Source organism: Capra hircus, chromosome 13, assembly GCF_001704415.2.
Source record: "Capra hircus breed San Clemente chromosome 13, ASM170441v1, whole genome shotgun sequence".
NCBI classification, from domain to species: domain Eukaryota; kingdom Metazoa; phylum Chordata; class Mammalia; order Artiodactyla; family Bovidae; genus Capra; species Capra hircus.
Genome location: NC_030820.1, coordinates 59,669,892 through 59,740,498, shown reverse-complemented (window position 1 = coordinate 59,740,498; position 70,607 = coordinate 59,669,892). Strand labels below are relative to the sequence as shown.

Below are 70,607 nucleotides of genomic sequence, written 5' to 3'. Positions count from 1 at the left end.
AGCTTTAGAGAAGGGTGGGGGCAGGGCGGAGAGGAGGGTAAACAGAAGGCTGACAGTCACCCTTCTGAAGGCCTCTGCCACCGAGAGCATCCTGGTGTCAGTCATTTCCCCAGCCCCCTGTCTCTCAGCCCTGATGACTTTAAAACATCCTGCCTCCCCCCATTTGGCTCCCTGGCCCAGCTCCAAGACTCAGCAGGGTCCTGCTGTGCTTCAGCAGCTCATAGCTCTTCCTCCGCATCTCCTTCCAGGTGTGTGGACACCAAACCCCAGAAGTTGGGGTCTGGAGTCACAGCTCAGCTCCAGCAACGGGACAGGAGGGTCTTTCCAAATCAGTTCTTGTTCAGTCTCTCAGTCGTGTCCAACTCTGCAACCCCAGGGACTGCAGCACGCCAGGCTTCCCTGTCCTTCACCATCTCCCAGAGCTTGCTCAAACTCATGTCCATTGAGTGGGTGATGCCATCCCACCATCTCATCCTCTGTCGTCCCTTTCTCCTCCTGCCCTCAATCTTCCCCAGCATCAAGGTCTTTTTTAATGAGTCAGTATCTTGTACTTTCCCAGGAGCGTCAAAGGAGGGAATTACGGTGAATTAAAAGGGCATCTGACTTCCCTGGTAGCTCAGACAGTACAGCATCTGCCTACAATACGGGAGACTCAGGTTCAATCCCTGGGTCGGGAAGATCCTCTGGAGAAGAAAATGGCAACCCACTCCAGTACTCTTGCCTGGAAAATCCCATGGACAGAGGAGCGTGGTAGGCTACAGTCCATAGGGTTGCAAAGAGTCAGACATGACTGAGCGACTTCATTTTCTTTCTTTTTGTCTCTCTGGACACCTGGGCCCCAGGGTGAGTTGTGGAGTTGGGGTGAGGCAGCTCATAGCTGTCTCAGCCCCAGGGGATTCTGGTCCAGAATTGGGGGGGGGCCTGGATCTGGATGGTACCTGTTCCCTGGCAGGCAGCATCCCCAGGGACTAGGAGGGAGGCTCCTGAACGTGAGTCCTGAAGGGTCCCTGGCAACTTAGGATTCTGGTGTTCCTTTGCATGACTTCTGAGCTTGTCAGCCTAGCTGTCTTCCATCTCTTTTTCCCTTTTTCAATTTATTTTCAAACTGTATGTGGTTCCAGGCATTGACCCTTCCTTTTATTCATTCAACAAATCTTTACTAAGGACCTACTGTGTGCCAGGCACTGGGGAAACAGCCATAAGTGAGTAAAACTGACAAATATTCTGACACCTATGGAATGTACTCTCTCTTTGCAACAGAAAATAGGAAAAATAAGTAAGTCAGGAGAAAAATTAAGAAGAGAAGAAGGTACCAATTTTGGGAAGGGGAATGAAGAGGCAGAGGTAGTGGCAGGGAAGTAAGAGGAGGAAGAAGAAGTGGAAAGTATCTTATTTTCACTTTTTTAATTAAAATTTTTAAAAATTTTAATGCAATTTTTAAGGGTCACACTCCACTTACAGTTATCACAAAGTATTGGCTATGTCCCCTATGTTGTACAATACATCTTTGTAGTTTATCTTATACCCATTGTTTTGTGTCTCCCACTCCTCCCTGCCTATATTGGTGCTCCCACCCCTCCCCCACCCTGGGAAAAAGTCTTTAGCTGGCCTCCTGAGGTATAATCATAAGCATACCAGGCACCCAAGTCTTGTCCTGGCTTAGTTGCCGGTGTTCCACAAATACTGAACCTGTGCCTTAGAGGCTGTGAGCTGCAACTACGGAAGGCTGTGCACCCTAGAGTCTGTGCTCTGCAACAAGAGAAGCTACTGCAATGAGAAGCCTGTGAGCCGCAATTAGAGAGGAGCCCCTTCTCGCCACAACTAAGGAAGAAGCCCGTGTGCAGCGACAAAGGCCCAGTGCAACCAACCAACCAGACAAACCCACTAAAGCCTCTCTCCTCGGTGAAATTTCTTCCTGCCTTCCACTCCTTTGGGCTCCCACAGCCCTTTGCAGTTCTCTTTTCTGGTTTGGTTGGCTTCCCTGCAGGTCTCCCTCAATGGCCAGTGAGTCTCTGAAGGGCAGAAGCTGGACGTGGCTCATCTCTTCTAGTCCTCATGCCAAACCCAGAGCCTGGTACGTGGCGGGCATTCCACAAGGGCAAGGATCATCCCATTTCACCTTTATAGCTTCAGTGGCTGGTTGAGAGGAAGTGCTTGATACATGCTGTTGGACAGATAAATGAATCAATGAATGCCTTATTGAAAGCGGTGAGTAATGATTATCAAGGCTACTTTTCCAATAGGAGCAAAATCTCAGTGCTGGGAAAACAGTTCAAAGCCTAGAATCCTGATTTCTAGGCCCTTCATTCCTAGATCTTCAGAATGTTGTTGAAGAAGAGTCCCTGGCATCACTTCTTCCAACTGGGTGAACTCGGGCAAATTGCTTCACCCTGTGCCTGGGTGACTTCATTCGCTAATAGTTACATCTTTCTCATGGGGTTGTTATGAGGATGAAATCTGACTGTGTACGCCAAGCACTAAGCACAGCCCCTGGACACCCATGAGATGTTGGTTCTTCAAGTCTACACTTGACTTTTTATTTTGAAACAATTTCAGATTTACAGAAAGTTTGCAAAAATAGTACAAAGAATGCCTGTATGCCCTTCATTCAGATTCCTCAAGTGTTAACATTTTACTACCCTTGCTCTATCCTTCTGTCTCTGCGCATATTTCGTCTAAACTGCTGGGAATGAATTGCAGACACGACGTCCTTTTATCTCTAAATGGTTTTATGTACATTTTCTAAAAAACAGATGCAAAAAGTAGGAAATTAACATTGTAGGTAACTATTCTCTACATCTAGACCTATTGAAATGTTGCCAATTATTCCACTCTTGCCCTTTAAAGCAAACAAACAAAAAACGTTTTTTTTCTCCCTGACCCAACATCCAATCCAGGATATATGTTCCATTTAGTTTTTGTGCCTCTTTACTCTTTTTTAAAAATCTGGAACAGCTCCTTTCTCTTTGACTTTTATGACCTTGACATTTTTTAATCTGTATAGGCTAACTATCCCTTTATTTGGAATCTTTTTAATCTTTCCTTATGAATAGATTCAGACCAAGTGCTTCAGGCAAGAAGACCACAGAAGTGATGCTTCTGCAGGGGCACACAATTTCACTTTGCCCCATTACTACTGATGTCCACTTTGATCACTTGGTTAAGGTGGGGTCCGCCAGTTTGCCCACGGTAAAGTTACTCTGTGTCTCTTTGTCATTATCTGTGTGAGTGTGCTAAGTCGCTTCAGTCGTGTCTGACTCTCTCTGTCCATAGAATTCTCCAGGCAAGAATATTGGAGTGGGTTGCCATTTCTGTCTCCAGGGGATCTTCCCGATAGGGAGATACATTAAGACAATGAAGATATTCTGCTTCTCTTCATACTTCCTACCCACATACATCTTTTGCATTAAATGTAGTTCCTATTCGACTACAGAACATGTAAACAGGGACCAAGAGTTCAACAGTACAAAGGAGTGTAAAGACGAGTCTCTCTCCCACCCCGTCTCCAGACACCACCAGGTCTCCTTCATGAGCCATCCCTACTCCTGCTGCTTTTTTGTGTCCTTCCAGAAGTGTTCTAGCAGGTTGTACACTAGGCAGGCTAATGCACACATGTCCCTCTTTGAGAGCTATATGTGCGCGGAATGTAGCCGATACACACATCGCTCTGCATCTTGCTTTATTTCACTTAACGTTTTGGAGATATACTTGCACATAAAGACCTCCTGCTGATTTTAGAACCTTATTTCTACCTGAGATACAATCCCTTCCCTTTCACAAATAAGGAAACTGAGGCCCAGAGTGGGGAAGGAACAGGTCCCCCAAAGTTAGAAGGAGAAGGAGACTTGGAAAGCATCCTGGGTCTCAGGCACGAAAGAGTGGCTGGGTCTCCCCACTGGGGAACCAGGCCTTCCAGGGGCTGCCCCCGATGAGATGCCAGGGCCAGGCTCAGGCCCCTGCTCTCCTTCTTAGCTCTCGTTAGGGACTTCCCTGTAGCTCCCTGCTGGGCCGGGCCTTGGGAGCCCCACTGATCCTCTGACAGCCCAAGACAGATCGTCGGAGAGTGTGTATTCAGGTGCAGGCCGAGCACATGGAGGCCAGATGAGAACGGGGTTGGGGCGGTCAGGGGCCCATTTGGGTGAGGGAGAGGCTTGAGGAGGAGAGGAGAGACGTTCCCACAGACACCTGCCTCCTCTCTCCCTCCCCCATCACCCTGCCCTCCTTGGGGCTACTGCTCCCCCAGACTCTTCTCTCCAGGCAGGGCCATCCGGCAGGGACAGGGACAGGGCTCACCCAAGTCCTCTCCTCTCCTTCTGGCTGGGGAGGCTTGGCTGTAGTGAAGTGGGATATGGAGTGAGCCCGGCTTGGTCCAATCGCAGCTCCTCCTGAGCTTCAGTTTCCTCGGGACAAGGAGGAGCGAACATGCTTCACACGGTCCAGTAGGCAGTGAAGCAGGCTGGTGACTGTCTCCACGACCTCCCATCGGCCTCTCAAAACTCCCACTGCTCGTCCCTCTCTAGTTATGGAAGCCCCCACCCATCTTCCCCAACTCACCCTCCTTCCCCAGAAGGAATGTAGAACTGAGCTGGGCCTGCTGACCCAAGAAGTTTCCTGGCCTTCAAGTCCCCTGGGGTCGCTATGTCTTTGCACTGCCAGGAGCCCAGTCGCAGCTGTGAACAGGTGTCTGTCTCTGGGCTCGGGTGATGGGCACTCACTTCCTGGTGAGGTGGCTCCTCAACCCTGTCTGATCTCCCTTCTTCACAGAAATCTGCCCCCCTGTGGCTACCAGATGACAGTGTGGACCCCAGAGTGGAGGGGTCTGTCTAGCTGACCTGTGACCGCCCTGTCCAGAAGCCCTGTAGATGGATGGCACAGGCCCAAGAGGGTACCTGGTAGTGTGCAGTGTGCAAGGAGGTAGGGGGCTCGGGAGGCCAGACTGGGGCTAGAAATGGGCTGAGAGAGAGGGATGGGGGAAGAGAAGCGGGGCTTAGTGAGAGAAGAGGGTCTTCAAGGGAGATGTGAGAGCAGAGACAGGAACAAGGATTCAGGGAAATACACCGGGGCTTGATGAGAAGGGCTCTTGGTGACAGGGACTCAGAGAGAGGCTGGGGGCACAGAGAAGAGGCTGGTGGGACAGAAGGAGAGGGTGCTGTAGACTCAGAGAGGAGAATGGGTCTAGGGCGATGAAGACTCAGGCAGGAGGCCAGGGGACATAGGGGAGCATCAGTCTGGGGAGGAGCGGGTGCCCACCATCCCCCTGAAGCCCAGGGAGGAGGAGGCTGGGTCCGTGGAGCGCAGCCCCAGAACAAAGCCTGTGGGAGCAGTTGCCTGAAGCTTCTTCCCAGCTGACAGACCCTGAGCTAATTGTCTTTAATGAGCAGCTGGGCCCCGCTTCCTGGGATTTGCATTTGCAGATATTCGGTGCAGCAGCACCTCTGTGGATGGCAGCCAGACTGGCCTTCCAGGGGATGATGATTCCCGCAGCTGAGGTACGATCTCAGGAAGGGCCTCCCCTGCCTCGTGCAGGGCTGGGGAAGGCGTCGATTTGCCCCCCTCCCACCCCCTGCAGATTAGGGGATATTGGAGGGCAAAGTCCACTGGAGGCAGAGGGCTGGCATCAATTATCCATCTTGGTCAGGGCCAGGGGTGTGGGTCCTGGGGAGGGGACCACGGTTTTAGCCCTCGCAAATCTCAGGACATTAGGCTTGGAACCCCTTAGATCCTGAAGTAGCCACCATTGCAGAAACAAGAGAAAGAGCCAGAGAGGGTAGGGTGCTGAGCAAGGTCACACAGTACAACAGAAACACTTGGGAGCCTGTCTGTGCCAGACCCTATCTGAAGCACGTTCTGAATCTCACTAGTAACTCCATGAAGTGCTGGTAAAACCAGTGGTCGCTATTAGTAACCCCATTTTACAGATGAGGAGACAGAGGCACTGAGCACTTACACAGCCCAGAGGCCCCACAGCTGGGATTTGAACCCAGTCATCCTGGCTGGTCCCTGCAGGGTAGGGTAGCGGGGCTCTCGGACCTGGGCTCCCCTGGCCATGGGGGCTGACAGTGCCTCTCTCCCCCTTATTCCCCTCTCGGCAGGGATGCCAGTATGTTTTGTGCCCCTGGCAGGGTTGGGAGGTGAGACTTAAGTATAAATAAATAAACAGGGAGCAGATGGTGGAGGGGTGGGGGCAGAGGTAGGGCCAGGGCCTCCTACTCCTCCCTGGGAAAACATTGCTGGGCCAGAGCAAATGGATTCCAGACTTAGGGCCTAGGGGCCCCCTCCCCAGCCCTGCCCCCTGGTCTGCCAGTCTGGGACCTGGCCGAGCCCTTGGGATAAACGGTGGGCTGGGGCCCCGAGTTCTAGGCTCTGCCCATCCCTCATTTCCTCTCTTCTTCCTATGTGACCTTGAGAAAGTTACCTGTCTGTGCCCCCGTTTCCTGATCTGTCAAATGAATGGAAGATGGTGGTCAAGTTTCTGCTAACGGGCCGCCTTCTTAGGGCAGCCTTCCTTGATTGCCCTAGGAAGACATTGTTGGAGCAACAGCTTAGAGAATCAAGGAGAATGTGAGTGTTTGTGTCTTTCAACCCACAACGATGCATGCAACAGGTATTTGCTCACAGTCTACAAGGTGTTGGCCACTATGCTATCCTCAAGGCTGAGAGTGTCTCTCCTAGCCCCAGCAGCTGGCTCAGTATGGCTGCTAACACTTGTTTTGTAAATAAATGAATGAGCGGTGGATGAAAGGGGAGATAAGGAGCTGCCATGTTTCCCGAATATGGAATCTCTATCAGTGGGGTGATTGTGGGAGTGGACCAAAGATGATGTGGGTGAACAAGAAGGTATTAAAAAACAAATATACCATGAAAATGTCATTCTTTTTTCAGTATCTTCCAGATTTTCCAATAGGCCAAAGAGAAAGTCTCCAGCGATGCTGTTAACATCTTTCGAACACCCGTGGATCACGTGTGTGCTCTCCCAGTCTCTTCTGTTCTCTCTCTCACCTGGACAAAGCTGGTCTTGGACCCAGAACTTCTACAGGCAATGGTATCCAGCTAGAATTTGATAATATTGTTTTGTTTCCATTTTGCTCATTTTGGTCAGTTACTTTTTATTTGTGGTAAGGGATTCTGATTTTTTTTTTTTTTTCCTGTTTGGATATTACTGGTGAGAGTACAAAGTGGCCCTGGAGAAGCTATGGAGAAGTGTTGGCGTTTTCTGAAAAAGTGATTGTCTGGGACCGGGCTGGTGCTGAGGGCCTGATGTTACAAGGGAACTTCTGACTGTAATGGAATGTTCTGTTTTGACTGAGGTAGCGGTTACGTGGGTGTGTATATTTGTCAAAATATGTTGTACCGTGCACCTTAAACAGATGCATTTTATTCTGTATAGATTTTACCTCAATAAAGTTGATTTTAAAACACATATATATTTAAATTATGTGCATAACATATATATTAAGATATTAAACACAGATGCCCTGTGGGTCTGGCCAAGTCATGAAGGTTGTCCATCACACAGCAGTCTGGGAAACATGGAAAGCAAGACAGGTGAAAGTCAAAGTTGCTCAGTCGTGTCTGACTCTTTGTGACCCCATGGTCTATACAGTCCATGGAATTCTCCAGGCCAGAATACTGGAGTGGGTAGCCATTCCCTTCTCCAGGGAATCTTCCCAACCCAGGTCTCCCGCATTGCAGGTGGCTTCTTTACCAGCTGAGCCACAAGGGAAGCCCAAGAATACTGGAGTGGGTAGCCTATTCCTTCTCCAGCAGATCTTCCCAACCCAGGAATTGAATCAGGATCTCCTGCATTGCAGGTGGATCCTTTATGAACTGAGTGGAGTCAATGAATAAATGGATAGATAAAAGACAGAATAAATGAATGGGTAAATGAGCAAGTGAATGAATATCTACCCACTGATAGTAATCCTACACAGCCCCAACATACCAGGGGCTATCCTGTCTCAACTTGCATAGCCCCTGTGATGGGGAGCTCACTACCCAATGACATGGCCTTTTCTAATGTCCAAATGTTAGGACTATGTGAAAGACTTTTCCTCACATTAAATTGGTCTTCCTGGTGACCCCTTGCCCTCTATGGCTCCACAAACACATCTGCTTCCCTGTCTGGGGACAACACAAATGCCCCTCCCCCAGTCTGCTGTTCTCTGGGCTCTTCACCCCAGATGCTTAGTTGCTCTAAGCTGAACCACTAGGTTCAGGTTGAAGAGCTTACATCACTGCAGTGCAGCAAGATAAAGAACAAGTACACAGGTAAATGAAACAATTACAAGCTATGAAGAAAAAAAATGGTGAGAATATGGGGGAATCAATGGGGGAGATGAAGGAGCAAGGGAAGCCTAAGGATTTGATACATGAGCTGAGTCCTAGAGAATGTGTGGGAGCCAGAAGAACCAGAGGAAGAGCATTCCAAACAGAGCCCAGAACAAGTGCAAAGGCCCCGAGGTCAGAAAGCAATTGGAAACTGTGAAGCAGCCTGCCTGGCTGGAGTGGGATGAGGTGGGGAAGGGCGAGTCATTCAAGGCACTGATGGCGAGGAACTTGGAATTGTTTTCTAAATTCAATCCTCAAATACTGTTAAGCAAAGGTGTTATGATATGACTTTCATTTTAGTAGTCAATAAATATGTCGGAGAAGGCAATGGCACCCCACTCCAGCACTCTTGCCTGGAAAATCCCATGGACAGAGGAACCTGGTAGGCTGCAGTCCATGGGGTCGCTAAGTCAGACATGACTGAGTGAGTTCACTTTCACTTTCATGCATTCAAGAAGGAAATGGCAACCCACTCCAGTGTTCTTGCCTGGAGAGTCCCAGGGACGGCAGAGCCTGGTGGGCTTCCGTCTATGGGGTCACACAGAGTCGGACACGACTGAAGTGACTTAGTAGCAGCAGCAGCAACAATAAATATGTATTGACTTAAAATTAACCAAAGACTCCTCTAGTTCCAGTAGTTCAGCACATTCATAGTGATAATAATATGCCTTCACGGGAGAAGGAGTGGCCTTCAGAATGGGCCTGACTAGGTTTGCCTCTTGGGTCTACCTCAGCCCTGCTGTGTGACTGTGGGCAAGGGGCCTCATCCCTCTGAGCCTCAGCTTCCTCATCTGCAAAGTGGGGATCATAAGTGTGTCCACTGCATGTGGTTGTTGTGAGGATTAAATGCCTTTATACTCGGGAAGCATTTAAATAACATAAGAAGTGCTTTCGTCTGTTAAATAAAACAAAAAGGGTGAGGACACAGAGAGCAAGATGACTCATCTTTTTACAGTCTCTTGAGTCCAGGAGAAAGTCCTGAACTGGTGCGGGTGGGAGAGAGAGGGAAGGAAAGAGGGGAAGGGGGTGGAGAGGAAGGGGGGAGGGGGAGAGAGAAGTTGGACAAAGTAACAGTGTTACGTTTACACTGTTTACATTGATCATCACATAGTTTTATGTCACCTGCTACTGATTTTCCATTTAGTCCAACTATCTCGTTTCTTTAAAAAAATTTTTTTGTTGTTTAAGTAAAACAAAAGCAAATAGATTTAACAATTCAAAACAGTGGTTCCTATAGGTGATACTGAGCCCTTCTGTCCCAAGTGGCCCAAATTGTGAAGGAGGGAGGCTCTTGACGGGATTTTAGGAAACATGTTTCTAACTTCACCTCCTCTTTGCCCTCTTGAGGAACTGGAAGCCCTAATGTGTGTCTCATGCTTGGCTGAGTCCTCCAGGGCACTGGGGACAGAGTGGTTTCACCCTGGGGACTCTGTCTACATTCTGGCCTGCAGTGAAGTTTCTGAAAAGGGCTGGTGGTCTCTTAAATATGGGGGTCAGAAGAGTCCTCTCTCCTACCCTCATCCCTCAGATCCAGTTCCATCCACTGGAAAATTCTTGGGTTCTATCTTCAAATTACATCCGGATTCTGGTCACTTCTCTCCACGCTGATCCAACCCACTGACCAGAACCTGGGGCCCTGGTGACAGCAACAGGCTCCCCTTCACCCCCTTTCCAACCCCGCTTCACTCAGCAGCCAGAGACACTAGGTCCTTCCTCTGCTCCAAGCCTCACATGGCTCCCAGTCAAAGTGCCAGGCTGACGGTGTCCACCTCTCCCACCACATCAGCTGCCCGGCCCAGCCTTGTCCCATCCAGGCTGCCCCTCCCACACCGGCCGCCCTGCTGTTTCCTGGACATTCCAAGGGGCTCTCACCTCAGGGCTTTTGCACGTGTTGTTCCTTCTGACAGCCATAGGGCTTCTCTCCTCTCTGTTCAGGTTGATGCCCCCTCCTTGGAGAAGCCTAACACCTTAATGAAACTGATATTTCCCATCTCCTTCTTTCTTCTTCCCCTGCTTTTCCCTCGCAGCGCTCAACACTATCAGATACTGCAGTTTACATTTCATACATGTTCCATGTGTGTTTCTTGCTCATCTCCCGCGAGTGGACTTCAAGAGGATGAGAGTTTCCATCTGTTTTGTACTCTGATATTCTCAGCACCTGGAGCAGTGTCTGGTGCCCCATAGGTCCCCAGGAGAAGGAACATCCAGGGAGTGCGTGAGGGTTGGGGCAGCCACTCCCAGCCCCCTCCTGGCTCCTTGGTCCCCTCTCTGCACATAGCATCCCCACCTCCCTGCCCTCACCTCCTCAGCCCTCAAGGGCAGCATAAGACGTGGAAGCTTATCTCTCAGGGGAAAGGTTCCCAGCTGCAGGCAGCCACTCCTCCAACTCCTCCCTCCCCCATGAGCCCAAAAGAAACCAGCAAGAGCATCACCCTCTAGGGAGAGTCCTCAAAAGACAGGGTTTGGGGGCAGACCCATGTGGGGTGCTCCTGAGCAAGCCAGGGAGCAAGCATTCCCAGCCCTGCATCCTCAGCTGGAAGGAGGTAAGACCAATAAGAGTGAATAGCCCTTGGGGAGCTGTTTTGCAGACAAAGAAACTGAGGCACAGGAGTTGAATGTGTCTTCAGGAAAGCTGGGGCCAGGGTTCCTTTCTCTGTGAAAGAGGAATGATAACCATCCCTCCTAAATTTGTGGTGAGGATTAAATGAGTTCATTGGCTCAGACAGTGAAGAATCCGCTTGCAATGTGGGAGACCTGGGTTCCATCCCCTCAAGAAGGAAATGACAACCCACTTCAGTATTCTTGCCTGGACAATCCCAAGGACAGAGGAGTCCCGAGGGTTACAGTCCATGAGGTGGCACAGAGTCGGACACGACTGAGCGACTAAGCACAGCACAAAGCCTTTGCACTTAGGGTCTGGCACAAAGTAGGTGCTCAAGAAATGCTGGCTACTATCGCTGCTGTTCTGAGAGGTGGACGCGCTCACGAAGGTTCCATGGCCAGCAGGTGGCAAAGCCAAGATGCAAACCTATGTCTGTGAAAGCGACTCCCCTCACAATCACAAAATACTTAACAATAGTAATGGCAACAATAACAATAATAGTAACGCAGTCTCCTACACTTTCCACCCAGTGTGGCAGCACTCAGCTTGTCAGCGGGCAGCACCTGCCTGGCGTCCACAGCCGGGACCGCTGGGGCTGATGCCTCGCGCCCTCCCGCTCCTTCCCCGGGGACAGGTGGGCGGCCCTCGCGACCTCCCGCTGGGGGCGCCCCCCGCCCATCCCGCCGCCCGGGGAGCCCCATCGGGCAGGCGGGGGAGGCGAGCGCGGCTCCGGGGGCTCTGCAAGGAGCCGCGCGGGCCTGGAAGACATTACACGGCTGTCGGCCGGGGGGCGTCGCGCGGAGTTCCGGAGGGGGTCCCGGCGGCGGCGCGCCGGGGGAGGGGACGGCCCCACCACAAAGCGCGCTTTGTTCTGCGCTCCCCCCCGGGAGCTGGAACCAATGGATTGGCGGCAGCTGAGGTCATCTGTCAGGCAGCGCCGGGGGTCAGGCCCGGGGAAGGGGCCGGCGGGGAGGGCGGGGCGGATGGGCCGGCGGGGACGGGGCGGGGGTCCCTGTGTGCGGTCGACTAACCCGGCTCCCCCCGCTTCGGGCCTCAGTTTACCCCTCTGTCCAACAAGGAAGATCATTTCCTCTCTGTCCAGCTCTTGGGACGGCTGCATCAAGTATGGAGGTGCTGACGGTGGAGCCTTTCCGTAATGAGCACCCGCTACGTTCCTGCTCTGAGGAAGAGCTAGAGGTGGGATTCGAACCCCAAAGGCTGCCTGCGAACACTGGAGCAAATATGGTTTGGGTGGGAGGCAGCGGGGAACGCCTTGCGGTGTCCTTATCTGGCCCAAGGAACTCAAGGCCTCTCTCTGGTTCCCAACTTTGACCCTGGATGCCAGATTTGGCCTACCTCTTGCCGGGGCTGACAAGTGGAGCCACCCAGACCTAGTCTAGAGAGCCTTTGGATCTGGTTCTCAGGATCCAAGATAGAGCAGGGCTGGACTCCCCCCCCACCCCCCACGCCTCCCACATAGCTGTTTTTTTCTGACTGGAGACAGATCAGGGTCTGAGCACTTTTATCTACCCTCACACAACTAGAGCCCATTTATTCATTTGTTCACACCCCTGTCTGTGTGTGCCTCATTCATTCCTGGCCATGCAATGAAACAACATTGGATCCAGAGCCTGGGGGATAAGACCTTTAAATCCAGGCATCCTCAGAAATCCTCAGATTTGTGTGTGTTTCTGGAGAAGGAGCTCATGGCTGTCTTTCAGATTCTCAACTATGTTCACCATCCAAAACAGGTTAAGAAATACCAGCTGGAGTGCAGGGACAGAAAGCTCACCCCCCCACCCCTGCCACCCCTACCTCAAACTCAGGGAAAGGCACTTGGAACAGCCACTCTGGAGAGCAATTAGCCAACACCCATGCACAGGCCAGGCTGTGCCACTCCTGTGTACAAAGCTGATTGAGCATTTATAGCAGCAAATAACAGTAACCCCTCAAAGTCATTAACAGAATGACTAATACATGGTTATATGCAGACCCTGGAACACCATGCAGCAATGAAAAGAATGAGCTAGACCTATATGGACTTTACTCATTTAGCATTTTTATTGAACATTTATGTGTCAGGCAGCTTTTAAAAAATATCTATTAATTTTTGGCTCTGTCAGTTCTTGGTTGTGGCATCTCTAGTCGTGGTGAGGGGGCTTAGTTGCCCTGTGGCATAGGGATTATAGTTCCATGACCAGGAATTGAACTTGAGTCCTCCACATTGGACTCCCAGCCAGTGGACCACCAGGGAAGCCTCTGTCCGGCAGTTCTTGGCACTGGGCCTACAGTCAAAGGACAGATCGAGTCCTGCCTCAAGAACTTACATTCTAGTGGATGAGACAGTCTTAAACAGATACAAAAGATAATTTCGGGAAGTGTGATAAATGCCGTGAAGAAAATAAAACCTAGTGCGGTGATAGAATGATGGGAGAGGGGACACCTTAAACAGTGATAAGAAAGGCCCCTCTGAGAATCAATCAGGGGGGTTCCCTGGTGGCTCAGATGGTAAAGAATCTGCCCTCAATATGAGAGACCCAGGTTCGAACCCTGGATGGGGAAGATCCCTCTTAGAAGGGAATAGCTACCCACTCCAGTATTCTTGCCTGGAGAATTCCATGGACAGAGAAGGCTGGTGGGCTTCAGTCCATGAGGTTGCAAAGAGTCAGACACGACTGAGCAACTAACATTTTCACTTTGCTTTTTTCACTTTCAAGAAGCAACTAGAATGAGGGAGACTCTGGGAGAAGAACAAAGGCACTCATGGGGTGGAGGACTAAGGCACATCACTAGCAAAGAAATATGACCTGCAAAATTAAGTAAAAAAGAAAAACGTTGTATACTCACACACACCGACTAAATTAGAAAAAGGTCTGGAAGGGAATATGCCAAATTCATGAAGGTGTTTAACTCTACAAACAGAGAGGGCAAAGAGGCAACCAGAACTAGGAGTCATGGTGGATATCAGCTTGCCTCTCATATTTTACTCTGTTAATATTAATTATTTAGCATTTTGCTATCTTCATGTTTAAAAGGTAAATATACACACATTTGTCTTGTGAAAATAAAACATCTAAAAAGTCTACCATGGTGAAAGGGGTTTGTTCCAGGGCAGTACAGGAAATAAGAGGTCCCTATATGTTTGCTGACTACCCTGGTAGCTCAGACGATAAAGCATCTACCTATAATGTGGGAGACTCAGGTTCGATTCTTGAGTCAGGAAATCCCTCTGGAGAAGGAAATGACAACCTACTCCAGTACTCTTGTCTGAAAAAGCCCATGGACAGAGGAGAGTGGTAAGCTACAGTCCATGGGGTCACAAAGAATCAGACACAACTGAGCGACTTCACTTTCTTTGTACACTGCCTTTCACTGGACCCAAGTTCCCTGGTGGAGAAGGAAATGGCAACCCACTCCACTGTTCTTGCCTAGAGAATCCCAGGGATGGGGGAGCCTGGTGGGCTTCCGTCTATGGGGTCGCACAGAGTCGGACACGACTGAAGCGACTTAGTAGTAGTAGTAGTAGTAAGTTCCCTGGGGCAGTGGTTTGTTTGGGGAGGGGACACATTTTTGGATCAGGGGGAGCCCAAAAGAGGGATGGAGCTCAGCCTGGAGGATCTGGAAGCTTCTTGCAGGAGGTGAGTTTGAGATAAATTGGCCCAGCACACCTGGTGTAGAGACCCTAATCTCCTATGACAGGCCTGGAGACGCCATGATGTGTTCAGGGCCAGAGAGCAAGATCCGACAAGGGTAAGTAACCCTGAAACTCCAAACTCCCAGCCAGGTCTCCTTCTCCTGCCTGAAGCCCTGGCTTCTCTGGGCAATCTATGGGCATCCCTCACAGTCAGACCCCTCCATCTTTCCCTCTTCTCACAGCAGTTATTCTGTAGAGAAGGCCCAGCGCCGCTCGGGCAGCCAGAAAGCAGCGCCATCTGCTGGCCCAAGCGGGAAATGCAGCTCTTAGTCTCCACTGAGAGCGAACAGGTTTCAGGCTTCGAAATCCAGCACCTCTTCTTAAGAACCAGAAGTCCCTCCTGCTCCAAGTCCGCTCTGCAGCTTCCTTTCAGTGCCCAGTAGTACCCCTAGCGCTGCCTGCTTGGGCCTTATCTGTAGGAAGGGAAATCGTTCCAAGAAGGGGTAACCACCCTGCTACTCGGATTCAGGTGGGTGTCTCACATGAGAAGCAACAAGTCCTGACTGCAGCCTATAAAGTATGTCCTTAGCTACCCTCCGCCCCACCCCCAACTGCCACTACAAATCTCAGGGTAGACAGTCCATTAGACAACTTGGAACAAGCCCCAGGAACGGGCTTGTCCAGTGTCATATGGAGTGGGTACACAAGCTAGTTCCAAAACATGGATCTCCTGGGACCCAATTCCTTCTTCTCCATTGGAGGTGAAGGGCTGTCACCATACTTGAGAAAAAGCAATACAGTCTAGATCAGTGGTTCTCAGCTTGTGGTCCCTGATCAGCAGCATCAACATCACCTGGGAACTTGTTGGAAAAGCATCTTAGGCTCCACCCTAGACCGTCTGAATCAGCAACTCTGGGGGTGCAGTCTGATCATCTGTGATTCAGCAAACCTATTTTGTGAATCAGAACCATTGGTTTGAGGTAATTACCTCTCTTTTTATTAAATAAACTTTTATTTGGAAGTGATTTTTGATTAACAGAAAAGCTGTAAATACAGTACAGAGTTCCCATATACTCCGCACCCAGCCTATCCCAATATCAACATTTGTATAAATTAACTAAAATCCAGACCTTCTTCAGATTCCCAGTTTTTCCATCAATGTCCTTTTGTTGCTGTTGTTCCAAGTTCCAATCCAGGATATCACACTGCATTTAAGACTACATCCCTTTTAAATTCCATTGGTCACCTCAGTCATCAATCCCTGGGACAGAGAATGGGTGGGAAAGCTGTTGTCTTCCTTACTGAGCTGGAGAAAATGAAGTTTGAAAATGCCACGTGATGGAGTTACCTCAGCAGTGCAGTAAGAGTAAGGTCCACCTCACTCTGCACTCTTCCTCTGCCTCTTCCCTTCCCCGCAGGACTATAGGATTTCAGAAGCTCCTTTGGAGTGTCCTACCTGGCCTACCCGCCCTAACCTACCAGAGTACAGATATTGAGGGCCCTCCCAGAGTGGGCCCAGCGCTAGGAGAGACCCATCCACCGCCCCTCACTTCTTCCCCTCTGCAGGGCCAGGACAATGTCTTAGTGACTTCAGCCTGGACAGAGCCAGGCCCCATGCAAGAAAGAAACAAAGAAACACTGTTATTTGCTATCCAAAGTCATTTATGATAGATAGAAAAAATGCCACAAATCATTTGTAGTTTCTCCATGAGGTATAGTCTGTTTCCCCAGCCCTTGAATATGAGCCAAACTTTTGATGTGCTGTGACCAAAAGGACTTAGCAGAAGTGATGCTACACCAGTTCTGGCCTAGAACTCAAAAAACCCTTGCAGCTTCTCCTCTCTCTCCATCTTTCTCACTCTTCCTCCCCCTCCATGCATGTCCCACTTCTCTCTCTCTCTCTCTCTTCCTCTCAGCCCTGATGCCATCGTGAGAATAAGCCTGAACTAACTGGTGGAGTGGCCACCTGGAGGAGAACCACGTCACTCAGCCAACAGCCCATCTACGGCCCAGACAAGGGAGTCAGGCTATTTGAGATCATGCAGGCCATTTTGGGTGACAGTTGATTTGCATACAACCCCATGAGTGACCTCAGGCAAGATCAGTAGAACTGCCCAGATGAGTCCAGCCCAAACTGCTAACCCACAGAATTGTAGACAAATAAACAACTTGTTTTTAGCTGCCAAGTTTGGGAATTGTTTGTTTCTCAGCAAAGGCTAACTGATACACAATTTCTCATTTCTCTCTTGGCAATGGGATTCCAATATTTTTTAGGAGGCTGTGTGAGTTCTAGGAGATGGGATATGATTGATCTACTCAACTGTGATAACTGTGTTCCTGCTGTCTTAGCTTTCTTTGAGTTGGGGTGGCTACTGTACCTGGTTTGCGCCAAGGAGATCTATAGAAATATACAGGGGAAGAGAGCAGGAAACAGGCCTCTGGAAAAGTCCTGAATTTTTGATAGAAGCTGATGGATCCAGCTGGCTGGGCCCTTTCTCCTCCCTGACTCCCTTCTTCCTTGGACATAGCCATGATTGCTGGAGGTACAGCAGCCATCTTGTGACTGTGAAGTGACAAGCAATGAGGAAAAGGCTGAAAGGACCAGAGACGTGTGCCCTAACATTGCTGAGTGGTTTAACCAGTACCATTAGCCAGCTGTCTTCAGAATTCACGCTATGTGGAAAAGCAAACTTCACTTTGTTTAAGTCACTGTAACCTAGGTTTTCCTTCACTTGCAGATGAATGACTTCACATGATATAATACAAGGACTGAAATGCAAAAGGATCTTTGTCCTTGGGAATCTGGAGCCAGTAGCATATGACTCTCCAAATCCATCTCCTTTCTTATTTCAGCTCTCAATAATCCCTCAAGAGCAAACATAGGACCCCATTTTCCCCAAGGTGGGAAGTGGGGCTCCCACACTGTTCAGTCATGAGTCCAAGGTCTTGCAGCTAGCTAAGAGGGTGTTTCAAGCCAGACCCACCTGCCATGCACAAACAGAATGCACTTCTGCTACACCTTTGTGTGGGCTAGTCCACTGGAGGCCAGGTGTCTTCCAGGTTCCTGCTAGTGGTGGCAAGTGTCAAAGAGGCTGCTACTGCAAGTCTGGTGTGGAAGCGCCCAGGTACACCCTTAGGTCTGAGAGGGTGGATTGGACAAGCTTGGCGGGGATGGTCTCTCGCTGCAGCTGCTGGTAGGCTGCATACCGGTGGCAGCCCCCAAAGGAGTAGAAGTAGTCACCGCCCTGGGCCCCTTTGATCCAGAGGACGTCGATCGGGGGAACGCTGTCTGGATTCTCCTGGAGACAAGAGGACACAGGGTGAATGAGTGTGGCACCGTGTTGGACAGTTTGCAAAGCAGACTTTGTTAACCTGGGCTGAACTCCTCCGGGTGCTCACTCTGGTTTGTGAAAGGCAACAGTTATAGGGTCAGTTTTGTGAGCTCGTTGACCTTGGTAGCATGAAAATCAGTCATGGTAAGAGTATTTACACCAATTGGCAGATACTACAAATCAGGGCTTCTTCCCACCCCCAGGTTGTTAACCGTTTATCACACCACGTATATATTACCTGGCACTGTTCTAGACTCTGGGAATAAGGTACAGACACAGCCCCTGCCATCATGGGGCACATGGCTGCTAGAGTGATAAATGCTATGAAGACAATAACACAGGTTGTCATGACAACGATGGGGGTGACAATGAAGCAGAGACCTGAACACAGAGAACTCCCCTGGGGAAGACAGAGAGGTGGAATCTTTAAAGAAAGAGCCTGACTGCCAAGTTCAAATCTCAGCTCCGCTACTTAATTGCTCTGTGACCTTTGGCAATTCATATTTGTGCCTCAGTTGCCCCAGATGGGGATGAAGATGACACAACCACCTCATAGAACTGTTGGGTTTAATGAGTTAACAGATATACAGTGCTTCAAACAACACTTAGCACATGGAATCGGCTCAGTAATGCACAGTGTGTATTACCCGTGGGAAGGGCATTCCAGGCAGAGGGAACAGCAAATGCAAAATGCCTGAGGCCAGAACAAGCTCACTGTATTGCAGGCATGGCAAAGAGGCCAGCGTAACCAGAAGAGACAGGGCTCTGTGGAACAGAAGAGGCCAGAAAGGTTTTATTGAGATACAACTGATGTACAGCACTGTATAAGCTAACTGTATAAATATAATGATTTGACTTAAAGCATCATGAAATGATGACTATAATAAGTTCAGTGAACATCCATCATCTCATAATACGCACAAAATTAAGGAAATAAACTTTTTTCCCTTGTGACTAAAGTGTTAGTCTCTCAGTTGTATTAGTCTCTCTGTTTGCAACTCCATGGACTGCAGCCCGCCAGGCTCCTCTGTCCATGGAATTCTCCAGGCAAGAATACTGGGTTACCATTCCCTTCTCCAGGGGATCTTCCCAACCAAGGGATTGAACTCAGGCCTCCTGCATTGCAGGCAGATTCTTTACCATCTGAGCCACCAGGGAAGCCTCCTTGTGATGAAAGCTCTTAGGACTTACTCTCTAAACAACTTTCATATATAATGCACAACAGTGTTTATTATATTTATCACGTTGTACTTTACATCCCTGGTACTTACTTATCTTATAATAGAAGTTAGTGCCTTGTGACCAACTGCATACAATTTTCCTTCTCTTTACCCTTCCCCTCCCACCCTTACCTCTGGTAATCACAAATCTGGCCTCTTTTTCTACGAGTTTGTTTGTTTTTGAAGTATAATTGATGTACACCACTATGTTAGTTTCTGGTTGGAAGGAATGATGCTAAAGCTGAAACTCTAGTACTCTGGCCACCTCATGCGAAGAGCTGACTCATTGGAAAAGACTCTGATGCTGGGAGGGATCGGGGGCAGGAGGAGAAGGGGACGACAGAGGATGAGATGGCTGGATGGCATCACTAACTCGATGGACTTGAGTCTGAGTGAACTCCGGGAGTTGGTGATGGACAGGGAGGCCTGGCGTGCTGCAATTCATGGGGTCGCAAAGAGTTGGACACGACTGAGCAACTGAACTGAACTGATACATTTCAAAATGATCACCATGATTGAGTCCAGTTACCATTCGTCAACATACAAAGATATTACGTAGTTTTTGACTATCTTCCCCACACTGCACATTTCATACACAACTCATTTATTTTATAAATGGAAGTTTATACCTCTTAGGTCCTAGAGTGTTTTAAACAGGAGAGAGTGACATGATATGAGGGACATTCTAGAAAGGTGTGATGAGAAAGCAGCCTTGGTGAGGTGGACAAAGACAAAAGCAGGGAGGACAGAGGCGAGTCCCCAGCAGGTATGCAGCAGAAGAGGCTTTCCTAGGTGAGGGCGTTGAGAGGACAGGGAGAGGTGGGCAGGTCTGCGACATGTTCAGGGGGCAGATCCCAGGGGAGGGGTGAATGTGAGAAGAGGAAGAAGAGAATCTAAGCTAACTTCCTGTTCAGGGCCTGAGTAGCCAGATGGAGAGTGGGTGGACCTCTACAGACGGAAAGTCTGGGGCAGGGTGGGATGGAGTAGCGGGAGATGGAATTAAGTGAGTTGCTAGAAGGCCTCCCACACTGGCCCTAAAGCGGTCTCTTCTTAGGCTGCATTGATGGATTCATTTTTCCATTTATCCCAGAAGTTATTATTAAGCAGTAAGGCCCAGCAGTTATGAGCTGGGGCTCTTGCACAAGGCAAACCTGAATTTAAATCCCAGCTCCTCCACAGAGCAGCTGGAGGGCAGAGGGAGGTGATTGGGTAGGGAGGGAGGTGTAAGCAAGGGGCCTTGCCAGTGGGCATTGCTCCTTATCTGTAAGATGGGAATAGATACCCTATAGGCTGTTGATGAAGTTGGGAAGCTGATGTAAGTTAGGTGTGGAGCACAGCCTGCCTGACAGTTCAGCAGCAAAGAGAGGCAGTTGTGCCAGGCAAGCCTTGTGCTGGGTGTCAGGGCTCTGATGATGGGTGGGCAGGATAACAGCCCCCAAAGATGTCCACATCCTAATCTCCGGAACCTGTGAATATGTTACTCCCAAGGGATAGGAACTTTCCAGATGGAATCAAGTTAAAGATCTTGAGATGGGGATATTATCCTGGGTTGTTCAGATGGGCCAAAAGTAATCACCAGAGACCTTAAATGTGGAACAGAGAGGAGCAAGAGGAGATCTAATGTTGCTGGCTTCCAAGGTGGAGGAAAGAGGTCATGAGCCAAAAATGTGGGCGGCCTCTAGAAGCTGGGAAAGACAAGGATATGAATTCTCCCCCAGAGACCCCAGAAAAAAATGCAGCCCTGCTGATACCTTGATTTTAGCCCATGAGACCCATTCTGGACTTCTGAACTATAGAACTATAAAATAATAAAATCTTGGTTTTAAGTCACTAAGTTTCTGGAATTTGTTACAGTAGCCCTAGAAAACTAACACATGCCATAAACAAAGCCAGGCCTGGTTTTTGTTTCCCAGAAGGTATGGTGCTGGTGTGGAAGACAGGTGTCTGAGGCCATTACACCCTGGTTGTACGGAATCAGAGATGTGCTGACAGGTATGGAGGTGGCTGGGGGCCCACAGGAGGCCCCTAACCCTACAAGGGCTGTCAAGGATGACACTAACACTGACAGAAGACCAAGAAGGAGTTAGAAACAGTAAAGAAGAGATGAAAGAGTGTCTCTGGCAGCGGGGAAAAGCTTGTGCAAAGGCCCAGGGGTAGGAGAGAGTATCCCTGGACAGATTTATCACAAACAGCCAGGCACTGTGCTCATGCTATGACCAGACAAAATCCCAGCTCCTTGGAGTTCAAATGAGATGGGGAGGGGAGACAATAAAACACAAACAAACACACGGATAACATAACTCAGGCGTTATCCTGAATTATGCTTCCAAGGCGAACTACTCAGGTTAATGGGAGACCTAGAGAAGCCAGGGCTGCCAGGAGGCAGGTACCTGACCCAAGCGAGGGACCAGTCCCTGCAGCTCTCTGGGAAGCAGTTCCAGACAGTGGAAGCAGCAGTGTAAACTCTAGGACTGAAAGACAACACGCAAGCAGTAGAGAGGTTTGGTGGGGCCTTGGGGTCTCCTGGGGCCATTTCTGAGGGTCTGGGGGCTGCGGACACGATGCTGCGCAGGCCTAATCTGACACTCATGTCCCCTCCCTTCAGGATCACCCCGACCTTCCTGAGCTCTCTCTCTGAGATGTGGTTGACCCCATTCTCTCCCATTTCCAGTTCAAACAAGGTCCTCCCAGCAGACAGGACACCCCCAGTCCCACTGCCACAGCCAGAAGTGACCACACAGGTTATGTGCTGGCCATGCAGCTGGGCACTGGGGCCAGGCTGTGCCACTTTCTAAAATGCCTGACCTTGGACAAGCTGCTTGGATCCTCTTGGGCCTCATTTCCTTGTCTGTAAGAGGAACAATAGTAGTATCTACCTTACAGGGTTGGTATGAAAAAGCTGCTGCTGCTTAGTTGCTTCAGTCATGTCAGACTCTGAGTGACCCTATGGGGTGCAGCCTGCCAGGCTCCCCTGTCCATGAGATTCTCCAGGCAAGAATACTGGAATGGGTTGCCATGCTCCAGGGGGTCTTCCCGGCCCAGGGATGGAACCCAGGTCTCCTGCACTGAAGGTAGATTCTTTACCAGGAGCCACCAGGGGAGCCCATATCAAGTGCTGCCTTTATAGGAGTCAGAGACAGTTATTTTAATGACCTCCTCCAGTCTCCTTGCTCCATGACGAAATAGAGGCCCAGAGAGGCCCAAACTCTTGCTCAAGGTCACAGAGCAAAGGCTGAATTCCGATTGAAACTGAACTAGTCCCTTCTCGCGTCCAGCACGACCTCCCTCCTCCGAAGCCTTCCCAGCAGCCGGCTTCCCCGGGGCCTCACCCGGATCGTGTCCACGAGGCTTTGCACCTTGGCCTGGTCCAGCACAGACGGCAGAGGCCGGATGAGCACGCTCAGCGGCACATTGTGCACGGCGGTGATGCAGCCCGAGTGGATGCTGCCGCCCTGCGCGCCGCCGCTCGGCCCAGGTCCCTCGGGCGCCCCCCGGCCCGCCCCGGCTCTTCCCAGCGCTCCTCCCGCTCGGAGACCCATCATTCCGCCGTCGCCGCTGCTTGGGCCGTCGCGGGACGCGCCACCTCCACCCCCATGCTTTAACCTCGGGCGGGCCGTACCATTCCGCGCGGGCGGAGGGGGGCGCAGCCGGGAAGCGCGGAAAGTCTCCCTCCCCTGGTCCCAGGGTGGTCCCGCCCACCAGCGAGCGCCCCTGCGGGAGCTCTGCTCCCGCCGCCCCCGGCTGCCCGACGCGCGCGGGGCTTCGGCCCTCCGCTGGGGGGCGCCTCGCCGCCTGCCCTCCGCCGCGCGGCGTCCCGGGAGTGGAAGTGGCCGGGCAGGCTGACTCAGGGTGAGTCTGCAGGTCGTGGAGTGGGAGGGGCGCGGGTGACGCACATTCCGGGGTGACTCAGGCCCATGGCGGGGGCACAGGGTAGAGGGGGCCGGACGTGCCCAGCGAGGGTGAGTCGGCAAAACTCGGAGCTTGGCCGCCCAGCCCTTGGAGCGCTCGTGGTGATAGCCGCGGAGGTGATTAGTACTAGGAATCTGCTGAATGTGGTGCTGTGTCAGGCACTGTTCTAAACACTTTGCATGTACATTACCTTATTTAAACCTCAAACAACCCTACCAGCTAGGTATGATTATTATTCCCATTTTACAGATGAGGAAACTGAGGCATATCGAGGTTTAAGTGGTTTTCCCCCAAGGTCATGGGCCTAGTAAGTGGCTGAACCAGGGTTCCAGGGAACATTTTGTATACATTTATTTGACTGCTTTGGGTGTTAGTTGCAGCATGCGGAATTTAGTTCCTCAACCAGAAATGGGCTAACCAGGCCCCTTGCATTGTGCCCGTGGAGTCCTAGCCACTGAACCACCAGGGAAGTCCCAGGGAGCCTTTTGGAAGGGTGCTGACAGTGTGTGGGCACTGCCCTGAACCTCCACAATAGCTATCTGCTTTCATCCCCACAGTGCCTTGAGAAAGTTGACATGGTTGTTGAAGCACTTGTCCAAGGTAGGGCCCTGGAAATGAAATGCTGAGCTCAGAGTCTCAGGCCACTGAACACCTGCTTACAGATCACGACACCTGGGCTGCAAGGGGTGGTGGTGATGTGAAGTGAAGTGAAAGTCGCCCAGTCATGTCTGACTCTTTGCAACCCCCTGGACTATAGAGTCCATGGAATTCTCCAGGCCAGAATACTGGAGTGGGTAGCTGTTCCCTTCTCCAGGGAATCTTCCCAACCCAGGGATAGAACCCAGGTCTCCTGCATTGCAGGTGGATTTTTTACCAGCTGAGCTATCAGGGAAGCCCATGACTTAGGTCCAAATATGCCGACTGCTATCCCCACTCTCTTCTGTTTAAAGCTCTCTATTCCCTTGATCCCAGGTTCAGCACCCGGTGTGCTCTGGAGCCAGAGGGAGGCAGGCAGAGGCTCCTGGTTTTAATCTCTGGTGTTTTAGCATCTGTGGCAACATTAAGACTTTGGCACAGACTGGCCTGGGTTAAGATCCCAAATGGCCACTCTCTGGCTATGTGGTCTCAGGCAAGAGGCAAAAGCATCAGCCTTCTCTTTTGTAAAATGATAGTGAGGGAATTGTGAAAACATTTGGAGATAATGGCTGTTAGAGGACAATGTGTGTGCTAAGTCGCTACAGTCGTGGTCGACTCTTTGTGACCCTGTGGACTGTAGCCTGCCAGGCTCTCTGTCCATGGGATTCTCCAGGCAAGAATAATGGAGTGGGTTGCCATCTCCTCCTCCAGGGGATCTTCCTGACCCAGGGTTCGAACCCGCATCTCCTGCATTACAAGGAGATTCTTTACCACTGAGCCACTGCTTCTGCTGCTGCTGCTAAGTCGCTTCAGTCGTGTCCGACTCTGTGCGACCCCATAGATGGCCTCCTACCAGGCTCCTCTGTCCCTGGGATTCTCCAGGCAAGAACACTAGAGTGGGTTGCCATTTCCTTCTCCAATTCATGAAAGTGAAAAGTGAAAGTGAAGTCTCTAGGGAAGCCCAAATCAGTGCTTACATAGTGATAATCAAGGAAGATGACAGGTTTCATCCCGACACCCAGAGTGCTGAAGGAGAACCAGGAAAGACTTCCTGGAGGAGGGGTTATTCATACTGGAAAGTGGCTTGGTTCTGGAGAGGGGAAACAGGGAAGAAGCAGGTGATGGTTTAAGGTATAGGATCTGGAGTCACTTGAATGGGATGGATTTAAGTCCTGGCTCCACCACCGACTAGCCAGTGTGATGTGTGTGTGTGTGTGTGTGTGTGTGTGTGTGTGTGTATATGTGTGTGTGTGTGTATATGTGTGTGTGTGTCTGTGGTGGGATACTCAACTTTTCTGTGTCTTGGTTTCCTTACTCACTTGCCAGGGAGAGTAAATGAAAATAACACACAGTGTTTAGGAAGGAATCCGGCATATGTGCGTGTGTTCAGTCACTCAGTCATGTCTGACTCTGTGTGACCCCCATGGACTGTAGCCCATTGCCATTTCCTTCTCCAGGGTGTCTTCCCAACCCAGGGATCAAACCCGAGTCTCTTGTGTCTCCTACACTGGCAAGTGGATTCTTTGCTGCTGAGCCACCTGGGCTTTTCCTCAGCCCCCAAATTACTGGTAATTAGAGAATTTCATCAAGAGGGAAGTTGTTCCCTTAGAACCACTTCCTCCTTTCAGAAAGTAAGAAGAAAGAGGGAACAGCTCCTGGGATGGAAAAATGGAGAGTTGTCCTGAATCTTTCATCATAGTTTGCCCAGTGAGAACCCCCCACTCCTGGCAACAAATTCTGTATGTTGAGATACCTATGGTTCAACTCAAAATTGAATTTTAAGCCTTAAGAAGACTTGTATTTCCACATAATTAAGATTTCTAGAGGCAGGTATATCCATGATTGGTGAAGAGGTAATTGAACAAGGTCAGGTTCTTTCCAGCTTTTTGTACCATCCTCCTCCTTCTTGTTTTTATCCTCATGCTTGCCCCTCATGGTCCCAAGATGTTTTGCTGTAGCTTCAAGCATCGTATACAACGGCTTTCAAAGGTGGAAGTTAGGACATTGACATCCCTTTGCCCCTCTTTTTAAGACTGAAGAAGCCTTTAGTAACCATCCTCTGCCTCCCCACCCTTCCGCCCAGGAGTGTTTGCCTCATGTCTCATCATATTTCCATGCCTAAACCAGTCCCTGGAAAGGAGAGTGGAATTACCCTGATTGTGTGCATGCATGCTCAGTTGCTCAGTTGTGTCCAACCCTTTGCAGTCCTGTGGATTGTAGCCCACCAAGCTCCTCTGTCCATGGGATTTCCCAAGCAAGAATACTGGAGTGGGTTGCCATTTCCTCCTACAGGGGACGGCAGGAGGAGGTATCTTCCTGACCCAGGGATTGAACCTGAGTCTCCTGCATTGGATTCTTTACACCTCGGAAGCCTTACACTGATTGGTTTAGCTTAATTGGTGTTCACCTCTGGGCTCAAGAAGGTTTACCCTCCCCTGAAATTCATGGCCTCTGATCCCTGAACAGAACTGGCAAGGCCTGGAACTTCAACCTTGTTTTCCTGTGTGGTTTTGGGGAAGATTCCATGAGAAAGGAGGACTGATGGGGGAAGAGGACCTGGCCAATCAGCAGTTCCATTATTTTGGCCCATCTGTCCCTAAACTATCCATGGCATCACCAATGCAACGGACATGAACTTGGGCAAACTTTGGGAGATGGTGAGGGACAGGGAAGCCTGGCGTGCTGCAGTCCTTGGGGTCGCAAAGAGTCAGACACGACTGAGTGACTGAACACCACCACCCATAAATGAACGACATGAAGACCTGACCCTTGTGTTGGGATTAAGATGTGGTACCTTCCACTGCGGCTAAGGTAAGCGTGCGACTGGAAGCTGGAGAAATTCTGGGATCTAACGATATTCTTCTGTTTTAGCCTGGGTTCTCCCAAAAGTAGACGCTGAGACTGGGACTTGTGTGCAGGTACTTTCTTGGGGAGCTGCTCTAGTTATTGTATCACTGTAACACAAACCACTGCAAAATGCAGTGGCATAAAAATGACCATTTTTATTATCCTCACAGATTCTGTGAGTCAAGAATTCAGGCAGGGCACCGTGGGCACTGGTTGTCTTTTCTCCGCAATGTCTGGGCCATCAGCTGAGAGGTGATTCAGTGGCTGGGGGTGACTCGATGGCTGAGGCTAGAATCATCTCGAGGTGTCTTCACTCACACATGCACTGGCCCATCCTGCTTGTCAGCCGGAACACCTCCACGGGGCCTTTCCATGTGGCCTGGGCTTCCTCATAGCATGGCAGCTGGCTTTCAAGAATGAGTGTCCCAAGAGAACTTGGCAGAAGCTTCATGGCCTTTCCAGTCTAGTCTTGGAAGTCCCGTGGCATCATTTCTGTGGTGTTCTATTTGTAGGAGCTCTCACACTACCACCCTGCCCCCAACCAGGCTCAAGGGAAGGTACAGAGATTCCATGTCTTGATGGGAAGAGAAGCAAGGTCCTAAAAGAGCTTGTTCCCACAAACGAGATATTGTTGGGACCATCTTTGGAAGACAATCTGCTGTAGGAAGTGAGCCCAGGAAGGACTGGGGAAGGGAGAAATGCCAGTATAGAGGACACTGATGAGCAGTTTCCATGAGGGTTAACTGGGGTCCCTTCTGCTGGAGACCCTGTGAAGAAACATCGTGCATCAGAATCATCCCACCCTCAGGACCAAGTCACCTCCCCAAAGTCCTACCATCAGCTACCAGCACACTAGGGATCAGGCTTCAACATATGGACTTTGGGGCAATATAAACATTCAGTCAGGAAGCAACAGTTAGAACTGGACATAGAACGACAGAATGGTCCCAAATCGGGAAAGGCTTATGTCAAGACTGTATATTGTCACCCTGCTTATCTAACTTATATGCAGAGTACATCATGAGAAATGCTGGGCTGGATGAAGCACAAGCTGATATCAAGACTGCCGGGAGAAATATCAATAACTTCAGCTATGCAGATGACACCACCCTAACGGTAGGAAGCGAAGAGGAACTAAAGAGCCTCTTGATGAAAGTGAAAGAAGACAGTGGAAAAAAAAAAAAAACGGGCTTAAAACTCAACGTTCAAAAAACTAAGATTTTGGCATCCGGTCCCATCACTTCATGGCAAATAGATGGGGAAACAATGGAAACAGTAAGAGATTTTATTTTGCAGGGGGCTCCAAAATCTCTGCAGATGGTGACTGTAGCCATGAAATTAAAAGACACTTACTCCTTGGAAGAAAAGCTAATGCCAACCTAGACAGAATATTAAAAAGCAGAGACATTACTTTACCAACAAAGGTCCATCTAGTCAAAGCTATGGTTTTTCCAGTAGTCACGTATGGATGTGAGAGTTGGGCTATAAAGAAAGCTGAGCGTCCAAGAATTGATGCTTTTGAACTGTCGTGTTGGAGAAGACTCTTGAGAGTCCCTTGGACAGTAAGGAGATCAAAGCAGTCAATCCTAAAGGAAATCAACCCTGAATATTCATTGGAAGGACTGATGCTGAAGCTCCAGTACTTTGGCCATCTGATGCAAAGAGCTGACTGATTGGAAAACACCCTGATGCTGGGAAAGACTGAGGGCAAAAGGAGAAGAGGATGAGATGGTTGGATGGCATCACCGACTCAGTGGGCATGAGTTTGAGCAAACTCTAGGAGATAGTGAAGGACGAGAAAGCCTGGCATGGTGTAGTCCATGGGGTCACAAAGAGTCAGACATGACTGAGCAACTGAACAACAACCACCAGGGACGTTACCATGTGCTGAGTTGCTTAAGTATGGGTACTGGAACCTGTCACCCACTGGGATGACTCTGATTGGGTTGGAGGAGACCCATCAGCCACACCCCTGGGGTCAGCCCCCTTTGAGCCCCCTGGATGGGTGGAGTAATGAATACATGTCTGAACAAATGTGAGCTTTGTGGACCAAAGACCTGGATCTCAGTGGCATGTCCCCTTGGCCTACCTTTGATCTCAGCTAAAATTGTGGTGGGAAGTATTGTGCAAATCCAGACTCACCTAGCACGGCTGGCTTCCCAGCCAAGGCTTCCAGTGTCTTCCATATTTTCCATCCCTGCGGGAGTCTCCTAGTGATGTTGAGGTGTTCACCAGTGGCAACCAGAGCTGGTGAGTAAAAGTGTCTTACGTTGTCACAGGTGGAGAATTGTGAGAAACATTCCAGACCATTTGGACCTTTTTTCGGATCCTTCTCAGAAAATAGCAGTACCAGACCCACTGCTACAGCAACAACCCCGCTAACACACCCTCTGTCTCATTCTTCTTGCCCCTGCACTCCTGCTTCCTGAAATCACCTCCCAAATAAGCTACCTGCATTCAAGACTTTGCTACTGGGAAGTCAAAACTAAGGCAAAGGGGGAATTTCATGGATCATCCTCAATAGTTCTGAATCTTGCCTGTGTTAAAATTATACTTGTCTTGTTAGACGACCGTGGACCAGGCACCTCTCTGTGCCATGGTTTCCTAACTTTCAAAATGGCCTTCATAATGGTGCCTAACTTGTAGAGTTGTTGAGAGAATAAAGAGATGATAAAAGTAAGGTCCTTAGAACAGTGCCCAACGCATTGTAAGTGCTCAATAAATATGATAATATGTCAGTATCACATTGTCAAATATCAAATCAAATATGTTTGATAACATTTTAAATTTATAATAGATCTCAAAGGTCTCTCTGTGTTGGCACTTCTAGACTAGTCCCAACGTATTAGCCCAGGCTCTTGTTTGCAGGTGTAGAAAGCCAGCGTGAATCAGCTTAATGAATTGGAACACTTGGCTACTCCCTTGACTGTAAGGTGAAACTAGGCCTCAGAGAAAAGTGGGTTCAGAGACTTTTTTCTGTCTCTCCCTTGGCAGAGGGATTACCTCCATGTGATAGGAACGCGGCTACCAGCGGGGGTTATCTTTGGCTTTTAGTAATAGAAGCTTGACAAGAGAGGCTTAAAATGCCCCAACATGTTTCCTCTCAGGAAAGAGAATCTGGAAGCAGGAAGCCCAGGACTGGGGTGGCTCCACTGTCACTAGGGGCACAGGCCCTTCTGTCAACTCCATGATTTTAGAGTAGGGTCACCTCCTAGTCCAAGGGTGTTCCTGAAGTGCCAGCCTGGAAGAAGGTGGATAAATGGAAAGGCAAAGGATATGACCCCCTCCTTTTTTGTCTCAGAAGTTCCATATAACACTCTCCCTTGTGTGTCATTGACCAGAATTTGATCACATGGCCACTGCTGGTGGCAAGGGCAGCTGGGATATGTAATCTTCATTCAGTGTGGCAATGTGCTCAGCTAACAGTGGAGTTCTCTTACTAAGGAAGGAGAGGATGGATATTGATAAGTAGTTAGCAATCTGAGCCACAGCTCTCAAGTTACAGGTCTTATGATTTGGAGAGAAGGAGAGAGGAAATTTCCAGGTTCTAGTTAGATGCCCAAATCTGAACCAATCATCTATGGCCATGAGGGAACAAGACTCTTTTTTGTTTTTTTTTTAAAGCATGCTGCTGCTGCTGCTGCCAAGTCGCTTCAGTTGTGTCCGACTCTGTGCGACCCCATAGTTGGCAGCCCACCAGGCTCCCCCGTCCCTGGGATTCTCCAGGCAAGAACACTGGAGTGGGTTGCCATTTCCTTCTCCAATGCATGAAAGTGAAAAGTCAAAGTGAAGTTGCTCCGTTGTGTCCGACTCTTAGAGACCCCATGGATTGCAGCCCACCAGGCTCCTCCATCCATGAGATTTTCCAGGCAAGAGTAGTGGAGTGGGGTGCCATTTATTGATTATGACTTAAATGTGTGTAGTTCATTTAAAAAAATTACTGGTTATGTGCTATTGGCTAGGTACTGTGGTAGACCCAGGAAATTTAATGACAAGCAAAAAGACTGTCAGTCCCTTTCCCATAAAGCTTCTAATCTAATGGGGGATACAGAGAATAACCAGACACCACAGTAATTAATGGAAAAGTGTACATTATTGGTACGTGCTGTGAACCAAGATGATGTGGTTCTTGAGGAAGAAGAACTCCCATCAAGCTGGGAGATGAAGACTGAAAAGAAATAACTAGTCAACAGTGGTGGTATTGGCGTTGCAAATGAAGTATGTTACTGGTGGTCAGAACAGCTTATGCAAAGGCCCTGTGGCAGTGGGGAAAGCAAAACTGCTAAACAGAGGTGGCTGTAACTCAGACAGCAAAGGGGCTTATGTCTGGAGATTCAGGCTAGAGTGATGGAAAGAGTCAGACTGGGTAGGTCTTTGAAAACAGGTTCTTCTCACCATCCCCCACAGTGAGAAATCACTGCAGCATTCAAACATAAAAGAGGAACAGGAGTGACATAATCGATCTGCATTTAAAAAAAGATCCCGGTGGTCACTATGGAGAGAGGAAGAGAGGTAGAGAGAGGAAGAGAGTTGGAGGCAGAATGGATCCAGGGTCACCAGTAAGAAGGTAAAAGATGATGGTAGCTATGGTCTAGGGCGGAGACTGAAAAGACAAAGAGGAAAAAATAAACAGAACCTGATGGATTAGAGGGAAGGGAAAAGGAGACAGATGCAGGAGAGAACCACATCATGGCTTCAGACTTGGGCTGGTCTGTGGTACTTTTGGGATATCCATGTGGAGGTGGTTTGCAGGGAGATGTGGATTTGCAGCTCAGAGAGGAGGTCAGAATTGAAAATGCAAATTTGCAAGTCATCTGCATGTGGGTGAAAATTGAAGCCGTGGGTGTGATGAGATTGCTTCATGAGAATACACACTGAGAAGAGGAGTCTAGGAGAGACCTTGAGGAGCACAGACGAGGACAGAAGAGGGAACAGGAAGTGGGTTCCTTACTTAGGCACGGGAAGATGAGTCTGCAGTGTCACTAAGTGGAGCAGCCAGACAGGGCAGAGGAGAGCCAGAGCTGCATCCCAGAGGCCTTCTTTTGAGAGGACTGTGAAAAGCAGACTGGACATATGTTAACTGAGGTGCTCTGGGCTGCAGGTGGAGAAGGCAATGGCACCCCACTCTAGTACTCTTGCCTGGAAAATCCCATGGGTGGAGGAGCCTGGTAGGCTGCAGTCCATGGGGTCATGAAGAGTTGGATACGACTGAGCGACTTCACTTTCACTTTTCACTTTCATGCACTGGAGAAGGAAATGGCAACCCACTCCAGTGTCCTTGCCTGGAAAATCCCAGAGACGGGGAGTCTGGTGGGCTACCATCTATGGGGTCGCACAGAGTTGGACACGACTGAAGCAACTTAGCAGCAGCAGCAGGGCTGCAGGTAATGGGGACATGGGCTTTCCCACGTCTGTTCTGCTATCCAGGCTGTGGGCTTCATGTAAGGCTGGTTCCCTTTAAGGTCCCTTAAAGGTTCCCTTTAAGATGATACATTAGATATTTATTAATATAAAATGATATCTAGAGTGGGTCCTGGTCCCTGGACCTGAAACAAATGTAACGAATGCAGTAACCAGTCAGGAGCAGTGTGGATGGCCAGGGAAGGCGGCAGGGGCCTGGGCCAGTCAGACTCCCTTTGGAAACTTTGTGGGGGATTTCCACACTGCTGTCATTGCTGAAGACACCTAGCACATAGCTCAGGATGCAGTCAGCCTGTCCAGAGGTGTTTGAAAGGAAAGGTGGACAGGCACCAGGATAAGGGTATAAAATTTGAGTGCCCTGTCTATATAAGGAAGAAAACTGAAAGGTGACTCAAAGGGAGATGCATTTCCAGCCTACACTCCCAAGCCCCCAGCCTGGCATTGGGCCCTCAGAGCACACCCCCACCCTGTGAGTCTGTGCTGGGGGTTGGAGTTAAATGGCACGATGCTAGTGGTCCCCAGTAAAGTTGTTCAGTAAAGTGAGGAGAGGTTTGCATTTTGAAAGCTCACCAATCCAGCTGGCAAGTGGAATGGACTGGTGCTCCACTGGCTTACTGAACACTTTTGGTGACATGTAGCCCACAGGCTCTAGGGGCAGCTCCTAGCTTTGGGACAACATTGCTGAGCCAAAGTCAACCTTTTTGCATGCCTGCATTTGCCACTTGTATGACCAATAGGACTGGCCAGAACCCCTCCTACCCACCCTCCCAGAGAGAAGGGTGAAAGTGGGGAAGAATGTAGGGGTTGTAAACTGGCTGTCAAGGGACAAATCTGGCCCACAGTTGTATTTGTTTGAGAGGTGCAGTTAATTTGAATTGCAGTGCTTTAAGGTGAAACATGCTGTTTTCAGGTGCTAGCATCCCCCAGTGTCTTAGGGCAGCCTGCCTCATTCACTTATGTTATTAATCTGGGTCTTGAACCCTTTCAGTTTGCAACCCCAGTAGATGAGGACCATTTAGGACTGAGGATGCCTGGAACCTTGTGGATGTCAAGAGAATCCTTGAGCTGTGTGACTGCTGGGGACAGCTACAGGCTGGTCAGGCTGGTGGGGCCGGGGAGGGATTGAGTGGAACAAAAATCTGGCTGCTTCTTAGATGTCCCTCCACCCCACCTGTCCCCATCACAAGGTCTAGAGGCACTGATGAGTGGCCAAAGTCCCTTTAATATCCCTGAATTGCCTTACAAGTAATACTGCTGAAGGTGAGGAAGGGTTGGGAGTCTGGGGTGGGAGATGGGGGAGGAGAAGGGAGGGAGAGCGCCAAGCGCTCATACAAAATATGGCCAAAAGGCTTAGCATGCATGGAAAATTATTGCTGTCGGAAGTTCCTATTTACAGGATCAACACCCTCCGTAGTTGCTTCTGCACCCCCTCTCCCTCCCCTCATCCCTGCTGCCTCCCTTCCCAGGTGGGCCTGGAGCTGGGAAGCCCTAGAGAAGTGCACCTGCTCCCGGTGGGGAGCCCCCTCCAGGCTCCACCCTCATTTGCGGCGTAGGGAAGAGGGCGGAGGGTCCGAGATTCTGTGACTCCTGCCCCCGAGCTGGGCGCCTAGAGATGGGGCAGAGGCGTGTGCTTAAAGCAGACCGGGCCAGGGCCCGCGAGCATGGAGGTGTGTGCTTCGGTCCTCGCCCGGGCATGCAAAAGCGCGGCGGGGGAGGTAGTGGCGGCCAATGGGGGCGCTGCTGGGAGCCCCGGCCCCTCTGCCCGGGAGAGTTGCATAGACGTGGCGGGAGGGAGCGCTCCTCCCGGGGAGCAGAGCGGAGCGGGCCGGAAGCCCCAGCGGGTCCGGGGCTCAGTCGGTCCCTGGAACTTGGGGTTCCTCAAGAAGAGGAATGAATAGGAAACATATCGGGGAGGCTCCTCTCTCTGGTCTCCCTGCAGTGGGAATAGAAGGCGCAGGAGGGCGGGGACCTGCCCCAAGACTGACCTCCTGATGTCCCCCTCCCCAAGTTGAGGGTCAGCAGGCTATCCCTCCCATTCTCACGCCCCGTTCCCCAGCAAGTTCAGGCTCTGATGAGGATAGGACTTCTCCCCACGCCCCGAAATGGGGTGTGTTGGGGTGGGGGACAGCCCTCTATGGCCTTTGCTGTCCCTCTCCTTGCCTGGCTCCCTGACCTCCCAGTCCAGCTGGGGAAGTCAGACCATTACTGGGTGAGGGCAAGAGATTAATTAGAATAATAAATAGATAAATAAATACACAAATAAATACACTGGAGAGGCCCAGCCGGATGGGGAGAAGGGCATTCGTGAGGTGCCCCAGACCTCCCTCCAATACATAAAGAGGGTACCTGTAGTCCTGTGGGTAGGGAAAGTGCTCAGAGAATCTGCGGGAGAGGCTGGAAGCCCAAGGAGGGGCTGTCCCAGGGTGAGAGAGGGGCTACATTAGGTGGCCGAGCCCTGAACTGGCCCTCATGTCTGCCCCAGGTCAGGTGAACTCAGAGGGTTGAGAGCTGCTAGTGGGATGAGGGGTCTCAAGAGAGTAGGGGGTGGGAATGAATGAGAAGGTCCCCCAGAGGATGAGGAAGGTGGTGGGTAAATGGCTAGACTAAGGCCAAGGTATGGGCAGGGGGATCTGGGACAGGCTGGGGTCTCCGAGAGTGAAGATTAGATTCCTAAGGCCTGCGTCCTGGTGTGGATGGGGAATCCATGGCAGGCGTGAGAGTCAAGGGGAGGTTTAAGCCTTAAGAGTTCGGGGCTCCAGTAGAGAACCGGCCTGAAACGCAGTTGGGAAGTGAGAGGAAAGGTCTGCAAGTTAGGGAGACTGCAGGGTATGGACGGGAGAAAATTCCGGCCAGGGGGCCCGGCAAACGTGCGGACCTGGTGCCTGAGTTGGGAGCCTTGAGGGCGCGGACAGCGGGTCAAGGTCCGAATCTTGGTAGCCGGTAAGGACGAGGAGGGTCGGGATGTACTTGGAGAAGACAGTGGCGAAAGCGAGTTCTGGGTTTGGGGGTCGGAGAGAAAAGTTCCGGTCTGGGAGCAGGGTCCCCAGGAGGGGGGTGGGCAGGGGGACGCAGCTGGGGGACCCGGGAGCGCGATGGGAGGCTCAGCTGGTGGGGCCGGCGGGCGGCGGCGGCGGGGGTGGCTCGGCCCCCTTGACGCAGGCGGCCTCGCAGTGCTTGTGGAGGTAGGACTTGAGCGCGAAGCTCTTGTCGCACTGGCGGCAGCGGTAGTGCTTGAAGGCCGAGTGCGTCTGCATGTGCGCGCGCAGGTTGGAGCGGTCGGCGAAGGCCTTGCCGCAGTGCGCGCAGCCGAACGGCTTCTCGCCGGTGTGCGAGCGCATGTGGCCCTGCAGCAGCCAGGGCCGCGAGAAGGCCTTGCCGCACACGCCGCACTTGTGGCGCAGGTTGTGCGTGAGCACATGCATGGCCAGCGCGGGCATGGACACGTACGCCTTGCCGCACGTCGGGCACTTGCGCGCCAGCTGGCTGTCCAGGCTGCGGTGCGTCTGCTTGTGGCGGCTCAGGTTCGACGACGTGGCGTACGTCTTGCCGCACTCGGCGCACGCGTGCCGGTGCCCGCCGCCCGCCGGCGTCCCCGCGCGCCCCGCGCGCCCCCCGCCGCTCCCGGCGTCCCCCGCGCCGCCCGCGTCCCCGCCGCGCCGCCGCCGCGAGCGCCCGTCCGAGATGAAGAAGGCGTCCATGGAATAGCTGTCGGTCACGGCCGCCTCCCCGCGGAAGTAGCGCGCCGACAGGCTGGACTGAGGGCTCTCGGGGTCGCTGTACTCTTCCGGGGCCGCCGGCGGGTACGCGGGCTCGGCCGGCGCCAGCTCCAGGCCTGGCTTCTGGTCCGCATCGTAGGTGCTGGGGGGCAGGCAGTGCGGCGCGTAACCTGGAGGGGATGAGACAAGGGGAAGGTGAGGCGCCCAGGAGGCGTCCCCGTGGCCTCTCTTGGGGAACTGAAGTCTGCTTGTATAGCAGCAGTCGCTGTCCTGCTTCTGTGCTTCTGGGGTCAGGATGCCCGGGTTCAGATCCTAACTCCGTGGGCCGCAATAAAAACCACCCAACTCCATCCTTGTGGAGCATGGTGAGGTCAAATTCTACTGATTTGGTGTTGGCTATCTTCTTAAGTGCGCAAGGCGACGCAGGGAAGGTATTGTTGTATGATCTGTACAGAGAGAGAAACTGAGGTATATAGTCCAAGCCCACAAGTATTTGGTGGAGCCGGGATCCAAACCTTGGCAGCCTGATGCCAAAACCCAGACTTCCTTTCTTCCAGCAGCATTCTGCCATTCCAGTCCTTTGACTCATCTGAATCTCGGCTTCCTCATTTGCAAAATGGAACTTATGATCGGACACTCCTTCCCAGGGTCTTTGGAAGGACTAAGTGATGAAAAGAGCCATGCATTAATTGTTCCTGTGCACCAAGTTCGGCCTCCATGCTTTACTCTTGTTAACTCATTTAGTCATCACTGACCCTATGAAGTAGATCCTGTTTTAATTCCCATTTTACATATAAGGAAGTAAAAAAAGAGCACACAGAAATTGCTGTATAAATGTTAGCTGTTACAATTATGCTTTTTACTTGCTTGAAAAAGCGACTCCGCTGAAGATTGTTCAATTGCCCCTGCCCCTCAGGGTGAGATCTGTGTGCCCAGCACGTGCCTGGTTCAAAGGAGGTGTACAAAGAATAGACATTGCATGAACGAATCACAGTCCTGTTAAACCCACTTCCCAGGGTTGCTGGGGGATTTAAAAGAGGTCAAGTATGTGGCATGTAATAAATGCTCTAAGAAGGGCATGTCCTTGTAACTTGCTCCCAAGCCCGTTTTGCTCCCTGCTCCACTGGAAGACTTCTGGAGTCCCCTTGTGAGATTCATCCCCGCTCTGAGCCCCTCCTTTCTCTCTCGAGTTGGACCAGAAATCCTGTCCATTTCGGGATCTAGTGACTGTTGGGTGGGTGGGCTGGCACCCTCCCAGGACATTCTACAAGGGCTTTCCAAGGGCAGGCACCACTCTGATTTGATTCTGCCTCCCTGGGCCTTGCCTGGTCCCAGCACCTTCCCTGAGGGCCCTGGGGCCTGGACTCCCAGGAGAGTTTCTGGCAGATACTATACAAACTTACCAACCTGGCACTGAAATACCAAGTATTTCCCTTGTCCTTTGATTGTAAAAAACAGTGGGGGTTAGGCTTCTTTACCCAGAGTGGCAAAGCTGGAAATATGACCCTCCACCACCCCCAGCATCCTTGATTCAAATGAGCAGGTGGAAGAGGGCTTTGTAAGCAGGGAACTGGATTCAGAGCTTTCATCCCCTGAAACAACCTGCCTGATTCAGCCTTTGTGCTTTTGCCTCACATCTGGCCTTTGGGATGGTCACAGGGTGAAGTCTGTGCAGAAGGCACCCCGGCCCAGAAGGTGTACCTTTATTTTTTAACCCTGTCCCTTCAGCTGCCCAACAGGGACCTCTACACACAATGACGGGGTTGTGGAGGTGGAAGACTCAGTAGAGAGGGCACTGGTCAGATGCAGAGAGGGCAGTGGTGGTGGCAGTTTTATAATGGGACAGGTGTGCAGCCTCTCAGCACCCCATTCTCCCCTCTTGTCTGCCTTTGATCAGGAGGTTCCCCTTCCTCCCACTCCAGGAATCAGGCCTGGTACTAAAGCCCCGAAAACTTTCAAGGAGTGTTGTTTCAGACTGAGTCAAATACCTGTTAGGCATGCCTAGACTCCCTCTTTCTTCTGTGTTTCTTCCTATTGTGATTACTGATGATAATGATAATACTAGCTGATATTTACTGAGCACTTACTAAGTACCAAGCTCTGTGCTGAGTGCTTCACTCCCATCACCTTGCTGAATCACCACAAAAATACCTGTGTTACAGATAAAGAAACTGAGGTGCAGAGTGGCGGTGGTGCTTGCTCAAGGGTGGGACAAGAGTTGAACCCACTGCACTGCTCCTCTTCCACACACTGGGAGGAAGGGGCATGGCTGGGTTGTTCATCTACTGGCAGAGCCCCAGCTAGTGAGCACTTGATAAGTATTTGTGAAATGGGTGGTGAATGGGTGATAAAGATTTGCTAGGCCAGCCTCAATCCCTAGTGCAGCAGGGTCTGCCAGGACCATTCTGTCTACCAGATCTTGGGACAGCTTGATTTCCTGACACTGATTCTAGCTGGGTGACCTAGAGCAAGTTGTACGTCTTCTTGCATCTCTGCTCTGTCCTCTGGGTATGGGGATAGTATAGAATCCGTTTGGACGGGGTCACTGATCATGTGACCTTGGATGTGCTATTATTAAGGAACGATGGCATATTGGTTAAGAGCACAATTTTGGTACCAGACTACCAGGATTGAGTTCCAGCTTTACTATTCCTGGCTGTGTGATCTTAGACAAAGTGTTTGACCTCTCTATGCCTCTGTTTCCCCAGCTGTGAAATAGGGGAAAATAAAAGTACCTAACTCACACAGTTTGTAGTACAGAGTCCATGAATAAACAAACAATAAGTGAAAAGTGAGCAAATAATAACCAACATTCCCAGAGGACTTTTGTGTCTGATACAGTTTAAAGGTTTTAAACACAAATGCATCCCACCTTCATGGCTCTGAGGTTGGTACCATCTTACAAATGAGGAAACTGAGGCATAAAGTAGTTGTTAAGCAACATGCCCAGGGTTGTGCAGCTAATAACTTACAGCAAGAATTCCAACCCAGTGCCTGGCATGATACATGTTGGCTGTTACTCTGAACAATAACAATCTCCCCAGGTGGGTTTCTGTGCTGGAAACCCACAGTTTTCTTGGCATCCGCACAGACACATCTCGCACCTCCAGCCTGGGCCACTGTTTCCTCACCCAAGATGTGTAGGTTCTGGCTCACACTCTGATGAGAAAACTGGTGATACAGAAAATTGGTAGCAGCTCAATGGTCTGGGCAGTCCTCGCCCTGGCGGGCCTCTCTTTCTATGGTGCCCTCTGGTGGTGACTTGCAGTACTGCAGCACTCCGGTTGCTGGGGGTCTCTATATAGAAATACTGGCACCTCAAAGGCTGAGCCTCTGCTTAGGGACAGATGCGGAATTGCCTTCTGGTCAGGAATTGTGGGGCCAGACATGGTGGCCAGCAGCTGCAGAGTTTTGCATGAGTTGTAGGGTGGGGGTGGAGGGTTGTATGAGAGTTTATGTGATCATCTTGGTGGAGGTGGTTCTAACTTGCTTTGTGATCGTGATCAGGTTGCCTAACCTCTCTGGACTCTGTCTCTACCTGTAGAAGGTTGACTGAGATGCTCGAAAGACTCTTGTTGCATCGTGGCTGAACCAACCCCTCAATGATGCCCATTGTCCTGTCCCCTACCCCCCTATCCTTATCAGCTCTATCTCATTCTCCTCAGACTCACAGACCTCTCCTTCGCTATGGGACTTTGAAAGTGAAAGTCGCTCAGTCATGTCCGACTCTTTGTGACCCCATGGACTATACAGTCCATGGAATTCTCCAGGCCAGAATACTGGAGTGGGTAGCTGTTCCTTCTCCAGGGGATCTTCCCAACCCAGGGATCCAACCCAAGTCTCCCGCATTGCAGGCGGATTCTTTACCAGCTGAGCCACCAGGGAAGCCCATCTGACCTTGGGCAAGTTACTAAACCTTTTTGTGCTGTACCTGGATAAAGGAACTTATGAAAGGACTGACTGAATTAATGGTGTATAATGCTTAGTACAATGCCTGGCACACAGTAGCCTCTCAAGCTGTTATTTAATTGTCATTATTATTGTTCCTACATTTTCTAGTGATACCCTCTAATCTGCTAAAGAGTGAAGGGGATACACGTGGATCATCTCAGGCTGCTGTGTTACCTTGGGCAAACCACCTCACTTCTCTGGACCTCAAGCCTGGAGAATCCTTTAGGACACTATAGGCAGCGCTTTTCTGATTCTGTGCATGGAACTCACACAGGTTTTAGATGCCTTCCTCTGTCCTACAGGTGACTATAGAAGGATGAGTTACCTGTCTCCCTGCTAACAGGGTGAGATAGGCCTCTCTTGTTTGGAAACAGAGGCAGGGAGGGCCAGGGACCCAGGGAGAAAAGACTGACTCTTTTACTCATTCCAGCTGTGTGACCATGGGTAAGGCACAAAGCCTCTCTGGGCTCCAGTGCCCCGTTTGAGGGATAGAACAGAGCCCCTCCAGTCGCATGGGGGTATAAGGAAGGCTCAGAAACACTTAGGAGAAGTGGAGATGTCATGTACATCACCCAAGAATGACTTGATTTTCCCTGCTCAAGAGTTTTGATATTTTAGACTGAAGGTCCAGAATACATTTTTAAAAATTTTGCAAGGGAATTTTATGAGAAATCAGGTGCTGGGCATTTCACAAACATTGTCTCTTCCAATTGTCTGACCCCCTGGGATGAGGGTGGGGGATTCTCTGAGAAGCACTACTGCTTCCAGCTGCTGTTGTGCCCACCCCCTGTGCCAGGCACTGCACTAAGTCCAGAGGCCTGGAGAGGGCAGAGGACTTGCTCAAGGTCACTGGAGGAGGAGTAAGGCTTGAACGCCTCCAGAATCTGTGTTTTTTTCCCCAAACCCCTGAGCAGGCATGGAGACCTGTTGAGGGAGGGAAGCTTTTCAACTGGTGGGAGGCAGGGGTAGTGAGTTTCTTCAAATACCACCACCTAGTTGGCCTGTGTCTGATGTAATGATGGGGTATTGGGGGTGGGGAGAAGCTATTCTTCTAGAAAATGCACCAGCCCTTTGTAAACCTTTGTAAATAATTAATAAAAGTAATGACTAACCCTGCTTGAGCACTTACTGTGTACAAGACACCCTGCTCAGTATTTTATGTCTGTTAGCTCGTGTCTAAGGGAACGTAGTGGTCACTTGCTCCAGTGCCCTACTTCTGAGGAAGCTGAAGCCCAGAGAGGGGCCTTTACCAGGCCACAAAGCAAGTTCCCACCAGAGCTAGGCTGGCCTTCTGCCTCCCAGGACAGTGCTCTTTTTCCCAGTCTCCCTCAGGTTCCCAGTGTCCCAGACTTCCTCCAGGGAATCTCCAATCCAAATCCCACTTCCCTGTCTCTAGTTGGGTAGAAGAGAGAGGCCTAGTGATGGGCCAGTTTCCCAGGTAGCCCACTTTGCCGAGGAGGGCTGGGCCCTGCAAGGTGGGGGGCTGGAGGGGCTGCTGCATGAATATATTTAGAGCTGCGTCTTGCTGTGCCAGGGCCTCGGGCCTTGAGAATCAGCTCCAGCCAGCTGAGCAGAAAGCCAGGTCTGTCAGCAGCAAAGCGGGATAAAAATAGTTTCTCCTGTCTGCTCACAGAGCTGGGCAAAGGGGCTGGTGCCTCCCCCTCCCCTTATTATAGCATCTTTGTTCGCAGTTCCCCGGGCACTGGACCAGAAATGACACCCACCTCCTCCAAGGGCCTGGCAGCTGGTATACCTGCCCACTGGGGAGGGGGCCCCTGAGTCCAGATGAGTGGGAGACAGAGTGGGGTCTGGCCCAACATGACCAGGGCTGTAGGGTGTGGGGCTCGTGCCCACTGACTCAAACCCAGGGAATGTTGAGAGCACTCCAGAGCCTCTCCCCACTGTCCCTGCCTCCTGAAACCCCCCATATTCTGGTTTCTCCTGACTGTGACCCAATTCCTGTGGCCCACAGGGAGGTCCACAGCTCTGCAGGAATCAATAGGAAAGATTTTTCAAGGGGTTGTGGAAATAGGCCTGGTGGCTGAGGGTCTGGAGTTACCCAGCACTGGTTGGTGGAGCAGCCTCCCGCCCCCTCCTGGGCATCTCTGGGGCCCTTCCTGGGCCTCCTTCCGGAGACCTGGTGTCTTGTATAATGTACGTTGTCTCTCTGGGCCCCCTGTTTCCTGCCCTACCCTCTCTGTGCCCCAGAAGAGGCAGAGGGCCCATTCCAACCTCCCTTCTTAGCCAAAGGCTGGCGGCGGCTACTCCATCCCAGAGGAGACCACAGCTGGAAGGAAGCCAAGAGTTCCGGGGCCTCATCTCTCCCAGCAGCATCTCACAGTGACCCCCCCCACCCCCACCGCCCCGGCCCAAGAGCGCCTCTAGGCTGAGGGGGTCCCGGGAACGTGTATGAAGCACCCACCTGGGAGGGGTGATGCAGTGCACCACTTATGCCCTTGTCATCGCAGGCAAGTCACCTCTCCAGTCTCAGCTGTGCCTCTGGAGGATGAAGCTAACCTTCGCCTGCACTCTGCGCTTGCTGCCCTGCGCCCACTCTGTGTGTGTATGCATGTGTGTTTGGGATATATAAATTGCTATGCTGCCGTAGGGACTTGATATACTCTCCTGACCTCTATCAGGAGCCAAAAACAGGCTGTCTGAAGAGTGGACATTCAGCCTGGGTCCTTCATGTCCCCCTTGTGACCCCAGGCTTAAGGCGGGGCATGGACCCTAGATTCAGTATCCCGTATTCAGTATCCCATCCCTTTTATTGCACATTCCCGCTGACAGGTTTTTAAGAACATCGAGTTCTGGGTCCCTGAAAGGCCAGAGCTGAAAGAGATCAAGTTTGGCTGCTTATTCTTGTAAGAGGGAAACGGAGGTTCAGGTAGGGGAAGATTAGTTCAGAGCTTCAGAGGAAGCTGGCTTTACGACTTGAACTGGCCAGCCTTGAGAATGGACCTGGACATGACCTTGGACTAGAAATTGGATCTGGATCTGGATCCAGTTCCTGGAGCATGAATGTCGACTTGGACATGGATTTGTTCTGAATTTTGAAGTGAGCCTGTAACCTGGGACACTGACCTTGGAACTAGACTTCAGACCTCGTCCTAGAATGAAGGTTGGACATGGACTTTGAACCTGAACCTCTGCCATGTCTCTAATCTTGACCTTGGACCTGGACCAAGAACAAGATGCCAGGGGCAGAGGTAGTTAAAACAGGTGGGTCTGCCCTGTGTCCTTTGACCCCTCCACAGCCCTCTCTGAGCTCCCTCTGCCAAGGGACTGGGGCTACCCTTTTGCATCCCTGCACCCCAAATAGGCTTTCTAAAGTGTGGGGTAGACGTGTGCCAATTGGGGGCTTTGAGCAGATTCCCAGGCCTGGCCTGGGGCGACTCCTCGGCGCCATCAGAGTGAGTGAACGGAAGCGGGTGTTGGTATAATGTGGTCAACTAGAGAAGCCCATGGGCAGAAGTAGGAGCACTTCCTCAGCTGCTGGGGAGGCTTAATGTAGCTGTGGAGGGCAGACAACTGCGTTATTGGATTGGCATTGATCCCTCATCTGCCTGGGTCAGATGCACTCTGAAGGAGTATGAGGGCAGGACGTGGTGGGGGTTAAGAGGATGGAGGACCTGGCATCCAGCTGGAGTTCAGAGTTAGGGTGTGTGGAGAGGTCGATACTCCGGGGCCAGTGAGGATGTCCACAGGTCCGTGGAGACCACTGGTGTGCAGCTGGGTAGGCAGCTTCCTTCTCTGAGATGAATGAGTCCCTAGCATTCCCCAGGATGGGGCCCAGGCCTGGGAAGGGGTTTGATGGAGTTGGAGGATGAGGTTCTGAGAGGGTTGGGAGGATGTGAATTGCCATCTCACTGAGGGACTGAATCTGTGCTCAGAATCACCCAGGGGAAAGGAGGGGAAGGGAGGGCTCCACGGAGGCAGAAAGCAGTGGAGAAGCAAGAGGGGGAGAAAAGAGGCATTACATTAGAGAGGATGGTGAAATTAGATCTGCTCTCCCTTCTTTGGGGAGCGCTGCAGAGAAGCCTGGAACTTGCCCTGTTGTGGGGCTTCTTCCCTATTTAGGTGCATTCAGGGGGAGCCTGGAGCCCAGATGTACCTGCCACACCCTCTGCCGGGCCCACGGAGGCTGCTGTTGTGTGTGTGTGTGTGTGTGTGGAGAAGGAGGAGTCCTCCAGGAATTCTCCAGCACTCCCAAGCTTTCCCTGGGCTGGGGGTACTCTTTAATTTGGAGTCTTGCATCTTCATCAATCAGGAGCCTGTGGTTCCCCTGACCTCCACATTCACAGGCTCCCTTCCTACCCCCCGCCGCCACCCCAGATTCCCCTCCCATTGGTCTCACCCTGACCCTGCAGCCGTTGTTGCTGCAGGAATGGCTTGTAAGAGGATCTTTCTAATAACTGGAACTATCTCCAGCCCCAGGCTCTCCCCCTTTCCCTCCCTCCTTTCTCCTCCCCCCTCCTCCTCTCCCTCACTCTCCTCACCTCCCCCCTCCTCTCTTTCTCCTTGTTTACCCAGCACACTTACACACGCTGGGAGAGAAAAACGTCGGCTCAGCAATTTTTCACACTTGCCTCAAATGCTCAGCAAGGTTATTTCCGGCAGAGCGGAGACAACGGACCACTAGGTGCCGGCAGGCTCTCTGAGGACCCCCAGCACCCCTACCCACCCGTGGGATGAGGGAGCCTTCATTTCCCAGTCTGGCCACACCCCAGGGATGGAAGAGCCCCTCTGCCCCATAACAGAATAAGGCAGACTGTGTTTCCCAGCCGTACTCAGCCTTGAAGGGTCACCCCTTGGTCTCTGGCACTGACCATTTACTGCAGACACTGCCAGGGCAGCCAGGGTAGAGTACCTGTCCTCAGCCCGGGGCTGCCTGCAGAGACTGAAGCCAAGAGAAGTGCTTGGCCTCAGAAACTCTGCCACCCTCAGCCAGACATCGAATGGCAAACGGAGCCCTACAGAAGAAACCCTGACAATGGCCCCACGCATTCTGTTAGACCCTCGTCCAGTCTCCAGTGCCTCCCACCCCACACTTGACCTTCACAGAAACTGAGCTTATAAAGTTGGAAGGATGCTTAGATCATGCCATCCAAATTCTTTCACTGTTGAGATGGAGGATCAGAGAAGGAAAGGCACTTGCCCAAGGTCACATAGTAAGTCAGAGACCTAGAGCCCAGGCCTCCCAGAGTTCCAGGCCAGATATCAAACTGTCAGGACAGCCTCACGAATCCCCAGAAGGAGCTGGTCTGGAGCCCTTTAGGGAAAGGGCCAAGGACAGGGTGGTTCTAGGGGGTTAAAGCTGGTAGAACATCCCTGCTGATGGCTTGGCCCATACCTTGCTTCCCACTATTTGCTCAGAGGCTCCTTTCAAAGCTTTTTTGGACTGAATTCAAGGCAAGGCATTCCTGCCTCCCTCCCGAGGAACAGTCTGCAGTTTTGGCTGTGCATGAGAAATTCTCTGGGCTTCTCTGGGTTTCCTCAGCTGGCCTGGGACAGGACCAAGGGGCCCTCAGTGGGCAGGAACCCAGGGCTTTGTGTCCATCCTCCAAGGGATCCACATTTCAGGCTTGCAGGCGTTTCCATTTCTACTGAGGTCCCTAGCCCTGGCATGGACCCAGGTCCACCCTCTGTCCTGCCTGCACTCAGATAAGCCCAGCCATATCCCTAGGATTCAGTCCTCAACCCCAAGAGGCCCTGGGGTCAAGAAAGAGGACAGTAGAATAAGGAACGTGGGGCAAAGAAAAGGGGGTTGGTTCTCTTGGGGATCTGGGGGAGGTCAGGGGGTGAGGGGCTGGAGCTGTATCCCTGTTCGCTCCCTAATTTCTTTGACCTTGATGAGGTCACAGAGCATTTTACCCAGCACCCTCTTGCTACCTGGCTTAGTGGAGTGATGGAATGTAGGTGAAGTGCTTGGAAATCCCTGAGGCAGAAGCTCCCACCCTCCTGCCTTTGCCATCTCAGCTGCCCCCTCATCTTCAATCCTTTCTTTTCTCCTTTTTCTCTCCTCTCCTCTTCCCTTCCCACTTACACACACACACACACACACACACACACCCCACACACCACACACACACACCCCACACACACACGCACACCCCAAAGGTGATGCCACATGTAATGTCAGATTTCTTACTGCCAAAGGGATGCCTCCTCTTCAGACACCTGTCCTGGTGGGGACCATCAGAGGAGAACCCTTTTGTGATCCCCTTGATGGGGGATGGGGTCCACAGAACCAGTCTCTAATTTTTCCCCACAACCTCCAGAGATCACCCCTTTTTGGGCCTGACTGACCTCTCTTGTCCCCCAAACACTTGTCACTATAGGAACTTGCTCTGAAAAGAAATAGAGTGCGTTGGGGGTGGGGGACTGACAAGAAACAGCAGGGTCGTCTCTAGAGGAGTGTGAGAAGCTGGAGCGGGGAAGAGGGTGCGACCTAGGAGACCAAGAGCCACCTTGGGGGAACCCCTCCTAGAAATTCCCTCTTCCTCTCAGTCTCCAGGACAGGCCCAGCCTTTGGCAGGCATGTGGCTGAGGGTAACAAAAGAGTTGCTGAGAGAGGGGGCTGAGACTTGCCTGGCATCACCAGGGGGAGCAGACTTGAAGGGAAAGAGGGTGCCCCCAGCTACCCCTAGGGAGCCAACCCTCTCTCCCCAGGGATTGGTGGTCCAGGCCAGTTTACCTTCCTCATCAAGGGAGTACTCTCGGACAACCAACCTCCTTCCCTCAGCCAGGAAGAGGGGACCCTTAGGACGCCTTGTGCATTAGCCCCCCAACACTAACCCTTAATGGACACCACTCTCTCTCTCTCTCCATTCTCTCACCATCCCTCACTCCAGTTCCAATCTAGGGCCACAACTTTCAAAGTCCAGGCTGACGCTCGCTCAGCGGCGGGATGGGCCGACCCTGCGACTTTCCCTTTGTACAGACCTGGCCCATGCCCCGCCTGCCTGGCCCTCAGGAAGCCCGGGAGGCGCACACAGCCAAGGAAATCTCCTCCCGGGGTTCCCTGCCGCGCGCACCCCTCCTCGTGGCCCGAGTTGGGGAGGGCCCGAACTCCCCTCCCCTCCTCTTCCCCCCCCCGCCGGGTCCCACTCACCGTTGTCCCCGGAAGGCCCCCGGGCTCCAGGCAGCACGTAGGCGGTCTCCAAGGGGTGATAGGTGGGGGCCGGCACCCCGCTGCACTGGAAGCCGTCGCCTTTGATCTTCTTTACCAGGAAGGAGCGGGGCATGGTGCGACTGGCGTGGGACTCGGCGGGGGCACTTGCGAGGGGCCCTGGTCGGGGGGAGGAGGCCAGCCGGGCGCGATTGGCTGTCTGCGCGGGGTTTCAGCACTGGACAGCTCCCAGCGGGCGACGGGCGGGCGGCAGCGCGGAGCCGGCACCGGTGGCGGCGGCCCCGGCTGTAGCTCTGGCTCCCGCTCGGGCTTGGCGGCGGCGGCGGTGGCGGCGGCGGCTCTCAGACAGGCGATCGCTGGAGCTGTGCTCAGCACTCCGGCTGCCGGCTTTATATGGGACGCAGGCTGGAGGAGATCAGGTGGTCCCCTAGCAATGGAACTGTTCAGCGCTCTAATCCATCAAATGTCCCCCAGGACAATCGCTCCGCACACGTTCCCCTGAACCGGCGGCGGTGGGGGCAGGCCAGGCGCAGGGAGCAGCGGGCAGGCAGGAGGGGAGAAAGTGAGGGCGAGAAAAGCAGAGATATAGAGACGGAGAAAGGGGGGGGCGGGGGGGGGAACAAGGGGGAGAGAGAGAGAAAGAGAGAGCGGAGATGAGATACACAGAGAAAGACAGAAAGAGACATACAGAAAAAGAGAGACTCATACACAGTGAAAGAGATAGAAATAGGAGCAGAGACCAAGATAAGGACAAAAAGACGAGAGAGAGAGAGAGAGAGAGAGAGAGAGAGAGAGAGAGAGAGAGAGAGAGAGAGAGAGAAGAGAAGAGAAGAAAGGCAGAGACGGAGAGAAGTAACAACACACACCCACGGGAGAAAAAGAGACCTCCAGATACACAAAAAGAAAGCACCCCAGGGATGCAAAGAAAGGGGAAGAGAAGTGCAAGACAGAAGGAAAGAGGACAGGAGGTTCGGTCTGAGCAGGCGGGGTTCAGGCACATGGGGACACAAGGAAGGGAATACAGAGAAGAGTATGAGCTCGCCAGCGGCGGACCCCCCCCCCCCCCGCACCTGCCTCCAGCCCCCTCCCTGTCCCCTAGGTTTGAAGGGGTCAGTTTGGACACTCAGCTTTAACTAGGGGAAGTCATCCCCCCTCCCCAGCTTGTCTTCCCACTGAAGCTCCCTGTTGGGTTTGGGGTTCAACTTTCTTCTTCCAGAACTGATGAGGGGAGCAAGTCCCCCATGCTGATGCCCAGCCTAGCTCAGCCAGTCCTGTTCCGGTGCCTAGCTCAGGCGGGCGCTGCAAGAGGAAGTGAAAATCGTCCAGTAATTAATTTCCCTGCTGCCGGGGGGTGGTGGTTTTGACACATCCGAGGCTGTGTCTTTCCCTGAAGCGGGGAGCAGACAATAGAGACACGTGGACTGGGAAGGGAGAGGGGGGAAGGGAGGGGGAGCGGGGCTCCCGCTGGAACTCTTTGCAGGTCAGCTCCTTTGTCTCCAGGAGAATCTCAGCAGACCCCCCCTTCCAACCTCCAATCCAGCCAAAACCTAGGGGAGCTTCATATCTGGGTAGGACCAAGGAGCAGGAGAATGCAAACCCCTGCCCAGAGAGCTGCTTGGCAAAGTGCCATGGTGGTGGGCTGGCCTTAGCAAGTATGTGATGTCCAGAGCACAAGAGTCCTGGAATCAGACTCTAGGAATGTCAAGATCTCATTGGTTAACAGCATTCTGTTTATGGTATGCTAGACTGATGGAGTGGGGTTGTGCTTTTGGGACTGGGTCACCTAATACCAGTTGGGAGACTAAGACCCTTGAAGACTAAGAGAGGCCACAGAGGTGCCCAGGGTCCCAACAGGAAGTCAACAGAAATTTCCAGAGACTCCTGTGGTCCTTTGGAACCTCACGCAAATTTTGAGGTGTTGCTTAGAAATCTTAGAATAAAATTTGGACCCATGATCTTGCCAAGGTCCTGAATGATATGGAGGGTCCTGCCCATCTTCTCAGAGATACTGTCCCACATTTTGCCCTCTGGGACTTTATTTAACCTCAGTCACAGAGGGTTGAGGTGACCACACCCCTGGACTCATGACGCACTCAGTATTCCCTACTTCAGCCACACAAGCCATCTTCTCGTCTTGCAGACTTATTACTCTCTCCTTGGCCTCTGCTCTGGTTCTTCTGTTCAGAGGAACCCTGCATTGGCATAGCTGAGGCATCACTTCTTCTGGGAAGTGTCCCTGACTTCCTGCATGGTAGACTGGGCCAGCTTGCCTATTGGCCCCTGAGCTGTGTGACTCTGTCCTGTGTTTGGCTCAGCATACCCTTGCAACATGCAGTAGGATATCCCAGCTCCTCTACTTACTAGCCATGAGATCTTAAGCAAGTTATTCAACTTCTCTGTGCCGTAGTTTCCCATCTTATAAAATGGGCTTGCACATAGAAGGTGAAGGTGAAGTCGCTCAGTCATGTCTGACTCTTTGTGACCCCATGGACTGTAACCTACTAGGCTTCTCCGTCCAGGCAAGAATTGCCAAGAAGGAATTGCCATTTCCTTTTCCAAGGGATCTTCCCGACCCAGGGATCGAACTCGGGTCTCCCGCATTGGAGGCAGACGCTTTAACCTCTGAGTCACCAGAGGTATGTAAACCTGCTGATGAGCACTTACCTATAGTAGGTGTGCATTCTGTGTGTGTTCTATAAGTACAGTTGCACTGGGAGAACCCAGGCTTCATCTAACACGTTTGGGGGGTTCTACATAATAGGTGGTAACCTCAACAGTCCTAGTCCCTGGTCTCCTTGGAGGTGACATTCAAGGGACATAAAATTGGGTGAGCAATGGAGGGTGCTGGTTCCTAGACAGGGTGGCCAGCAAGGGTCTCCTGGAAGAGGGGACAGCTAAGCAGAGACTTGGGTGATGAGATGGAGCCAGCCATGGAAGGAGCCAGAGAAAGAGAGCTCCAGGCAGAGACTTCACAAGTTCAAAGACTCTGAGACAAAAATGAGCTTGGGCCAGTTCAGGAACAGTAAGGAGTGGGAGGATATGAGGTCAGAAAGTTGGCAGGGCCAGAACCCAGAAGGTGTTCAATAAATCATGAGTGAATGACTATGGGGTAGGTTGTTGTTGTTCAGTTGCTAAGTCATGTCTGACTCTTTTTGACCCCATGGATTGCAGCATGCTAGGCTCCCCTGTCCTTCACTATCTCCCAGAGTTTGCTCAAAGTCATGTCCATTGGTGGATTATGCTATGCAACCATCTCATCCTCTGTCACCCTCCTATCCTTTTGCCCTCAATCTTTCCTAGCATTACAGTCTTTCCCAATGAGTCTGCTTTTTGCATCAAATGGCCAAAACATTGGAGCTTCAGCTTTAGCATTGGTCCTTCCAATGAATATTCAGGGTTGATTTCCTTTAGGATTGACTGGTTTGATATCTTTGGAATCCAAGGGACTTTCAAGAGTCTTCTCCAGCACCATGATTCAAAAACAGCAATTCTTTGGCACTCAGCCTTCTTTATGGTCCAACTCTCACATCCATACATGACTCCTGGAAAAAACCATAACACTGACTATACAGACCTTTGTTGGCAAAGTGATGTCTCTGCTTTTTAATATGCTGTTTAGTTTTGTCATAGTTTCCCTTCCAAGGAGCAAGTGTCTTTAATTTCATGGCTGCAGTCACCATCAGCAGTGATTTTGGAACCCAAGAAAATAAAGACGGTCACTGTTTCCACTTTTTCCCCTTCTATTTGTCATGAAGTGATGGGACCAGATGCCATGATCTTAGTTTTTTGAATGTTGAGTTTTAAGCCAGTTTTTTCACTCTCCTCTTTTACCCTCATCAAGAGGCTCTGTAGTTCCTCTTCACTCTCTGTCATTAAGAGTGGTATCATTTGCATATCTGAGGTTGTTGATATTTCTCCCGGCAATCTTGATTCCAGCTTGTGATTCATCCAGCCTGGCATTTCACATGATGTACTCTGCATATAAATTAAATAAGCAGGGTGACAATATACAGCCTTGAGAAACTCTTTTCTCAATTTTTCATTGTTCCATGTCTGATTCTAACTGTTGCTTCTTGACCTGCATACAGGTTTCTCAGGAGGCAGCTTAGGTTGTCTGGTATTCCCATCTCTAAAAATTTTCTACAGTTTATTGTGATCCACACAGTGGAAGGCTTTAGCATAGTCAATGAAGCAGAAGTAGATGTTTTTCTAAAATTCCCTTGCTTTCTCTATGATCCAAAAATTGTTGGCAATTTGATTTCTGGTTCTTGGGTGAGATTCAGCCTTAAAAGGTGGACCTATTCAAAGGTAGATCTTTAAAATTGGAGAACAATGTTTCACTGCTCGCATAGAAGTTGTTAATAGTTATTGGTGGGGTAGCCATATTTTCTTGAGTTTGTACTAGGTACTGGGATCTCTGTCCCTTCAGTTCAGTTTAGTTCAGTTCAGTTGCTCAGTCATGTCCATTGGTCGATTATGCTATGTAAACATCTCATCCTTTGCGACCCCATGAATCGCAGAATGCCAGGCCTCCCTGTCCATCACCAACTCCCGGAGTTCACTCAGACTCACGTCCTTAGTGGTGCTTAATACAACGGAGTAAATAATGCACATGGGCACCCTTGAGTTCACTTCTACCTGCCTAACAATCCTACCATTCCAACCTTTTACATAAGAGATGGTAAAACTGATCCCAGAGAGCTTCCCAGGACAGTGAGGGTCCAACAGTGAATTAGGCATAGAACTGGACTGAGACTGGACTCTCCCTCATCAGATCTTCTCAGGGGGCAGGGTGGAGAGGTAATCCTCCCTTGAACTGACAGAGAGAGGCCCACAGAGTGATGTATCCAAGGTCCATAGTTCACTATTGTCGGGTTGAAGATCAGATCCCAAGTCTCTGACCTCTGGCTAGTAGGTGGTGTGGGCGGGCAGGCACCTTTAGCAGATGGAAGAAACCCTCAGCCCAGAAGTTGAAGTTCAAAAATACCCACGGGGTCGGGTGTCCTTGAGCAAGGATGAAATACACAACCTCTGGCATGGTTTCAGCACTAGGACACCATGGAGGGCCTTCTGTCTCCCAAACTTCCCCCCAATACTGGCTCACTGGTTTCAGAAAAGCCATGTTTAGGAATTCATTTCTCCAAGTCGTATCAAATAAGGAAAGAATTTTAATCCAAGGCATGCTTGCTACAGCATCAGAGACCGGAATAAAACCCTCAAGTTGGAGAAAATGGGGGAGAGCTGTGAAGAAAACATTCCCTTGATGGAATATTCTGCAGCCATTAAAAATAATCATATGGAGAAAGACCTTGTCTTTCAATGAAAGATGCAAAATCTTGAAATCCCTTACAGCACATTTGCAACTATGGGTCAAAATAAAGATAAACGTGCACAGAAAAGTGAAAGAAGGATGGTGGAACTATGGGTGTTTCTCCACCTTCTTTTTTGTGTTTTCCAAAAAGACTATTAAATGTTTCGGTTCAAGAAACATTTATCTTGAGTACTTGCTAACTTCTCCCTTACTTCTGAAGAGAAGAAATGATAAAATTTCAAAAAACATGTCAGGAAACTCATTCTTCTGACTTTTGAGAAGACAGCATTGCCTATGGCAAATTTCTCCAATGACAGCAATAATTATTACTATATCAACAGTGACTTCACGTGCCTGGCACTGTTCTAAACATCTACCCTTCACAGAAACTGGCCTTGCCAGAGGCTTTCTGTAGAGGGATTTGGAATCAGCCTGTTTTCAGTTCTAATCCATGCTCTGTCATTTCCCAGCTTTGCTTCTCCGTACCTCCATTTCCTCATCTGGAAAATGGAGATTTTAAAAGGGATTATCCCCAGTGTTGTGTAGGAGCATGCTCAGTTGCTCAATCATGTCCAACTCTGTGATCCAAGGGACTTTAGCCTGCCAGGCTCCTCTTTCCATGAGATTTCCTAGGCAAGAATACTGGAGTGGGCTGCCATTTCCTTCTCCCAGGGATCGAACCTGCATCTTCTGTGTCTCCTGCATTGGCAAGTGGATTCTTTACCGCTGAGCCACCTGGGAAGCCCATCTCCAGTGTTGCAGTGAGGATTAAATGATAATGTATCTGTAAAGGGTTTAGAGCAGTGCCTGGCACACAATCATTTGACTTGATAATTGTTGACTACTTTTGTTATCATTTCTCATCTAAGCTTCACCATGTCCTCATGGGAGAAGGCTCTGTTATTGACCTGTTGACAGATGAGGGTGAAATGACTGGCCCAAGGCCATATGGTTATTGTGGGGAAGAGCTGGGGAGGGTCTCACATCCCTCTGGTCTACTGCCTGCCTCTCCAGGAGTCCCAGGCTTGGCATAACTGGTTTAGCTGGTGAAGGCTGCAGGCTCTGCCCTTTCTGCCCTACCGATCTGCTCTGCTATCCTTCAGATTTCAACCCTGTCTTGCCCATCACGAAGGAGGGGAGCTACTAGTGTCTGGATGTGACTCACAGTGCTGTGTAACCCCAGGTAGCTGGCAGAGCCACCTGAACCTCACTCTGGACAACTGTAAAGGGGGACCAGGCATTATATTCAGGCTTCACTCCATGGTATTAGAAAGGAGCACTGCTCTGGGAGTCGGGAGCCTGATTCTTCTCTCTCTGCTCCTCCTCTGGGCTCCAGCCTTCTGGTCTGTCAAATGGGCATGGGACAAGCTGGTCCCTGAGCTGCTGTCCAGTGCCAATAATGGAATTCTGTATGAATTCCAAGGAGGAGAGTGGCTACAAATGCATCCACTTGATGTTGATGGGGCTTTTTCTCTGGTAAGCTTCCTTAGTCTGCCTGTTTCTCCAGTGTATTTCTCCAGGCCCTCCCTCTTCCGAGCCTAAGGAAAGAGGGTAGGAGAAGCCTGAAACTGACTTTTCACAGCTCTGTACTCCGTGACTCGGAGACAATGGCCCAAGGCCCTGCGGGGGCGGGACCTCTGGAATCTGATCCCTGCTATATTCTTTCTCTGGTCAATTTGGTCCCTGGAAGCAGATTTGAAAACCAAGATGGAAGTGCAACTTGTGGGGATAACACCTGCAAGAAAAAGAGGTGCGCCTTCAGACTAGGGCGCAAGTCTGACATCTGTGAAAGGAGAGGAGACTGGGTAAGAGGAGCCCCAGGCAGTGGTGCAGCTCGAAGGAAGTCTGGCCAGAGCCACAGGGAGCTCTGGGCCCAAGACTTCCTGCAGAGGAGTCTCATGCTGGGTGGAATACCAGGCCCTGGTTCCCCACGGTGTCCAGTCATCAGCCGAGCATCCCGGAAGGAGGGTGGCCTCAGCTCAGACACTGTGGCCGACTGAGAGGGCGCTGCAGTGGGAGGCTCTCAGGGACTGCAGTCCAGAGCGGCGGGCACCTCCCTTCGGCTGCTGCATGTTTTTCTTGATTCATTTAATAAACACAGCTCTGGGCTATGTGCCAGGTCCTCATCTACACACTTTACAGATATCACCTTAGTTAATCCTCACACTCGCCTTCTGACTCGTCAGTGTCATGAGCCCCATTTTCAGGGGAGGAGACTGAGCCCAGAGCGGTTAAGTAACTTGTCCAAGGCTTTACAGCCAGTAGGTTGTGAGCCATGGGTCCAGTCCAGACAGCCTGCCCCAGAGGCTGTGGTCTCACCACTCTGCCATGCCGCCTCCTCTCCGGGAACCTTTCCATTCTCATTCCTCATTGGCTTCGGAGCTCAGAGCCTCAACAGACTTCAGGAAGGGGCCTGACTAGGGTAGCTGAGTGTGTGGCAGGGTCCCACATGCTCCTGGAGCTTCTACCCTGTTCCTCAAAGCCTCCCACCTCAGGCCTTTGCAGATACTGTTTCTGCTGCCCAGAGAATGCTTTCCCTCCCTCTTTGCCTAGTTAACCCCTCCTCCACTGCTGCCCCGCTTGACTCTAAGATCTAGCCCAGGACAGAGATGATACGCAGTGCGAAGGAGCGTGTTTTAAAGACACAGATGATAATAATGCTAGCTGACATTTATTGAGCACTTATTCTGTGCCAGGAGCCAGATCCAACCCTTTCTGTGGATTACCTCATTTAATCATCAGAACAGTCTTTGAAGTGGGGGCCCACAGCTATCCCCATTTTACAGATGAAGAAACCAAGGCTCAGAGAGGCAAAGTGTCTTGCCCATGGAGACCCAGCTAGGTGTCAGGATTCAAACCCTGATCTTAAATATACAATCCCTCTTTCTAACAGGGCCAGAGGTGCCAAAGGGAGTCTCCCTCCCCCACACCCCCCAGGGCTGACTGCTCCTTAATGGGGGTGGGGGCCCATATCTCTTCCATTCACTGCCACACTCTTATCACCTACATAGTGGTGGGCAAATAATAAGTGCTCAATAAATATGTATCTTAAATGAATGAATAAACTGACTGGAAAAACCTCCTTGTGATCCATCTCCCCCAATTCACCTTGATCCTTTTTGGCCTGAGCTTGGGTTAGTTCATCAACACTCAAGGTTTTCTTCTCCTTTGGGGGATAATTGAGTCCTTATCCTGACTACCACAGTCCTTGACCTTCCCCCATTAAAGTATCTTTCCTTCCAAATTTGAGATGTTCCTGACTATGGCAAGGTCACCCTTTAAACAACTCCCTGAAGCCTCTGAAAAGGACTGGTTGCAAGAATCTGATCACTGGGCTCCCTGCCAGGTCAGGGGGCCTTGGGACAAGCCCTCAGCATGTGTCAGGGATGGAGAGGCTAAACAGCTCCTCACAAGAGCCTCACACTGAAGCAAGTGACATAGCTCAGAGTTTGGGCCCGGGTCACCCTGAGCCAAGTGTTGATCCCAGCTGTGCCTCTTCAGGCTGCGTAATTTCAGGCAAGCCACTTTGCCTCTACGTGCCTCTGTGTCAGCTTTGTAAACTGAGGCTAAATAGGGCTCTATGAGGCCTGGAGCATAATCAGTACTTGATAAATAGAAGCTCTACTTGAACAGCCTTCAGGATATCAGCATCATTCCCTGCCTATCCCTGTTTGGCAGTTGGGGAAACTGAGGCACGGAACAAGCAAGTGCCTTCTTTGGGACTTTCAGGCTGCTCCCTGCCAGATCATGGCTGGCTCCTTCACCGCACGGTGGCCTCTCCTGCCTCCATCTCTTCCCTACCAGCCGAGCTGAGAACCATCCCTGGCAGATGCTAAGGCGGCCGCCGAAGCTGCAGAGTTGGCATTTCCGGGCTCCCAGGGCTCCTGGCACAGAGGATTCAACCCTTCTCTGCACCCTCTAGCTCTGCCTCCTGCTTTTGTCTCTGCTCATATACCAGCTGGGACCCATCAGCTTCCGGAGAAAGTCAGGCGGTGGCCCAGGTGCATGGAGGCAGGGGGCTGTCAATATTGACCTGTGCCTGACCCCAGACTAGTGGACAGACTCCTAAGAAGTCAGAACACCCACAGGCTCCAAGTGCACACCTTCACAGCCTCCCCTCTCTCTCCCTCTGGCTGTAGAGGGCCAGGGGAGCAGAGAGGTTAAAAGCATGGATGGCCTGGGTTCAGCTCCCTCCTCTGCTGCTTACTGATGACTTATCTACCCTGGGCAACTTACCTATCCTCCTTGTACCTCCGTCTCTTCAGCTGTCAAGGGAGGATGCTAATGGTACCTCCTTCACAGAGCAGGTGGGAATCCAGTGAGATGTTTAGGATGCTCGTTCACACACAGTTGGTACTCAGTAACACCAGCCATTTTGAATGTGGCGTTCACTCTCTCTGTTGACCTCTTAAACCTTCCAGCCCCAAGGAGTATCTCCTGTCGACTCCTGAGGCTCTACTGGTCAAGGCCTTGCAGTGAAATCCCACTGACCTGGCACATGGTAGGGGGTCATTAAAAGGTCTTCTTGGCTGTGACACAGGAGCTTCCCTGGTGGCTCAGAGGGTAAAGAATCTGCCTGCAATGCAGGAGACCTGGTTCGATCCCTGGGGCAGCAAGATCCCCTGGAGAAGAAAATGGCAACCCGCTCCAGTATTCTTGCCTGGACAATTTAGAGGATCCTGGTGGGCTACAGTCCATGGGGTCGCAAAGAGCTGGACATGACTGAGCAACTTCTCTTCCTCCTTGGCTGTGATACAGCATGAACTCATTGAATTTTCTTGACTGCTTTTGGAGGTCATATGATGACACTCATGTTATAAAAGACCACATAGGCACAGAGAAGTTAAGAAATGGCCCAAGAGCTCACAGCTCGTAAGTCTGCAGATGTTTACTGAGCATCTGCTCTGTGCCAGGCACTGTGCTCAGAACTAGGGTGCAGCAGTGGACAGAACAAAGACCTGCTCTCAGGCAGCTCATGTCCACCCTACTGTGCTGACAGATAATAATAAACAGGTAGATACGCCAGCTTCCTATTTACAAAGTGTCAGGAAGACAGGCGACATGGGGCAGAGATAGAATGGGGCTGTTGTAGATGGGGTGGGTAAGGAACCTCTCTGGAGAGATGACTTCTGCATAGAGTCCAGAAGGCAGCAGGTGCTTGGTTGGGACACAGGGAATCCACACTTGCGTTGGCCATGGCAGATGCAGTCTGCAGTCCTAGAGATGCCAGGTCTGGGGGCACCTAGAACTCACCTGTTTGGGTTGGCTTCAAAGTGGATAGTGATTCCCTCTGCTTCAGCTGGCCCACCTCTGTGGAGGAGTGAAAAGAACAGGGCAAATGACTTAATTTCTCTGGTCTCACATTTCTTACCTGTCAAATGTGCATTGATAAGCACATCACACACTGGGCAGAGAGGAGATGCTTAACAGAGACAATCCAAGGAAAGTGCTGAGCACAGAGTCGGGCACAGCAGAGGAACCCAACCCTTGGTGACTGGAGTGGACAGGTGACCTTCCTTTCAGTTGCCCAGAACCTTCCAACTACCAGGTCTGATGAGTCCCCTCCTCCCACTAGCAGAGTCGGTACTGGCCTCCCCCATGTCCTCTGTAGCCAGGGGCAGTCATGTCGTCAGCCCTAGGCCCATGACACACTGGCTAGAGTATGTCAGCCTCTACACTGAGTGTCCAAAAGCACCAGGGACAGAGATCAGGGACTCAGCCTCCAGCATTGGCCTTGGGGCCCATTTAGCAGGGACATCTCCCTCAGGCCAGGCCTTTGACCTATTTTTTTCTTCTTTTTTATTTTGGACACAAGAAGCCTCCTATCCTGGTGTCTGACCCTCTTGGAGATTCTTCAAGCTTGTTTGCTATCATGGATCCTTGATGACTCAGCAGCCATTGTCTGGAAACTCCAATGTGCATGCTGAGTTGCTTCAACTGTGTCCGACTCTTTGCGACCCTGTGGACTGTAGCCCACCAGGCTCCTCTGTCCATGGGATCTTCAGGTAAGAATGCTGGAGTGGATTTCTGTTCCCTCCTCCAGGGGGTCTTCCCAACCCAGGGATCGAACCCTGAGTGTCTAATGTCTCCTGCGTTGGCAGGTGGGTTACCTCTAGTGCCAGCTGGGAAGCCAGAAACTCCAGTAGTATTTTTCCCAGATTGAGTGGAATACCACAAGTTCCAGCCTTCTGGTCCAGATGGCTCCTCAGGGATAGGAAGACACCTAGTTCTTTCCAAGTTTACTCCTAGGGCAGTGGCCTGGGGCTGCTCCTATTGGTGTTCCCAACTCCCAGCACAAGGTGACTCAGAGGAGTCTTAGTACCTGTTCACGGTGAGTAAATTAGTGGTACAGGATATGCTTTCCACATATCTGCCCATCCTGGTTGCTTCCCTCAACCATGTTCCAGTTTTTCGATGTTTTTCTGAGAGTGTGGGGCCCAGAATGGAACACAGAACTCCCCAAAATATCTAAGCAGAGCTGGGCAGAAAGGGCCTGTCCCCTTCCTCACTCTAGATATTGGACTCCTAACGACTTGTCCAGTATTTCATACGCTTTTTGGCGACTGTTTGCCCTGCTGACGTACATTAGGCTGCTCTGCTTTTATGCCTGCTCCTTGTACTGTGGTTGCTGTTGTTCACTCACTCAGTCATGTCCGAATCTTTGGGACCCCATGGACTGCAGCACACTAGGTTCCCCCGTCCTTCACTATCTCCTGGAGTTTGCTCGAACTCATGTCCATTGAGTCGATGTTGCCGTCCAACCATTTCATCCTCTGTTGCCGCTTCTCCTCCTGCCCTCAGCCTTTCCCAGCATCAGGGTTCTTTTCCAATGAGTCAGCTCTTTGCATCAGGTGGCCAAAGTACTGGAGCTTCAGCTTCAGCACCAGTCTTCCCAGTGAATATTCAGGGTTGATTTCCTTTAGGATGGACTGGTTTGATCTCCTTGCTGTTGATCTCCTGTACAATGGACTCTTGAGAGTCTTCTCCAGCACTACAGTGTGAAAGCATCAGCTGTTCGGTGCTCAGCCTTCTTTATGGTCCAACTTTCACATCCATATGTGACTGTTGGAAAAACCATAGCTTCAGAAGGACCTTTGTTGGCAAAGTAATGTCTCTGCTTTTGAATGCGCTATTGCTCTTTAATACGCTGTTGCTGTGCTGTCCTGCACGGTTGCTCGGCCTCATTTTACTGCCTCTTTGCCCTTAATCTCATTCTGACAATGGCATTGCCCCCTCCCCTCCCCAAGGAATGGCAAATTGACTTCAGCTTAAGAACCCATGTTGATTGGTTGGTAGCTGTAGCCCAAAGCATAGTGTTGAGATAGAGTTTGGAACTGAGTTTGGGCTCAGTGTGGAAGACTGCTCTAATTGATTAATGATGTCTGCCAAGATACAGGAATGGACATGTTAGTTTACTTGAGATACACTTGTCATTCCCCATCACAGATGCTCCTAACCTGGGATCCATAGAAGTAATACAGGAGGTCCACCATTAACTGAGATAGAAAAAGGATTGCACCTTCAATTTCACTAGCTTCTTTCTGAAATTTATCATTCCTTCTATAATGAATGCAGGCCACAGATCACAGTGGCATTAACAGGGCCTGTAACATTGTCACTAATAGAAATCACAGATATTTTCTTGTCACATTACAGATGTTCCAGATAACTTGAAATACCATTTACACTCATCATGACTTGGAAATTGCAACAGTTTTTTGCTAAATCCTTGTGCTATAATGCATAATCAAGAAACATATGTATTACCATAATGTAGATTTATTTTTAATATTTTGATAACTTTCAATATAATTGGTTTCCTTTGTAATGCTATATATTTTATGAATTTAAAGACATTATTCTGAGAGAGATCCATAGGCTTCACCAGATAAAAAAGGGTTTCATGAATTCTGGACCTTCAGGTTTTAAGAGCTCCCTCCCTTTCCAAGGGAACCTTTCTGAGTTCCCTCTAGTATCCTGGGTCTATGAGGGGAGCAGGAGGGTGAGATGAAGTTCTTCAGGCCAGGAGAAGCTGACCACACAGTCAGCTCCTGGGTCAGCCTCCCTGAGGTGCTGTGAGAGGTGATGGACCAGCAGAGGTAGTGGGAGGTGATGTAGGCAGTGAAAGAGAAGAGGTTGTGCAGGTGACTTCCCGGCCAAGAATGGGCTATCTTGTCTCAGGGAGGAGAAGCTTGTGTTTGCCAAGGTGATGCGAGGGAAAGAGCCTGAGCCTGGCCTTCTAGAGAGGGAAGGAAGTTTTAGCCTTAGAGAAGTCTTAGATCATCCTCCCTTATGAGCTCAGAGGCCCTGGACTGCAGGAACCTGTAGCCTGGGAGGAGGAGGCCCTTGTCACAGGGGAAAGGGGGTTCAAATCCCTTCATGCAGCGCAGACAGCTTACCAGTCATCAACCTCATTCATTCACTTATTCATTCATTCACTCACTCATGTAAGTGACCTGGTAACGTGCCAGGACCTAGGCTGGGCACTAGGCAAAGGGACATGTATGCGGCTCAGTCCTCCCTTCATAAGACACAAGCAAAGCCAGTGACAACAAAGCTTGATGCTTTGATGGGTCCATGAGGTTCCCTCATGCAGCCTGGAGGGATTAGGGAAGGGTCTCTGGAGGAGGTGGTCTCTTAAGTGAGTAGACATGAACAGGGTCTGTGGATGCTCAGGAAAGGTTCTCAGGAAGCGGGGGCGGCAGCATGTACACAGGAGGTGAGGAAGAAAGAGGAAGAGGACACAGAGGCATTCTGTGTGGGGGTTGGAGGTGGTGAGAGATGGCTGGAGAGGTCATGCAGGGAGCCTGGAAGCCACGCGGACAGCTCCCTGGCTGTGGTAAGGAAGGTGTGTGGGCCCATGCTGCCCCATCTGTCAGTGGCAATGAGCTGTGACTTCAGTGGCCTGGGGAAGTTCAAGGTCACCGTCTGGGGTAGCAGAGGTGGGGGAGCTAGGGGCCGTCATCTCGCCAGGGCTGGCAAAGGCCAACTGGGATGCTGGGGCCCATGCCTGCCCCACACTGCAGCCTCAGTGAAGGTCCTTCTGCTCCGAAGGCCTGAGTGGGCCCTGTTCCTTTATTTATGGGCTGCATGAGCAATTTTCTCCTTGCTGGCCGGCTGGCTGGGTGTATGATGTGGGGATTACTCACGCCCCAGTTGTGGTCCGGCCTCTGCAGGCTGCGGGGTAATGAGTGAGGTAATTAAGTGTAAAAGACAGGAGCAGGCAGGGGAGGGCTGAGGGGGGCGAGCAGTCACTGGTTCTTTTCAGGAGCAGGGGAGTGAGATAATGTAGGATAATAGCTCAGCCAGGCCCTGCCCAGGCAGCCCGGCCTGTGCCGAGAGGTGCCCCCCAAACAGCCAAGACAATTCAGCTTTTTCAGGGGAAATGGGGAGGCTTGGGTAGGGCCTGGCTCTCGGGGACAGCTGTATGGAAATGACAGCGCCTCTCCTTGGATCTGTCCTGTGTTGGCTGAGGGTGCAGAGCCGGTGCCTTTGGCTGGGGTTGAGGCTAAGAAGAAGTGGCTAGGACCAGGAAAGTAGATGAGTCAAGATGAAGGGGCCACATGGGGCTGGGAGACTGTGCTGTGTGTGGGGAGAGAAGAGATATGCTGAGAGGTGAGGTTGTTGGTGACTCCAGAGTCTGACTCACTGGATGGGAACTGTGGCTTTATCATTGATTAGCTGTGTGACATCAGCCTATTGTGTTTCCTCTCTGGGCCTCAGGGCTCTCATCTGTAAAGTGGGGGCGTCCAAACAGTCCTTACCTCACCGGCGTTTGGAGGATTAGCAAGATGATGCATAGCACTTAGCACACAGTGAATGGTCCCTTCGTGCTTGAGACTCAAGTCCACAACCAGAGGGCATTGGTCATTCTTTTAGTGAGTACTTATGTACTGAGTGCCTGACATAGTCTGATGGTTCTGGATGCTGGGAAAACAGTGATGAATAGAACAGAGTCCCTGGACTTCTTTGCTGGTCCAGTGGTTAAGAATCCACCTGCCGATTCAGGTGACATGGGTTCAATCCCTGGTCTGGGAAGATGCCACATACTAAGTGGAGCAACTAAGCCTGCAAACCACAGCTACTGAGCCCATGCTGTAGGGCCCATGTTCTGTGGCAAGAGAAGCTGCCGTATTGAGAAGCCCATGCATCACAATGAAGAGCCTGCATGCCCCAACTGGAGGACGCCCGCGGCTGCAATGAAGACCCAGCTCGGCCGGGGCGGGGTGGGGGGGCGGGAGGAATAAAGAACAGAGTCCCTTTCTTCTTGGAGCGGACGTTCTAAGAGGGGAGACCTTTCATCATTAAACACATAAATATATAAGGTCACACCAATGATCCCACTTCTGAAAATGTATTCTGTGGATGTGTATGGACACATGTGAAATGAATACTTTCAAGGTTATTCACTGCAGTCTTGTTTAGCTCAGTTTAGTCTTGTTTCACCTCAGATGCAGTCTAAATACCTGTCATTTAAATAAAGTTAAATGAGGCTAAATGAAGTGTGGACTAGCCAGAGGAAGACTATACAACTACAAAAAGGGTGAGGTCACTTTTTATGTACTGATACAGAAGGATCTCCAAGATATATTGACAAATAAAAGGGATATCAGGAATACTTTGGATAAAAGAGGGGGGAAATAAAAAATATTTGAATACCAGCTTGTGTATATAACAAACTAATAATAATGTTAGCTGTGGACAGGACCAGGATTGGAATGAGATGGGTGGGAGGGAGATTTTTCACTATGTTCTTTTCTATAGTTTTAATTTTTGTACTAGTTCAAAAAAATTTTTTTTTTATTTCAGCTTCCTCTTTCCTCCTTCCCTTTTCCAATATTTGTTGCAGGTGGTGGGCGGGACGTGGGACCAGTCATGGAAAAGCAGCTGAGTGAGGACGGGTCAGAGAAGGGAATCCCAGATATGGAAATGGGAAAGGCTAGTGTGAACCCCGTGGTGCTGGGGGAATCAGTGTGAGCTAATGGCATTAGATAAGTGTAGACAGATATGCATAGATGTAAATGTGTGTGTCTGTGCCCCAGACATGTGTTTCTCAGGTCTATCCACAAAGAGAGCCTAGGAGCACTAATACCCGCATAGCAGTGTGTACTCATAACACCAAATCTTGGTTGCTAAATGTAGCATTGTCCCCTGAAAGGAACCAGGAATCCTTGGGAAAATGACTGACTTGAGAGCTGGGCCAAGGAAAGTACACAGTAAGCCTGGAACATCTACTTTGTGCTACAAAATAAGTAGAAGCACTCAAGTAATGCTGGGGACATGTCAACAGAGCCTAGGAGCTGCTGGGATGATTTGAGCATCAGAAAAAATGATGACAGTAAATAAATGATTATAACACAATGGATAAAAATAGGGTTCTATGGAGATTTCCCTGGTGGTCCAGTGGCTAAGACTCCAAGCTCCTAAAGCAGGGGCGCTGGTTCAGTCCTTGGTCAGGGAACTAGATCCTGCATGCCACAACTGGGGATCCTGCAGGCTGCAACTAAGACCTGGCGTGCATGCTTGCTAAGTCGCTCAGTCGTGTCCGACTCTTTGGGACCACGTGGACAGTAGCCTACTAGGCTGTGCTGTGCATGGGATTTCCCAGGCAAAAATACTGGAGTGAGTTACCATTTCCTTTTCCCGGGGATCTTCCTGACCCAGGAATTGATTTAGTGGCTGAAAACAAAATCCATTTAGCTCTTACCTCTGTGAGTCCCAAGTCTGGCACAGTCAGTTCCGTTCAGTCGCTCAGTCATGTCTGACTCTTTGCGACCCCATGGACTGCAGCATGCCAGGCCTCCCTGTCCATCATCAACTCTCAGAGTTTACTCAAACTCATGTCCATTGAGTCAGTGATGCCATCCAGCCATCTCATCACACAGTCAACTATGCCGTATAACCTAACCTAATCATGGGAGTGAACTCCATCATAGTCGCAGTCCAGGGGATTATGCTGGACAGGCACACCTAGGGGGTTGGAAATCTTGGGTGCCATCTTAGAATGCTTCGTGCCATGGTGGGAGTTGAGGAACAAGGAAACCAGTGGGGCTATACAAGAGTGAGCAAGGAGAGGAGGAGTGGGAGACAGCCGAGTATCTCAGGTGGTAAGACACACAAGTCCCATGGAGACCACTGGGAGACTGAGGTCTAGAAAGTGACCTTGGGTATTTTTGCTCCTGAGTAAGGCGAGGGCCATGCCAGTTCCGCATGGACCCACTTGAGATACAGAGCAACCCTGAGGTACGACTCAAAAGATGATTTAAATCAAAAGGATACAGGCCTAAACTAGCCATTAGGGAATCAGTGTGCTGCATAGGTGATGAAGGGGTCTGCCCTATGCCTTTGACCTGGAAGGGGTAATACAAGAAGCCACAGGGTCCTGAAACCTATAAAAATTGACTGGAAACATATTTTCAAAACTTCCCAGGGACTTCCTTGTTGGTTCAGCAGTTAAGACTCTGAGCTTCCAAAGCAGGAGCCCAGGTTTGATCCCTGATCAGGGAACTAGACCCTGCGTGCCACAGCTGAGATACCACATGCCACAGTTAAGACCCAGCACAGCCAAATAAAAAATAATGAAAACTTTCTAAAATTCAAAGCAATAAAGTTTAATCATATGTCTACAAAGCAGCATTATGTCAACGGTGATCAACAGCAAATTGGAATCACCTAATAGTTACATTGGTGTTATATTTAATATGATTGCATTTTGTTTCCATTTTTAATTACTGTATTTATTTCCCCATAGGATCATATACAGCATACAAAATAAAAAGGTACAGAAGGGGATGGAATGAAAGGAAATCTCTCCTGTTGACGGCTAGCCACTCCTCCTCCTCCCTGGACGCCAGTTTTCTGGGCTCAGAGATATTTTCTGCACACAAGTGAATGCACATCTACACACTTTACAAGGGTAGCTGCTCTGCCTGCTTTCTTCCCCTTGGCAGTGTATCTTAGAGATGCTTCTGATGACTTCGTATCGAGCTGTCTTTTGTACAGCAGCGGAGTGATCTGTGAGCCAGCTCTGCCTGCAAACCTACCGCTTCTCCCAACACCCTAAGCACTCTTGGCCTCTCCCTGGCCCCTGGGAGAGTCACGGAAGCTCCCGCTCATCTCACTACTTCCACTCAATTGATGAGTCTGAGATCTGCTTGCCCATCCATGGCTGCCCAGCAAGGCTGAAGGCTGAATCACACCACCCAGAATTGTGCAGGAGTTAGGGCCCAGTCCCAGGGCAAATGAAACAAAAGAAAGCCAGAAGGCAGGGTGGAAGGGAGATGAATTCATCAGGTGCTTTAGGCATCTTTGGCTCAGATGGTAAACAATCTGCCTGCAATGTGGGAAATAGGGGTTCAACCCCTGGGTCAGGAAGACGCCGTGGAGAAAGGAATGGCAATCTGCTCCAGTAGTATTGCCTGGAGAATCCCATGGACAGAGGAGCCTGGTGGGCTATAGTCCATGGGGTCACAAAGAGTCAGACACAACTAAGCAACTGATGCTTTCACTTTGAAGGGCAGGAGGCTGAGGGCTCAGTCCTGCCAACCTGAACATCATTGCCCACCTTTCCTGTGCACAGATATGTTTCTCTAGAATGTATCCAGGAATGGGATTGCTGGGTTGTAGAGTAAGTGCAGAATAATGACAAGTTGTTTTCCAAAGTTGTACAGATTGACCCCCCTAAAACCAGTGTCAAGGAGCTTTCCTTATTCCATACAAGTGATCACATTTGGATTTGTTCAGCCTTTTAGGTTTTGCCGATCTAGTGGACATGAAATGAGCTTTTAATTTGGATTTCCTGAATTACTAAGAGGTTGAGCGTCTTTTCATATGCTCACTGGCTGTTCACGTTTTCTATTTTCTGTGTTTGTTCAAATTTTCAGCTTATTTTTCTTTTTGATTGTCTTTGTCTTGTTGATTTGTAGGAACTCTTTCTCTAATCTTTGTCAGATTGTTACAAACATTTGCCAGTTTGTGGCTTATTTTTTCAGTTTTTTATGGTGAACTTTGAACAGTCTTAATTCTAATGTAGATTAGTTTATTAATATTTGCCTTTTATGGTTTGGAATTTTTGCTTCTTGTTTGAGAACTTTTCTCTAACACAAATCCATCCTAGTCTTTCTACAGTACATTTGTACATATATTAAAAATAAGACATATTGTTTGTCCTATTTTATACCTACTTATGGGGCCTTCCCTGGTGGCTCAGATGGTAAAGAGTATCTCCTTCTTGCAATGCAGGAGATATGGGTTCTATCCCTGGGTCGGGAAGATCCCGTGGAGAAGGAATTGGCAACCCACTCCAGTATTCTTGCCTGGAAAATCCCATGGAAGGAGGAGCTTTGCGGGCTATGGTCCGTGGAGTTGCAAAGAGTCAAACACGACTGAGTGATTAATACTTTCTACATAAGAATATAACCTGAACATTTTTCTATGTCTAAAATTCTACAGCATTATTGGTAAATGGTTGCATAGTTTTATTGCATGAAACATACTATTTACTGAATCCCCTATGCATGTTTTCATCTCCTATGTTGTTTTCAGCTTTTCATTATTATCAACAGATTTGCCAACAACATCCTGCAGCTATTTGGTCTACATTTATGGTGATTTCTCGTAGATAAAGTCCTAGGAGAGAAATTGCCCCTCCAATTAAAGATTTCTGATCCATTGTACCAAATTTGCCAGAGGTCTTACTTGATTCCCTTCCCAGAACAACATGACATTGTATTAAATTGCCCTTCCCAAGAGTCTAGAATCAGCAAAGTGGATGGATGGCACCAGGTAGGGGGTCCTGAAGACTGTGTTTTGAGCTGAGAGTAGTTAGGAGGTGGGTTTGGTTGCAGATATGGAGATGGTCCCTCTAAGGGAAGAAGACTTTACCCCTCTCCTTCCCACTCCCCTCAAGGTAAGACGCCTTTATTAGGTGGTGTTGAACAAAAAGAGCCAAGAAATACCTGTTGAGACTGGCCTGGGTGTTACTTCTCTACTAACTCATTGTATTTCTTTCTTTCACCATGTTGCATGCCTTGTGGGATCTTAACTCCCTGATCAGGGATCAAATCTGTACCCTCTGCAGTGGAAGCTTGGCATCCTAATCACTGGACTGCCAAAGAAGTCTCTAACTAATTGTATTTTGAACGGTGTGAGTGGCTGCCCCAACTAGTCTTTCTGTGTGCTGAGAACTGGTAATAGTGTCACTTACCGCTGCTGCCAACTGCGACTGGGTAAGCAAGTTTCTTATGAAATATTTTTCCAGTGAACCGAAAAATAAAAAAAGTCCCCCAGAGAATGCTCAGCTTGAGAACTTGAAAACCTTAGACTAGGACCCTCATCTTGCTAGGAGTATCACACTTTTAATAGATAAGTATTTATGTTAGCAAATATCAACATATATTTAAAATTATTAATTGATACTAAATTTTGTTTAGGGCAGTGGTGTAAAGTTTTCTACTAGTGCGAACTGGCTTTATTTATTAAATTTTTTAATGAGACAATTTAAAGAAAAATACTGAGTAAATTATATGAAATACAAACAGAAAGAAAGGAAGAGTTGGTGGGGGGAGGTGGTATAGTTGTGTCGAAACTTTGAGAAACTCTACCTTGATGGAAACCCCCTTCTTCGAAGAACTCTAAGACATGGCTGGGTTGGGCCAGGGAACAGCAAAGCCTCAGGACTCTAGGGAGGACTCTGGGTGGCTCCAGAAGATGGAGACATCCTATTCAGAGGAGGGGCAAGTCATTCTTTATGTTACTGAAAACATATGTAGGGATTAACAGGTGTCTTTCGCTCTTCATTGGCACTTAATACTTGCAGTAACTTTGTGCAGTTTCAGGCTATGGGGGAGGTTACCCCATTCTTTTACAGAGAGGAATGGAGGCCTGGAGGGAAGAAGCAATTTGCCTGTGAAAATCACATGGATGGAGGAGCCTGGTAGGCTGCAGTCCATGAGGCTGCTAAGAGTTGGACACGACTGAGCGACTTCACTTTCACTTTTCACTTTCATGCATTGGAGAAGGAAATGGCAACCCACTCCAGTGTTCTTGCCTGGAGAATCCCAGGGATGGGGAAGCCTGGTGGGCTGCCATCTATGGGGTCGCGTAGAGTCGGACACGACTGAAGTAACTTAGCAGCAGCAGCTCGTGGGGTGAGCAGGCTTCCCTGCTGGCTCAGATGGTAAGAATCTGCCTGCAATGTGGGAGACCCAGGTTCAATCCCTGGGTTGGGAAGTTAGGGAAGATCCCCTGGAGAAGGGAACGGCAACCCACTCCAGTATTCTTGCCTGGAGAATCCCATGGGCAGAGGGGCCTGGCAGACTACAGTCCAAGGGGTCACAAAGAGTTGAACATGACTGAGTAACTAACACACACGCACACACACACGCACACATACATGTGCACACACACGCGCGCACACAGGCGCACACACATGCTCATGGGCTGAATACATGGGAGAGGAGGACTTGGCTCTAGTGGTAGCTTTGGAATTTGTGAAGAAGTATATCAGGACTTGGACCTCTGGGGCCAGGACACCCACAACCCTTTGATGACAACAGCAACAATGATAACCATTAGCATTTATTGAGTGCCTGCTGTGTGCTGGCTCTCTAAGCAACCTTTGCTGTCTCCATGAACACTTTACACTCATCCTCTGGCGTCGGATCCATCACTTCCCAGAAAGTGTCGAGGGAGAAGTTATCAATTCATGGTGCCTGCTCCTGTAGAAACTTGAATTCCAGTAAGGCAAAAGTAAGGCAGAAAGCAGTAAGGCAAAAAACAACCACAGAAAGACATACACGAATGAGGCAATTTCACATAACTGCTATGGAGAAAACCAACAGGGCAAAAAGATATGCTTTCTGGAGGTAAGGAAAGAACTGTGCCATCTCCTGAGGTCATCAGGAGAGGCTTCTCCGAGGAGGTGACATTGAAGCTGGCACCATGAATGAACTGGGTTTGTACCCAGCCCTACTCGTGACCTCAGACCTATGCCACTTCAGTCTCAGCTGGCTCACAGGCGCCTCTGCCAGAGTCACCTGGCTCCCTTGTTAAGTGTCCTAGAGTTGTGGCTTATGGGCAGGAATATCTGGGAACTAGGAATGGAAGGATGATAAAGACACTTGAGCCGGAAGAGCTCGTACCCATGGGACTGCCCTGTCCAGTTCTAGGGCCTCTGTGTTCGAGGAGTTGTACAATACCCAGAGGTCTCTCCAGGTGATCCCTCTGGCCAGAAAAGTGACCGAGTCCCAAAGGGGAGATGGGCCATGCTTACAGTTGTGTGAGTGCTGGGCTTAAGGGTGCCCAGTTAAGAGGGTAAGCTAAGAGGCCACCTAGCACCAGAAAGAGGGAGTGGCTATTTCTAGTTCACACAAAGGGATGCTGTGGGCTAGTGGTGACCCTGAGCTTGGTGGGTTATGAGGGTAGAGATTGGCCCATGTTGCTTGCCCTTCTCTCTGCTTTGAGGCTTTGCCCCTGTCAGCCCAGGAGGCTAGAATAGGAGGCTCAGGAGGTAGAATATCACCACTATTTGAGGATTGCAGTCCTTCTGAATGATTATAGTGAGGGGGGCTTGGCAAGCTCATCACAGGCAGTCTGGGGCAGGGAAGGGGAAGACCTGGGACTACCTGGGGTCTTTGTGGAGCTGACAGGCTGAGGAGTGGGCAGGGCCTGGGGCGGGGGTGGCCCAGAGGAGATAAGCCCCTGGAGCTGCCAGCCTGAGACTAGGGACCACAGCGAATTTGCATTTATATTGGAGACTTCTGTTTCGAGGGCCTGGGGGGAGGAGGGTAGCCACCATGGTCAACTGAGCAAGAGGCAGAGAGGAGGGGCCTCCAGCCTTGTCCTGCCAGGGACACGGGAAGTGGCTGGTGGGCTGGGCCTGCCTGGCCGAGGAACAGTAGCACAGAAGGTTCTCTGGGCACAAGGCCGGCCCTGACAGCCTGCCGGTCCACCCTCCTAGCCGCTTGCCAATGTCAGCTGGGAGTTGGCTCTGCCCCATGGGCCTGGGAAAAAGGTCAGAGGCCTGTGCCAGCAAGGGACTGGTGGAGACAGAGTCCTCCTGGGACTGGGCACAATGGGCACAACTGTGTTGTTCTGTCCCACCCTCTTCTCAACCTGTGAAGTGGTTTCAGCCAAGAAAACCAGGGCTCAGAGGCACTGAGCAATTAGGCCAAGGCGATCCAGCTGATAATCCAGGGCCCCTGAAGCTGCCTTCTAGTAACACTCAGGGTACTCATGTGCTCTGGGAGATGCCCTCTGACTCTGGGGTAGAGAAGACTTGGCAGATACAGTATCTGATTTGGGGAGAGTTGAAGGAGCTCATCACAGACTCTTGACACCCTTAGGACTGGCTTTGTGATGGCTCAGCAGACATGCTTCATTTTATGAAGAAGTCCATGGTCATGACCAGGTTTGGACCAGACTGACCCTTGCCTTTGGGGAATGTAGCTTCTCCCTGTGAGATTTCATAAGGGGGAAGGAATGCCAGAAAGGCAAGAAGGAGGGAGAGAGGAAAAGAGGGAAGCATGGAAATAAGGCATGGAAGAAAGGATAGAAGGAAGCATGGAAG

The 70,607-nt window shown here is 50.5% G+C and overlaps 2 protein-coding genes across 2 annotated transcripts; both read right to left on the bottom strand.

The window, feature by feature from the left end:
- SRXN1 (sulfiredoxin 1) lies at positions 15,558-22,918 on the bottom strand. The gene is made up of 2 exons (XM_013968785.2): positions 22,446-22,918; positions 15,558-17,863 (listed from the first exon to the last, which is right to left on the bottom strand). The coding sequence occupies exons 1-2, from the start codon at positions 22,656-22,658 to the stop codon at positions 17,660-17,662; spliced, it is 417 nt and encodes a 138-aa protein (XP_013824239.1). The 5' UTR covers positions 22,659-22,918; the 3' UTR covers positions 15,558-17,659.
- SCRT2 (scratch family transcriptional repressor 2) lies at positions 33,139-47,141 on the bottom strand. Its single transcript, XM_018057660.1, has 2 exons — positions 46,711-47,141; positions 33,139-35,815 (listed from the first exon to the last, which is right to left on the bottom strand). Exons 1-2 carry the CDS (start codon positions 46,841-46,843, stop codon positions 35,031-35,033), a joined length of 918 nt encoding a protein of 305 aa, XP_017913149.1. The 5' UTR covers positions 46,844-47,141; the 3' UTR covers positions 33,139-35,030.

Bases quoted from the DNA above. Each gene is read 5' to 3' on its own strand.
- SRXN1 (XM_013968785.2), bottom strand. From the start codon at position 22,658: ATGATGGGTCTCCGAGCGGGAGGAGCGCTGGGAAGAGCCGGGGCGGGC. The intron at 17,864-22,445 runs GTGAGGCCCCGG...TCTTGTCTCCAG, and splicing joins GCCTCGTGGACACGATCCGG to GAGAATCCAGACAGCGTTCC.
- SCRT2 (XM_018057660.1), bottom strand. From the start codon at position 46,843: ATGCCCCGCTCCTTCCTGGTAAAGAAGATCAAAGGCGACGGCTTCCAG. The intron at 35,816-46,710 runs GTGAGTGGGACC...CATCCCCTCCAG, and splicing joins GGGGCCTTCCGGGGACAACG to GTTACGCGCCGCACTGCCTG.